Below are 72,089 nucleotides of genomic sequence, written 5' to 3'. Positions count from 1 at the left end.
GCGCTGTTTGACACTGTGCCATAGGTGATTTGTCTAATATATAAGCAGTAGAGTAGTAAGCAAAAGAAACATGCAAGTGTCATAGTTTGCTTTTATTTGCATTCAGTGAAGGCAATGGATAAAAAAAAATTGTGGCTTTTCATGTTTTTTAATACCACTTGTAATGCTAGTGTGTATCCTAAATAGACAATGTGACTGTATTCTGCCACATTATGTAAGAGTCCACAGCCATGCTTATGGCTGTGTGTGGCCGCTCTTATAGGCACAGTGATGCTCTGAGCTAAATGCTAACATGCTCACAGTGACTATATTAACACGCAGTCTAACAGTTCATGTACACCATTTTAATTTTCTTATTAGTATGCTGATATTTGTTAATTAGCAAAGTGCAGCTATCGAGACTGTCAGTTTTACAGGTATTTGGTCACAAAGAAACATTTTGACCAGATAAAAACGCAAAAAACTAAAAAATTCACTAGAATTGTTAGAATTCATCCTGAGGGGAATGTGAATGCCTGTACAAGCTTTCATGGTAATTGATCCTATGGTTGTTGAGACATATTGCTTAAAAAATCCCAAATATCAACTTCATGGTGGTGCTAAAATACATAATCTGGGAACCACGAATTTCTGCACAAAATTCTGTCCCAGCCCATCCAGTAAATGTTAATTATTTCACTGGATAAGTGGAAACCTTTGCCTGTTGGTGGCACTGGAGGAAAAGTTACAGGATCCGTCAGGATTCGTCCTCTGGGGACCATGGACATCAGTTAATGTCATGGCAGACAATCCTGATATGCGTAAAAAACAAAATAACGCCATTTAAAGTCACAACATTTGGTGCATCAGAGCTCCACAAACGTTTCGCACATATATCACCATATACATCATTACTCATATAGCACATTATAAATACTGTAACAAGTAATTGTCATTTACTGTACATGCTGTACATGTACTGTTTGTGCAGATGGGACTTGTAAAGCTGAATTCATCCGTGTATCTAAATACTTTTATAGGACTATAATTCAATGAGGATAATCTAACAATTTACCAAACTAAATGGAATAATCCATCAGACTGTAACTGTAACTCGGTAGATTTTCTCCTGCTCTGTAGTAGCAGCTGCATCCAGTTTACCATTATGAATAATTCAAACGATACACAAGGCCACTTTTAATTTAGATATTCAGAGCAACTATGTTTACTGCGTCATCCCTTTCACAGTCAGCACTTTTTTTTTTTTTTTTTCCATTTCGTGTTGTGCTCTCAGTGAGGGGAGGGTGAGAGGAAGACAATGAGATGAAAGAGGAGGAGAACATGAGGAAGCATTTATGCAGCAGCAGCAGTGGCAGCGGCAAAGATAAAGAGTGTGTCTGTGTGTGAGAGTGAACGCTTGTTTGCTCGCTCGCTGCAGCTCTCAGGTCGTTTGTTGTGAGATGTGTTGTATTTCGGTGCGTCAGTGAGAGAATCAGATGTGGTTAAAGCACAAACATCTGTTCTCTGATGTCACTGTGACCTAATGAAACAAACAGGGAAAAAGCCTGGGTGTTAGCTTTCACACTGCTCATGCATTTTACAATTTACTAGACTGCACGATGAAATAAACACATATTGTTAGCTTACAGCATAGGATATTGACATGGGTCTTAGGGCCAAGTTATCTGTAATTATTTGACAATTCTTCAGATTTTCCTCACACATGCATGCAATGAGCAAGTAGAACAGAGCTGTCTGAGTGTATGAGGTCTACTGTAAGAGATTATAGCTGGCAAAGATGGATACAGGTGGACTTCTGCTTCTGTGAGCATTCACCTCTCACTGCGGGACATGTCAGTCTGCACTCACAGCTTTAATTATCCAGAAAGATGGCTTTGCTGCCCATCAGGCTCAAGCTGGAGACAGGTGACAGACAGACAAGGGTACACGCAGGTGATCCAGAAAACACACAACACCGGCCCACCACTCACCTCTAAACATGGATTCTGTGTAAAAAACAATCGGCCAATAAAGGATGATGGGACAGGAGAACACCGTGGCCCTTTTGTATTGCCTCCTCACCTCAGTGAACTATGTACATTTGCGCATTGGGGGGAATGATAAAGAAGTAAAAACTGTCCAGTTTCATTGTCATCAGGCCTAAAGAAAGCCAGGATGACTCATGAGGCGACTGTTTGCACTTAGAGTAAAACCATAATGGTCTGAGGCCACGCATCGAGGGTACCTTCCCTATTTTGATTCAGCCCTTTTATCAGGGAATATTTTGGACTGTCATTATTTTGGGGAACATAAAGAAAAAGCCTGTCCTGTAAATAATTGATAACCAACCCAGAGATGGCTCCCAGTCTATAGTTTGTTCAGAAGATACAACACAAAAAAAAGTTAACTTGCTGAATGTCAAGTGTAGTGCACACATGGCATTTCATCTATCTAATGGTTTTATCCAGAAAAGAGGGAAAGACGGGATTATCACATCCTGCATGGGAGAGAGCTTGAAAGTTTCTTGGTGTCTTCTCTCTTTGTGGGGGATCATGCATTTCCAAATAAGAAAAAAAAAACTGTGTCCTCTGCCTGCCAGAGCTCTCATTGTGACAAATAGTCTTAGCAAAGCCTTTGGCCCCATAATTAACACCAGTCCAATGAGGAGCTATCTCTGCCTACGACCTGACAGGCCTGTGCCCGCACTGGCCTCACACATCAGGGGCAGTGTGTCAGAGCATATCTCCATTCACACCCATTTCTGTCTGCACAGGGCTCATCTCTCTGGACGGCCTGCGTAAGCTCCCCCGGGGGGCATTCCCAGACATACATTTTCCACCAAGTTTCATTAACTGTTTGATCGGTATGGTGACCATCAGCATCACTTGCGCTCCTCATAATATGTTCACATTATAACATGCATTTATAGGCAGTATAATCATTTTCCAGCCAAAAAAAAGATAAGGCAAATTTCACCTGGCACGCCTTTTAGCTGTTCCAGACTGAAACCCACCATGTTGTTGTTAAATCTTCCATATCCTCCACCGCTGCACTGCCTCTTGTGACAGAGTGCCTCTTTAGTATGGAGGTGGGAATGGACAAAGGAGACTTGGGAACCGAGGGCTCAGCAAGATTTGTCACATTTTGACACTCGCTTTGCTCCAGTAACCCGTGTCACACTAGGTCAACGTAATCCACCCCATTTCTGCAGAGAGATATCTCCCAGAGCAGATAGGATGATATAGGTCGATGTGCAGCCGGTGTCTTTATGTGTGAACCAAAGCTATGCAGGCAGTAAGTTTTGGCTAACATGGGATTTGTAGTCACACCTTGTGGAGAAGGCGGGTTTGGTTTATGCATCTGATCATATTCAGTGTGGTAATGCTTTAGATTGAATATTTTGTACATATGGCACATTAAGGAAATAGTTACCTGTTGGTACAGGAAGCACTGTATATAGTTTTTAAATGATCCAGTACATAATTATAAGGTACCAGCAGACTTGTCCTATATATCCTTTTATAACAACTACATTATGGAATGGAACCAAACTACAAAAAAAACCCAACAACTTTGAAATAAACTTTAATATATCCTGTAATTACAGAGTAAAATCATTAAAAAGATTAAACCTATATTAATTATAAGTTCTTCATATTTAAACACCTTTTACATTGCAATTTCCCAAAGTCTATTTTTAAAGTTTAAAATAAATTGTAATCTAAATAATTTAATTTCACTATAAACACTGTTACTCCATTGCTCCTGCTTTGTTACCCAGTGAAAATATAATTGTACCCTGTTATTATAAAATGAAGTAATTTATAATCAGGGTCTTTTAAACACAAAGTTATTACACCCTCAGTCTTTAACCTTTTGTCTTCTTTCCTTCTACTTACATATATTGACATCCTGTATACACTAAACAATTACACAGTCATTTGCAGGCTGTAAACTTCAGTGAAGTTTCTTTTATCTTTTCGTCTCTCTATTATTACCTCTCATTACCTAGATTAGCCCATCAGTCACTGCCTCGACTTATTCTCACAACAGCTCATCTGTCCTCAGCGTCCATTTCTTCTCCACTAACCAACCAAATGGCTGAAGTTTAAATCTTAAAATAAGAGGCGGAGTTACTCTACCCTTCAGCAACTCACATGTCCATACCTGGACCACACAGACGCAGAGCTGCAAAGACAACAAAAAAAAAAGTAACTTTGAGAAGCCTTCTCAACTGCATACTCTGTGGCATTATCACCTCCCCTTGGCATGCTCTGATTAACGATTCCTAACCACAGAGATTTATGTGCTGCTTCTTTTACATAATTCCTTATCTCTGCTGGCATGAATAATTCATATGAAGCTGGAGAATTGAGAAGACATTGTGCTCGAGAGGGCTGGGAGATGAGCGAGGACATCTCGCCCTGTCTTTGTTGTAAGTTTGTGACCTGAAGTAAATACAGGTTTATAATTAATATACTTGCCACTTTCCCATAGCAAGTCTAGTCTGATTTAGTCTTTAAATTAAATCATGACAACTTCAGCGTATGTGTCATTGATTAGTAACTAACTTGTACACAGCAATAGTATAGAAATTACTTTAATTAGTTAATTTGGTAATTGTAATTGTGTCTCAAAATAATGGGTAATCACTGTAGCAAATGGGCACCTTTTAAAGCATGTATTGTCATGTTCCTCCTCTGAGTTTTAAATGTACTTCACAGCATTTCTCTCAGTATGTTGGAGAGACCTGGGCCACAGTCAATGGTCCTCTTGTACCTTCCTTTCCCGTTATGCATGACTACACTTTTTTTTTGTTTTTAGATACAAGATTTTTGTGTATGATTTTGTCATGTATTTTTTTTGCTAAATTATTTAGTATTCAGTATTTATTAATATTTAGTTTCCAGAAGAGCAAAATAAAGAAATACAAAGGAGTCAAGAGTTAAATTCAACCCTACAAACTACTGAGAGCCACATGACAAATAAAGGAATTACACCAACAATTATTATTACAATTCACTATCATCAAATTATATTGAAGTTGTGATTTACGTACTATTTAGTGGTTTAATTAATGACAATACATCAGTTGTAAATAAACGTCATTTCTTGGACACAGCGTTGCGTGGCTTCACTCCGTCGGTCACATGAGCCTCGCCTTGTGGGTGGTAGAGTCTTCTTTCTGGCTTCTGGCTCCTTTGTCATTCTCTGGTTGCCCAACGCCTTCTGTTTGATGACCTTTGACCCCTTTCCAATCAATGATGTGACCACTTTTGAGGTGGTGTTGTTGCATATGATGTATAAACACTTCCTCTCTGACTGGGACCTGGTGTCGTCGTAGATGTCTGAGACGCAAGTAACTACTGCAGAAAGTTTGTAAAAAATAGTAAGAGGACCTTGAGTTAAGAATTTATTTTCAACCCTTTCCAAGGTCAAGAGTGAACTTTTTATAATTCCACAATGTGACTCAGAAATTAGATGTCAGGAATAAAGCCCTGTAACAGAGTTGCTTTTGTCTACTGGGTAAACTTGTAAAGCTGTCACATCTGCTTGCTCCATGCTACAGACACAAGAGGTTGATTCTGCCTCAAATATTCTGACTTATTTTGTGTAATGTATTCAAAGTTTTGGTGAAGGCTTTTTTTTTCTTCTTTGAAATCAATTCAAAGTCCTGGCTGTCAGAAAAATAGCCAAACGATTTTGGGTTGGAGCTAAGCCTTCTTTTGCCTTTATGCATTTTCAATCTCAACCTCTAAATCTTTCACACAAACTCCTTTTCTCTCTGTCAGTCTGCCTCTCTCTTCTCTGCTTTGCTTCATTTTTCCTTTTCCATTCCTCTCCTGCCTCGAAAGTCATTGATTCAGCCATCTACCAGAGAAAATGTCTTGCCAAAAAAAAAAAAAAAAAAAAGAAAAGACATGAAGGGTTGGTAGAGACCTTGAAGGCCTATTCATACATATACAATGACAGAAGGTTCGCTCAGGTCTCCTGGGTTTAATGTGTTAGTATTTAATCCCCTCAATTTATGCAGACCATGAATAGCTTTCAAAGTAACCTGTTTATTGTGACTGTTGTGTGCAATTTGGTTTTGTGCTATTAAAGATGTAAAATGCGCCTGCTTCAGCTTTTTACATACACCAGAAAAACTGTTATAAAAAGGACTTTTATTGATGCTTAACCATTTGGAATGGGGTCAGCTCAATGGTGCATTTGCCACACTTGATGTTTATGTATTTGTCACAGTTTAACATTTTAAATGAGCTTTAAAGCTCTATGTTTGTAAAGCAGATTAAAATTCACCCATCCTCGAGTTCACTAATGAAAAGAAGAGAAAACTGTGAGGTGCAATGACTAATTTCTGGTGCTATGTATGGTCACTGGTGGGAAACTGGAACTCATAAATTGAAGACTAAGTGCAAAGGGAAACAGTTAAACAGCAGAGAGGATATGCACCCTCTGACATTAAAAATCGGTGGAAGTATTCTCTTTGTAGCATGCACAAGATGATCCTGGATGGGGACTGAAATATTTCTTCAGTGTTGGATTGTAACTCAGGTCATAAACCTCGTTAATTAAATTTCCATTTTACTTTTATCAACAGTAATTCAGTAACATTTCATTCAGAGCCTCTGCCTCATGTATTGTGCGTAGGTAGCTTTAAACCTTTAGACAATCTAATACAGTTATCTTAATTGGTTTTCTTAGATTTCTGATGGATTTAGTTTAGATGCAAAAACAGTCTATTTCTGTTTTTGTGGCTTAATTGTCATAAAACATGACATCGTAATATATTCTTACTTTTTCATCCAAATGTCCACAAATGTCAGGTTTTACACTAAAGCCACGTTGGATGAAGATACTCTATCATTATCATTAGATTGGATTTAGTCCAGTGTAGTTTTATAAGTCAGAACATTTGGAGAAATACCTTTATTTTGTTTCTTGCTGAGAGATGTTGGACTTTGTTACCTTTGGACAGGGCTAGGCTAGCCGTTTCCTTCTGTTTCCAGTCTCTATGCAAAGCTAGGTTAGCCAGCTATCAATCTTTTAATCTAACTCTCGTCAAGAAAGCATATAGTATTTCCCAATATATTGAACTTTTTCTTATTATATCCGTTGGAAAACTAAAATGACACAGTTTCTCAAACAACTGAATAATCTAATGTAAACTAATACCACAGCATCTTAGTTTGGGTGTTATTTCAATCCACACACTCTGTTGTTTATCCTGAGTAACTGGCGCACTTTTTCCAGAGAGACATGCTGCTGTTGAATTTTCACTTGAAAAGTGAGTTTTTGTTGGTGTTTGTTTGTTGTTCTGTTTGACCACTCCATGAATTAATAATGAATCCAGTGATATCTAAGAGACTTTCCACATTTCTGGATAGATAACTTAAAACTTTCAGAGTGCGGTTTTGTTCTTCAGAAAAGATTGTGCACGAGTCAGAGTTTATACAGTGTAATAGATACCAGAAAAATCCTGTGCATGAATTTGAATCTGAATAATGTGTCTCTGCTGTAGGAGGATCCATTATTTAATTAAGCAAAATCAATAAACACCTTATTATTCATGAGTGAATCTATTTAAATAGATAATGGACTGTTAAGTGGACGTAATGTACTTCCTTTAACCACATCATGGACAAACTTATCTAACTGCTGACTGTGTTCATGCTGCTGTTTTTGCACTTCAGTTGATTGACTGCATTTAAAGCCAAGTGAATGTGGAACGTAATGACACAAGTGCAGGCCTTAATTTAGATGAAATTCATCCCAGGGAGATTAAAGTGAAGATTGCTATCTCTGGATCTCAGTATCATCAAGTGTGATGAAGAGACAAACCACAGTGACCTTTGACCCATCAACCCAAAGGCGCAAATGAGATACAGCTAGAAAACGGATGTGACACACAGCATATAAGTGGAGGTTTAGGCTCCACAGAGGGTTAGAGATCAGTACTCTCTTAATGATGAAGTGCAAAGCTGCCTGACAGACGGTTCTCCTTGAGCTGATTGGCAGAGAGGCCAGGGTTGATGGAGCTGTCCAGGGTCCTGACCTTTGGTGCTGGTGAGGAGTGGAACATCTCTTTAAAAGCTGAGCAGCACAAAGCACTCAGCTGTTTGAATCATTTATTACGCTGATGTTTGACTGATGTTTGATTTAGGTCAAATACTTTATTCCACATACATGTTGTTATCCCAAATATCCATCACCGTTAACATGCATCGCCCCTATTCTTCAAGCTTTTTGTTTTCGTTCATCACGGTGATGTCAGAGGCTCTTTCTATTTCCCTTATATACTGACCAGTCTATTGATCAGTATGTGATTGATTAATTCCTTAAAGGAAAAGAATACCAAACAGTATTGTTATCATCCTTTTCTTAAAGTGGAACTTCACTAGTTTCACACATCCAAGTTAAGAAAATGTAAAAAACAAAAGTTGCATAAAGCCTTTTGTTGCTCCAGAGTGAGCTGCATGGAATCTGATTTAATGCCTCAAGTGATGTCACTTGAGTCAGCGTCAGTCAGGTCGGAGGACTAAAGTGGAAAACATCTTAGGGTGTGGAGTTTGAGAGAAGTGAGCTTACCAGACCTCTGTAGCCTGTTCCTCTGCTTGAAGCTAGAGGCTCAAGGCTACATTAGCCATACCAACAAAAGAAAATTCTATCACAATCCTTAATCAGAGCAGTACTCTTTCAGTTTATATGTATACAATCTGTTGCCTTGTATTGAAAAATGGATATTCAATGTTTTTACCATTAATGGGTTAAAATTACGGATTTTTTTGCTAAAGAATGTTCTGAAAAGATGGTTCCAATATGATTATATTATGTTATGTATTTATGGTCATTTATATTTGTCTTGTAATATTTTAGCTATGCTAGCAGCATAGCTGTAGGGATAGCAGTGTTGAGCTGTGAGTCAGTTGGTCATTTGTACAGACATTCATTGTCCCCAGAGGATTAATCCTAAGGAATTGGGTGATCCCCTGACTTTTTATTTAGCACCACCACATGGTTGACGTTAGTGGTTTTTTAGTGAAATGCCTCAACAACTACTGTATCAATTGCTGTGAATTTTGGTACATATATTGATTCCCTCCTCAAGATGATTCGTAATCACTTTGGTGATCCCTTAGCTATTTCTATTACCATCACCACGTCAAAGTACCAAACCAATTTTCAGCCCTTAAAGCCTCAGTTGTACTTTGTGTTTGGTGCCAATTAGCAAATGTTAGTATGATAACATGTTAAACAGTAACATTAAACTCACTTAACATTGACATGTTAGCATTGTCATAGCGAACATATTAGCATTCTGATGTTAGCATTTAGCTCAAAGAGCTAGCCACTAGCTTGACTGTAGCCTCATCTTGTTTAAGTAAAGGATGCTTTTAATGATGTTAGGTATAGTTGGTATTAATTGTGATTTGTCAGTCACTCAATTGACTGATGGAAACTGGAAATAGCCTCAGACTAAATATGTTCGGTTCGTCTGTTCTGCTGTTATGTCTGAATTTGTGTCCCTGCTCTAGCCCACCAAGCTCTGCTGCTTTACACCGATTGTATATTTGAATTTTCAGAGAAGCGACAAAGAAGGGTTGCACTGGCAGCCACATATCTTGTGAGACTGGCCTCTATGTTGCTGCCTCCTCGGAACATTGTTCCTATTAATCAGAAAGCCATTTGTGATGCCGCATTAAACCCTTGGATGTCTAAAATGTGACGAATGATGATTACCTGGGGGAAATCGATGATGATCACTACGCTATTAATGGTCCCTCTGCAGGAACAGTATCCATCGACGTGCAATTCTGGCAAGATTCACTGGCAGAGAAAAAGCTCTAATTTAGAACTAGTATTGTGTCAGGTGGTTCACTTAATCACCGAGGTTTGAGAAAGGGCCCTGGTTTAAAAAAAAACAGTGCTCAGGTCTGCTACCTCATGTCTCTTTGGAAATCAAACAGACTAAACAAAAAGAAAACAAAACCTGCATTGTCTTATCCAGCCAGTGTGAAAGTTGCTCTGTTTCGGTGAGAGCAGCTGGTGAGTCAGACTCTGTAGTATTGCAGATAGAAAGAGAGAGAAAGGGGAGGAGAGTAAAACACATAATAGTATGTTCTTGCTGTATTACATCGAGTTTCTTCAGGGTCAAAAACATACTCATCACTTACTGCCCTTGGTCTCTCTCAGGTCAAGTAGGGGCAATGAGCTCTGTGGCATTGACTGCCACGTCTGTGCAGCCATGTGTTCGTCTCACCATCACTTTTCTCCGGGGGATAAAATCCATATGTCACCTGCAATTTATGGTCTGCTTCTTGCATGTTCCCTCATATGAATAAGTTATCATATGTGTTGGTTCGATATGGACTTTAATGTTTGTGTGTGTGTGTGTGTGTGTGTGTGTGTGTGTGTAAGATCAGGTGTGTAGTGTGCACATGGGCCAGGGGGTGGCCTTTACTGATTTGATTTGCCATGTGAAATCACTCTTGGGATCTGTTTGACTGCAAAAGTCATGCAGGATTTAAAAAAAGATCCTTACAGTGAAAGAAGCATGCCATCAAAATATATTTGCACTTCTATCAGTCAGCATTTTTTCAGAGATTAATATTTTGCTTGTTTGCTTTAGACTATTTCTACCTTTTCTTTTTGTCCCACGTGATGCAGCTGCTGTAGCTGATAGTGGACTTCCTGACCATCTATATTCTATTTGCTCCACCAGCTATTAAATAACATTGCCAGCCTGCTGTTTGTTGCTGGCCAGGTGGCGTCCAGTGGGTTTATCAGAGCTTTTTGCTGAAAACAGTTGCGGTAGAGTTTTGTCAATGTAAAAATATTGATTATAGCTGCTCTAACTGAACCATAAATACCAAACATTATGTATTTCCAGATTCTAAGATGTGAAATTTCCGTTGCGAATTGCAATCTTCATTTGGGTTTGGGACTGATGGTTGGAAATTATGTTATGGATTTTTCACACTTTCCTGACATTGTATATACCAAATGACTAAAGGGGCCCTATGGAGTTTTCTTATAAACAAACAATTTAGTTTAGATAAAGGTTTACTCAGCAAAATGCTCTGTGTGTGCCTAAAGTGCTGTTCAGACCTGGCATTACCAGGCATATCAGGTAATCCAATCACAAGTGGACAGCTCTAAATACGTGAGTTCACACCTGGCATTAAAATGCGTCCCCACATGCATCTCAAGTGACCACTTGATCGGATCTCACTTCCCCACTGCATAAACAATATAAATGTAAACAAACATGTAAACAATATAAACACATATGCGTTGTTGTTTTTAACCAGGTCCGTTGTCAATGTGTGAAATTGAGAGAGCGGGGCAAGGAGGGACTGAGCGAATCGATGCTCTGCCCACAGCTCTACAATGATATAAGGTCATTTGAAATAGTAAAATAGTTTTGATTCTTTATGAAACTGTGTTGGGACCAATAAGACTTCAACAGAGGACGTCAGTAAAGTAGGCGGTCTTTCAGTCTGGCCCAGACCACCTCCACATGTGGTCTAAGTGATCAGATCTCAAATACGTCCTCAGTGCGTCTTGGGTGCATTGTGATTGGATCACCTGAGGTGGATGTTAATACCAGGTGTGAATAGGGCCTATGATGTTGCTTCCCTGCCTTTTCTGGTGCCTTGTGTTACCGCCACCTGTGGATCAGAGGAATTATATGAAACCTATAGCAGAAATGTTGTTAGAGCCACCCATGTCTGCATGCAAAACACTCAAAACCAACTCAAAAAAACACTATTATACAACACCACTGCTGTTCAAAAATTTCACAGGGTACCTTTAATTAAGGAAATAATAATAGTCAGATTAATTGATAATAAAAAATCACTGTTATCTGCAGGGCTAATTAAAACAATGAGTGTGATGGTTTAATTGCAATCTAAATAGGTTATGGCATTTGTGTGTGTGTGTGTGTGTGTGTGTGTGTTTCTTCTCTCTTGTTTGTTCTTCTGTTGATGAACAAAATGGAGTGGCTGAACACCAGTATAGTGGGGGTAGAGGTGTTAAAGTCTCATTGTCCTTCCGCAAAGCAATCACAGCGCTAGAGGAAGATTGTGTGTGTGTGTGTGTGTGTGTGTAGAGGAAGGAGAACAGACAGAGGGAGGATAGTGTGTGTGAATTTACAGTATGTGTTTGTGTGTGTGACAAAGCGAAGGAGAACGGGAGGAGGAGATAAAGAGAGAAATAGGTATAAGAGAGAGGGAGGAGATGAGCGGATGGTGAGAGAGAAGGAAGAGCGGTGGCAGGCAATAAAGCACCCCATCAATCTGGTAAATGAGTGTCCTTCCAGCAGAGGGTACTCTGAGAAATGCAGCCTGCTCCATGTTCATCAGTCACAGGTTTAGCACTCATCCACGCTATCTCATCCTCTGCTCCAACACTTCCCTATCGAAGCGATTGAACAAATGCTTGGTCTACGGGTCGCTCTGCCAATTAGACCACATTTACTTACAGTATGAACACGTACTACGTGGAAGGATCATACCAGTACTTAATGAGGCTCTGCTCTAATTGTCAACCCATGCAATTGACATTTTTGTCCATTTTGGTGTCTTTATTATAATATTTGGGTGTTCATACATTCTGGCTACAAGCAACAGCACTCTGAAGTCTGTTTAGGTTTTTCTTTGGTCTTATTTAAATCAAACTGTTGACATTAAAACCACACTAACCAATATTTTGAGATTAACAGTGTGTTAGATAAAAGGGACGCTTGTAGTGACAAACGCAAAAATATATATCACGATGAATGCTAATGCTGCTCCATGTCTGCTGGCTGTGTGTAAAAAGCAACTGTTTAGTAAACAGTTGCTTTATGCTTTTTGCATAATGGCCACTACATTCAAAAATTGATTAATGAAGGTTTAACATTTGGCAACTGGTTTTTTGCCACTTGGGGACAACAGAAACATGCTGGGAATATTGACATATTGTCACCTTTCCACACTGATATATTTAGCAAAGCGTGCTTACTTACATACCTTGCAATCACGGAGCAACATTAGCGTCACTTTGGAGTTTCTGGCCACTAGACAATATTCATTCAATCTGTTTTTGGTCTCAACCAACTTCTGATGAAATTTCTTTCTTTTTTGCTGCTGAATGCTCCAATATGTTCTTTAACTTTGTCTGCTGTTTGGCGCTACAAGAGAAGTCAGACTAAATCAAAACAGTAAAGTAAACAATGGGCTGAAAGTCGCTATAAAGCGAAGAGCTGAGAGGACCTGCAGAATTCAGTGATAACTCTCTATGGAGGCATCTGTACGAGCGACCCCTTTCACATACATGTAAAACATGACTACTTACATGTAGACATCTGATCTATTGTTAATTAAGAAATACAGTATATTGATTACTGCTATTCTGAGGAAAGAAATAAAAATAGCAGTAGACACAGTAGTAAAAGAGTATTTTTTTAAGCCAGGGATCACAACCATACCACACTCAGACAATGAATGTATCCAGGTAGAGTTTTGATTGTTCTCTGTGTCAACATGAAACAGGTTTCTATGTGAAGAACAGAAGCCACACAAATTTAGCCACAGATGGATAACCTTCATAAAACTGTAAATCTTTGAGGAGCTTTAGATGCACATTTGGAGAGTTTTTAGAGGCGCTCTTTGCTAAATAAAATGTTCTGCATATTTGGAACCTTTGTAATTTTCTATTTTTCTCAGAGAGAAGTAGAGTGCTGTTGTCAAGGCTGAGCTTTGTCGGTGGAATTGCTTTGTGATGATATGATGCTCGGAGCACAGAGCGAGCCAAGCGTTTTTCATTGTTGTCACGAGTATTGTGACTCGACCACACAATCCGATGGCAGTTTGTGGTGCTGACAATGTGAGAATCAGTAATACACTTCTGAGATGAATGTTAAGACTCTATTCTGTGCTCACACAATGATGTAAATGTTTGATATCAGTGTCAGGCATAGAGTCATAAAGAAAGAAATTATACACAGATTAGAGTTATATGAATGGGGGATATTGCTGTTCATGTCTGTGCGTGCATAATATAAATGTTATATGTGATGTGGTATTGTTCATTATACTCAGTCTCAACTGCCATATATTTTCTTTTCTTTTGCCACTTACATCCACATTTCGTATGGATATTCCTTTTGATTTTAATGTACTTATCATTGCACAGTAAGTGAATGAATGTTTCACAAATCGAATGTTTTGTCCCCTGGAGAAATATTACTCAAAAAATGTCCCTTGGTGAAGTTCAGTGAAGAGTAAGAAATTTCATTACAGATTTCTTTCCCTTCACAAACATGATATTGTTTTCTCTCTCTGTGTAAGAGTAAGTTGGACTGTTTCCAAACAGCAGAAGGAATCAATGTCTTGTGGTCATTTTACACATTTTCATGTCTTTCTGCTGGTGACAGCCAGGGCCGGAGGTGTTGAGTATTTCTGTTCATTCTGTCCATCTGTCCGCGCATCCCATTCTCATGAACGCAATATCTCAGGAACGCTGTGAAGGAATTTCCTCCAATTTGGCACAAAGATTCACTTGGTGTCAAGGATGAACTGGTCAGATTTTGCTGGTCAACGGTCAAAGCTCAACTTCACTGTGACTTCACATAGTTCTGCAAATACACTCAACTACATATATTATGAGTCTCTGTTCTAGTTGTTTGTATTTTGTGTCTCTTTGTATTCATGGAGCACCAAGCTGCTGCGTCCATGCATCCCTTTGTTGTCATTTTGTGTCTCTGCGTGGTTGGTTTTCTCTGTCTGTGTAATCTCTATATAACTTACTTCCCAACAATAAAACATAAGAGTCACCTCAAAGAGATTGTGTGTTGCCCCCTGACCCCTTGAGCCCCACTGGGCCTGTGCCCAGTATGGCTGTTCAGTAACCTTTCCATGTCCACATATCCAACAAAATGCAAAATCCCAAACAAACATTCTAATTAAAAGGAAACCAAGGTGCTCATATCTTCTGTGTGATAGTTAGACTCTGCCAACATCGGCTTGAACTGTAGAGAAATTGAAAAATAGCAGAGCAGCCACTCCCTGACCTTCAGCTGACCTATAAAGGTTACACTGATGGGCGGTTCAGAAACGTTCAATGAGGATCAAACGAAACTTCTTCAGTCACTTAGTGGCGTCAGCTCATCAAAATGTCTTGGCTGGTTTAAAATGTTTCACTGATAACAGTAATTTGCTCGATACTGTGATTGCCTTTAATAATTTCTGTGATCCTGTGGCAAACACACCTATTCACAGCTCACAGCTCTGTGTCTGTGCCCAGCGGCAGGCTCAGGGAGACAAGAGTTCCCAGGAGACGCGCCCAGCTCAACACTCTGTCCTACAGCATTAAACAGTCCCACAGGGATGGACTCTCACTTCCCCTTCTGCTTTTCTGTTAAAAGCTGCAGAGCTGGGCCGTCTGGCTGCAGATGAAGAAACTTGTCTTCTGCTCTGTGGTTCCCTCAGCTTCTCAACTGAAGTGAAATACATACAGTATTCATATCTGTCATCTCTGTAAATCACCTGCATTCTCCTTTGACAAAAAAAACAAGTTAAAAGGAGGGAGGCATTTATATATCTATTTTTTTTTGTCTTGGTTTCCTGATGTTGCCCCCTATTTTTGTATTAATATGACACAATACAGCCAATCAAATCTTTGTTGTTCTTCTTTTTATCTTCTTTTTGGCTTGTTGAATGAACGACCAAACAAACATTCACTGGAGGAAAGTGGCCTGCTAACATCAGTTTAAACGCTAGACTGTGAAGCATTTCTGACATTAGATCTAAGACCTTTTTTCTTCCTTTTAGTAGTACAAAAGTATTAAAAGTACAATTAAAACATGTTCATATTATTTTAAACAGTAAAAAGGATGATTATATGACATTACATAATTTATTTATAGCTTGCAGGTACAGAAAAATCCAAGGGATAACTCAAAGAGAAAACAGTTTTTTCCAACATGGTCCCAAGATCTCAAAAGACAAAACACAAGACATAAAACATAAAACTAAACAATAAAATCCTGAAATTCAAAATTACATCATCACAAATTAAATAAGAAACACCCACATCAAAACACCTGAACAATTTTAATGGCTGAGGGAAAAGCGTCGTTGACAGTTTCATTATAAATCTGTGACCCTACCCCATAAAGAAAAAGTCCTGACCTGACCTCTATGAGCCCCTCTCGTTGTTCCACTGGTCCTCAGTGTAGCACTAGTGTAAAAAAGAAAAGAAAAGGAGCTTCTGGCAACATTTTTTAGTCGAAGCACTTCACATGAATGCACACTGGCCCTGGTGTTATACACATCTGATTTTAGCTATAATCTATATTTTAGCTCACCATAACCCTGTGACTCCTGCCCCTGTGACAGGTCCCATGGTTAAACTGCACTGCTCCCCATGCACTGATCTCAGGTGCTTTTCTCCCTTTCTAACACCATTTTCTTCATAGGCCATAATGTCAGCGAGGCTACACTCTTTGATTACCTAAGGTGTCAGAATTACTGAATTATATTGTGCCACTGGCGAGTGCTGTTACCATAGTAACAGCCCATAGGCTTGTAGGTAATGTAGTATCACATTTAAATTTACTCATTTAGCAGACACTTTTATCTAAAAAGAATTAGACGTATCAAACTCACTGGAATGCAATTACTCAGAAACAGAGTTGGAATATTAGCATATACATAGTGTATCTAGCTGGTGGTCATATGTGGTTTGTCCAAAAAAGTATTTTATGTTAAGTGATATTTCTATTATATTTAAAAGTATACTTCCTACCTGGTCTTTATAATGAGGAAAAGTACTTGCAGCGACAACCCCTATACAGTAACTTATATTGCTGACCATGGATTTAAGATGTCTCTTCATTTGTAATTGAAGACTGAAATCTTAATTATTATCTTACGCCTTTCTTCCATGCAAATCTATTTTATTCTGTTCTTAAAGATTTAATTATGAATGGCTTTTTCTTTCATAATGAAAAAGCTTTTCCTTATATCACTGGGGAGGTTAAATATGTAGATGTTCTACTGTACTATGATCCCAGCATGTTAGTAATTACATGATCAGCTGTGAATATATATATATATATATATATAACTGGGAATGAAGATGAGTCAATCTGGTGTGTGACACACATTGCATTACATTTGCAGACTTGCTCTACTGCTGTTACCAATGCAATGTGTAAATCCACTGAAATCAACAATGCTATGCCAGTTCAATAACTTGAGGAAATGTAAAAAAAAAAAAAAAGAAAACTGTGCATGATAAACTTAACCTCCAGCTGCTCCTAGCTTAAAGTTCAGCATTTAAACCCATAGACAGATGTTCTATTTTCACTTTGCCCGATCCATAGGCTTAGCCACTCATCTTAGCTTCAAGATGGCAGAATAAGCAAGGATAAATTAGTCTGACACTTCACTGGCTAAACACTGCCCATTGTGCCCTGTTCTTTGCTGCTGCCCTTGAGCCACATTTACTCTGTTTCATGTCTCTTGTTGTCAGGATTTTCATTGTCAAGCTGCCATTGCCAGTTTTTATCAGACAAAGTCCAGTCCGTACTTTGTGCCAGGACCCTCCTCCAATTAGATGATGTGCTAGTTGCCCACTTCTAGCAAGGGTGTCTCAAATACTTAGGGAGTAGAAAGCTCACCACATCTCAGTCCAAAGAACAGGTACAATACAGTATGTTCATTTTGACACCAAAGACAACAAGCTTGAGCTGTTTAGTGTCCTTGTCTCCCTGCCGGCCATGAAGTTGAAGTTGTTGCCCTGCATGTGTAGGACGGATAAATAAAATAAAATGACCAAAGATGTTGTGGTTGCCATAGGCTGCATTATACTGTACCACCCAGCTGAAATATCCTCCATTTGGCAAGTGCATCCTCCAAAACAAGACATAGTGTTTATGCCTAAAAGGACAGGCAAGTGCTGAGCTTCGGTCATTGTGTTTCTCTGTAGCCCCCAACCTGTGACCAATGCTCCCCCCTGCTGAATCTTCATACTCCTAGGGGTCCTATCAGCAGCCTGCTCTCCATGCTGGTGAAAAAGGTATAATATTTGGTTTTGAACGTGATGCTTAGGCAATGTTCTTATTCGTTTTACAGTGTTTTTTTAATGCATGCATATGGCAATTTTTGATTTATTTTTTTGGGCCAGAAGGCATCAAACATCCTGCAGTTGTGGCCACCAAGGAGTGTCCCACATCTGAAACATCCTCTTCCTCACTGTTTTCATCCGAGTCAAATGATTTTGTTACTTTTTTGTTGTTACTTTTTACTCAACACTAAATTACTATTATATATAACTCACTTTGCGGTTCAGAGCGGTTGCACATTTTGATTCAGTTTTTTTCAGGGCACCTCCAATGACAGATACAGGAGAGCTGAACCACCTCTGGAATGGGATATTACCTAACTAAACACATCACGTGTGCAAATGACAGTAAGAGATATTGGCAGAGAGAGACATTGCTGTCCTCTAATGACCCTGCCGACACGGATGATGCTGACGTGCAGATAATTCATCGGCTTCATCAGCTTTACAATTTCATAGTGATGCATTGGCCTCAGTTCGAGAAACAGGGTACTGTAGCAAGAGGTTGTGCTGGTGGTCATCATCAGGGCATGACAATAAGGCAAGCGTAGAGCATGTTGACTTGTATGCATTTTTATCTGTGTACCAGTATGAAAAACAGCTTATTATTTTTTGTAGCCTTCTGAATAAAGGACTGACAGTCTACACTGTCTTACCATGCTGACCTAACATTCAGTAATACTTATGAACGTGATCCTTTGGCTTCTTCTGATCCTATTACTCCCATTGCTGGTTACACAAGCTTTGATGTTCACTCTAATTAGACCACTTTGCCGCTCTTTTTAGAGAAAAAAAAATCTGTGCATATTTAATATGACCTTGGTGTGATCTTCACAACAGCTTCTGCTCCTGTTTAAGTGTGGCTCATAATGGACAGATGTGCTCCTCCTCCAGCCCTCTGCTCTACCCTGCCTGACCACGGCTGCTGCAGTTGAACTGCTCTGCATGGTCATGTGCAGTACACACTGACTCCTAAATCCTGATACTGTTGGATGCTCTAATCCCTTCACACTACAGAGAGCAAAACAGCATATTAATTTCATCTTGTTTCTAGTGCTGGGGCCAATTTAGGCAGCTCGGGACAGCTGCTGTGTGCCTGGTTTGATCTTGCCTCCCATAGGATTTACGTGGGACTATCTCTGAGAAATCCGTTTAATATGACACCCCAAGCTGGAACATGATGTAGATGAAGCTGTTGTAGTTTATGGTGATGCAGCCACAAACCCCCAGTGCAGCAATATGTTGTTCTTTAATTTCAATAATTACACAGTAGGTCAACTTTCAGGGCAATTTTTAGGATTAATCTTATTTTTAGAGCTAATGTGGTCCAGATTTGTATCATATTAATTATCATCAGGAATCCCTTTTGTTTTCATGAAAAAAAAAATGCAGTAAATACCTGATCTGAGTGGACACAAGCAGTAAGGATAATTATTTTACTCTGTGCATGTGATTAGTCGATTTAAGGTCACTGTCCTGCAGCATATTGGAGGAAGTCCCACTCTGAGGGACAGCTCGCACTGAAAGAGATAAACCACACACAGCTCACAATCAGATGGATAGATTTAATCCAGCCTGCAAAGAATTAACCCCAATAGTTTGAAAATGGGTTAGAAATGGAAAGGGCTATTAAGATACAGTTGTACAGAACAACGTGCCAGACAGCAGATTAGTTTAAAACTCAAACAAAGCTCAAACAAAGCAATTGTATTACTTCCTATGGCATAGTACTGTCTGTAATGCCTTTTCTGTTTCCAGAGTAGACTGAAGCGTTTCCTCTCTAAGCCCGAGCCCCGGGGACTATTAAAGCTTTGACAGCATTTTAAACAAGCACTGGTGGAGGATTCACCCTGCCAGCCACTAACCAATAGCATGCAATGATTCCCCAGAGCCCAGGGGCTGTGCTGAATGTATGGGTACCATGTTTTAACAGTGTAGACAGTGGGCTGTGCATGCTTAGCATGCATGATACAGCAGCACATGACTGCAGAGGTTAATGCGTGCGGCGTATCGAGTGCTTTATGTCTTGTTTCGCCTGAGACCAATACAGTGTCAAAGTCATTTAGTCAGGGAGGGAAGTTCACAGCTCTGAACACACGCCCCACAGCTTGTATTACAGCTCTGCTTTATGAAGACAGAAACACAGAGATGCACTTTCAAAATCATGGTTTTCCTTTCAAGCCTAGAGATTCCAACTTGCCCATTATCTTATTAATAGTCTAATCTTACTAGCAAGTGATGGTAGTGATTTATGTCTCCCTACATTCATACGTCATTGCATGGCTATGCAATGAGCCAATATTAGGATAACAGCCTTTCTTTATTTTAAATTAAACCCATAAATATTCCTCCTCTATCGAGCACCATGCCATGTATTCAATCATGCAGAGTTACTGAACTGGATCTTTGTGGTCGGGCAGTGCTGAAGCACTGGCACAAGATGTTACCAAATGAAAACATGCAGAAAAGAACCAGCAGCAATACAGTGAGGATGGTAAATGGCCCAAGGGAAATGTGCAACCTCTCTCTCTAATTACACTTCAATGCGTGCCATGGTGAATAAGGGAGAGCGCTGCACTGGGATCGCTTTAATGGGCAAAGCACTGATGAGAATCCTATGAACGCCAAATGCTCCTAGCACTGAATATTTCAGCAGGTTTCACATTTTCAGAACAATATCACCCATGTTCAATAATGTGAAAGGAAGATGCTTTCAGATTTTGGAAGGCACGTTTGCATGCCATCAACAAAGTTCCCCGACTAGGCAGTTACTGAATGAGATAAGCAGGTGTTTTGGATAGCTCCATACCTACAGTAAATATGAACGCTGTCAGCTGCTCTAGCTTGTGCTATAATGTAAAATCCCCCATCTGCTTGACTATCTGTCTTTCCCATAGTCTAACCGCACTAATAAACGGAATAATCAAAACATGCCAAATCCCACAGTATCAACAATCTGGTCTTCAGGTCATGTCTGTACCATCTGGTCAATACTAAAATGTGCAATCAACTTCAAACATGAACTGTGTTTTACAAAAAACAAAAAATTACATCAAATATAATATAATAAAAATAATATATATATACCTCAAATCTACTTTGTATTGTTTTTGTACAATTTTCTATTCTAGTCTAGTTGAATCTTTCTTCTAACCATTTTACCAACCTATATATACCTTTAAAAAAAAAAAAAAAAAAACACAGCCACACTGTCAGAAACATCATGTTATATCTTTAGTGTCCAGCTCACTGGCAACTCAATGGTTCTGATAATGCTTGAAAAACAAAAAGCCTTTTAGAATCATTGCGTGCTAAAACGGAAAGAATTCTTGTTGTATAACTCATATTTGTAGATGTGATGTTCATCTCTCCTGGATATGGACTTGGCATTTTCAGTGACACAGAAACACAAGAGAAGAGAGTGAGTGTTGCCTGTTCTGGTCATGTTAAAGGAGTAGTTTGACATTGTAAGAAAAATACTTATTCGCTTTCCTTTGGAGGGTTAGATGAGAAGACTGACACTTCTCTGAGCAGTTGGTTAGCTTAGCTTAGCTTAGCACAAACACTGGAAACGGGGGGGAAACAACTAGCCTGACTCTGTCCATTGTCAGCATCTTTCCCCAGTCCCTCTAACGCTCACTAAGTAACACATTATATCTCATTTGTTTCATCTGTGCAAAAGCCAAAGTTTAAACATGACAATACACCATTTTCAGGGGTTTATGTGTCTACCAGTTACCTCATTCGTGTAATTTGTTATTAGATGGTAGGTCACTTGTTAATGACATACAGTTGTATGATTGCATAGGTTTTTGTGTGAGAATTAAAATACTGTGCATTAACAATATATCAATATAACACTATATACAATCTGGAGTAAACAAGTAAGATGTAATGTGTTTAGAGGTGTTGCGAGGCAGATTTCGTTCCCATTGGACAGAGCAAGATTTGCTGTTTCCTCCTCTTTTAGTCCTTCAACTAAATTAGCCTAACTGGCTGCTAGCTGTAACCTTAAATGAGCTATTTGTAAGTCTTACTTGCTACATAGACAACGTTAGCATTAACAGCTGTTTACTGACCAGTCTAGAATAAACGTTGTGAGTTCAGCATCAAACTACATTCCTTTACCTGCCAAGAGCTGTCACCAGCAGTGGAAAGCAAGGCCAACATTAACTCTAGTCTGTATCATGTCTTTTCTTCTACTGAAGTTAGCACGCTAACCAGCTAGCCCCAGCCTGTCTTGTCACATTTTGATAGCGACTCACTGCAGCCTCCAATCTGCCCTGAAGATTTAGCACTGTTCAGAGGGTGTGTTATAATCTCTTGTCTTGTAAACACAACAGTGGCCAAATCTCTTTTCCAGCGTCAATCACCGGCACCCGCTCCCAGCAAGAAAACACATCCGGCGGCTGATAAAACGTAAAAATAGCCCCTTTTAATTTAACGGGCACATATGTGCAGAGGTGCAAAGAGCCAAAATGCCCAACTTCTCCTTTAATGTTGATTGGATGCTGATGAAAAATAGATAAAGTATTTGGACACTGTGATCTGTCATTAAAAAGGCTTACTGAAATGCCATATTTTATTTATTTTTATCTAATTCTTAAAAATCCTAAATACAAAATGATTCTGTAGTTGTTTATACAACGTAGCGGACTTTATATGGAACAGCATCAAGTTTTTGTGCTGATTAGCCCTGTTGTCCACAGAGACGAGCCTTATTGCTCTTGCTCTCCACAGGAAGTAGAGAATAACACTTGCATCACTAAAGAACAACACTTACTTTATCCACAGGAAGCACCGATGACATAACTTGGCGACAAGATATTAGTAGATTCTCACCAGAGAGCGGGGATAACGGGTGGTGCTGGTTCATGCTAAGTGTTCATACTGTAAACATGTACTCGAAGGAGCTGGGAGGAACAGAGATACATTTTCACTGGTTATCAAACACTGTATGAGATGAGTCCCCATGATGCCTGTATTTTTGTATTGGTGTAAGCACAGTCACATTTATAGAACAGACACAGGAGTAAAAAATAAGCTGACAAAATGCAGAATTTTAAAAGCAGTATATATTAACAGTTAACAATTGCAGTCAGTAATTATGTGCACTGTCGTGTAAATGTACTGGACATGTGGCTGAAAGAGTGGATGAGAGGCAAAGAGAAAAAAGGTGATTATTGAAGGTGACTGCAAAAGCCAATACCCAGCAGCTGTATATTCACCCTTAGAACAAGGAGCGAGACCCGGATCAATACCTCTCTCTTTCATCACCGTCACTCCGCTCCCTCTGCTCATCACCAGAGGCTGGAGGGGAAGTGCACAGCTACAGGAGACATTTATTACAGGCCTGCTTGGTGGCTCTGTGGGACACAGCCCAGCAACTCTTGGTTCTGCTTGTTAGCAGGCCTCGTGTAGATCTAACAGGGGCTGTATGTCAGCACTGGACTACGTGACATCACCTCCCAATGGGCCAATGATGGAGGTTTTGACAAAGTAGCAGCAATTTCACTGGCCCTGTGAGGATGATTGTTTTGTCAAAGCACATTTCTGTGCAGAGGTCCCTCCCCATTTGTTAAATTGTAAACCTTGTGCAAAAATGACCCCAAAATGTATTTGTGATTTTTCTTTTTATATGTTTTATTTTCATTTTTCATTTTACTGAAAGAAACTCAGAGACTCGCAGAAAGTGTATCTTCTCACAATTTGTTCCCTTCTCCTTTATCTTGGTTTGCCTTAATGAACTCAGTGTGAAGCATCCTCAAGCACTGGTGCAAAACTGATAATGTAGTCTAACTACAGTATACTGACGCTGCAAAACCTGAAACTCATTTATTTTCTTTTAAATTCTACACTCAGTAGGTATTTACCAGTATTTTTTTCTGTGCTTGTATTCTTGCCCCTTTTTGATTAATATTTTAAAGTTCTGACATTAAATTAATGTTTCTAAAACGAAGTAAAAGACGATTTCATGCCTGTTAATCACAACAATCTTGAAAAGTGATGTAAGTGACTGAATTTTGTAATTGATTCATGTTCTGTGGCTCATGTATAATTGATTTCAGCTTTTATTTTTAACAGAATAGAACTTTCTAATGCATTCAAATGACAGAAATGGAACATCACAGTATATTGCAGTAAAAAAGGAAATGAAAATGATTTTACTCTCTTGCCCTGTAACAAGCATCATGTTGTACTTGTCCCCAATGCGTTTGGCCAGAAGTGCCCTCATTATCAACAACAACAGGTTTTTTTATTCCAGAGCAAGCTGTAGAAACAACATTATGTAATAATACTTGGAAAGTCTCAGACATCATCCAACAATGAACATTACTCTGCTTGCCTCAACATTTGTGCTGGTTTGTTTTTTGGCATCTGGCTTTGATTCTACAACACAATTGCATGTGAAAGCAACGCTGTATAAACAGAGTGTAGGGCACACACATGTAAAAAACCTCTATGGATGCTGCAGTCAAAAGTCAGACAAAAAAAACAGCACGCTGTACAGACAGCTCCCAGCAAAAATTTAATTTAACAGAGCAGCGTTTGATCTAACAGAGATCTTTGTCCGGCATTGTCAAAAATAATCTCTGAATCAACCTGAACTGAACTGAACTTCTCTATCTCCAGATGCCTCATTTCATAGAGTAACAGTGAGACGATAATGGGAGAAAAAACTGTGAGGTGAACTGTAATATGTCTGCTGTGGTCTGGAATGGGTACAGTGACACTGTTATTGTATCATTTCATTTAAAGGGGCTACTAACATGAAGATTTAAGTGGCCTCTTAATGTAACTTGATGCAAGAAGACAAATTTGAGAACAGATAGCGTGAAATAAAAATCTGAATTATCTACCTATATATATACCTAATACCTTATTAAAAGAATTTCTTTCCCACCAAGTATAGCTTTGTGAATGTGGTAGATAACATATTTGCTCCCAGGTATTTTAAGCCGCTATACTCAATATTCTTATGTTACCAATGAATGAAATGACTGTGTGTAATATGAAAGGACTCTGCAGTTCCCCTCAGCTCCACAGAGCAGTTTAGCATCTTTTGACTCGTTGTTTTGGTTTTGTGGCTCGCATCTTCACTATTATTGTTCACTCTCACTGCAGAAGCTGTAATAGCAAAAAAAGGTTTGATACGAAGGACCAAACGGCAGACAGACACAGTTAGCGACTAGCTTTTTAACATAGCAGAGCATTTAGCAGACAGCCAGATATTTTCAAGTTAGTTAGTTACTTAGTTAGTTAGTTAGTTAGTTAGTTAGTTAGTTAGTTAGTTAGTTAGTTAGTTAGTTAGTTAGTGGAGACTTCAACAGAGCTAAAAGACCAGTGAATGTGTGGTACTGAAACACCCCTTTGGCTGCCCCCATCACTGCCATGAAAATAGTGCCATTTGTATAAATTGCTTTAATTTAACTCTTTTTGTTCAGCCCTTTGCTTTTGTTTTGTAGTGTATATCTTGCATGCACTATAAGGTGTTTTAGTGAGATGTGTTTTGTAACATACTACATTTAGGCTACTCGTGTACAGTGAGCTCCTCACAGAGAGAGCTTGACCACTGACAGGTTCTAATCTTCGGCTCCTTGTGTAGACTTTCAACCACAAGTTACTGTTGTCGAATCTCATTATCCGTAAAGTTTACTGGTGGTTGTGATTTTCAGTTCAGCTTCGCACACCAATCAGCTAAATGCATGAATGAGTTTTTACCCTCCAGATGACCCTTACAGGGCCAGCATACACAAACAACTATAAGATCACTCTCTACGCTACATAAGTGAACAGCAGCTGCAACCAATACGGCACTTAACGTGTGTACGAGGCCATGTGAGGTTACGCAGTGCGTCGCTGTTGGTGAAAGAGACATAGCGCTCCTGTCACTCATTGATCGTGCAAGAGATAATTCCCACAGCCAGTTATTGCTTCCCTGTGGTGTGTGTGAAGCAGAGACACATATCTGCGAACATCACACACAGTCCAAGGATTCATTCACCTTGTAATTATGCAGGAGCCTGCTGGCCACCATCGCACAGACAGACAGATGCGCTGAACTTGTGACAGAATTACATGAACTGTGAACATTATTTCTTTTTCATCTTACCCCTGCGATGCTCAACACTTGACAGAGTCTCACTGGTGCGATGGATGGATGGGTGGGTGGGTGGGCGGTTAGCACGTTTATGTGTGTGTCAGGGCGGTTAGCACGTTTATGGTGGGTGGGTGGGCGGTTAGCACGTTTATGTGTGTGTCAGTGTGTGTCAGTGTGTGTCGGCGTGTAGGTGTGTGTCAGTTCGTCAGCAGTCTCGCCTACGGGACGCGAACATGTGTGGCCACAGTCAGCCCGGGTGGATGAATTACAGCGGGCTGCGCTGTTGTAAAAACGCTGGTCTATTTGTCAGCACACTGCTGTGCTCGTCCAGGAACACTGACTCAGATAAGTGGCTGTTCTCACACTGTACAGAGTGTATGGGAGGTCAGAGAGATGTAAGAAGTGGCAAACCAACACAGTGGAATGAAAATGTGTGCAGTTAACATTCCACATTCAGCTCCCAGGCAAGATTTCATGCTTGCTGTGGGAGAGGGCTCTTACCATTGACTGATCAGTGAGTCACTCCACTGTGATACAGACAGCATCTGTTAGAGTGAATTTAATGCAGCATGGATTTGCTGCTGTGTGAATTATGAGTTTTCACAACCTTGATGCAATGTCACTGTCTGTTCACAGTGAGCTTTGAGTAGGCCCGTGATGGAAGAGCAGGAGACGCCCTAAGATATCTCTATTTCCCTCGTGTTCTCTGGATTGTGTTTGTGTTTCTATACTGTTCTGTTGTATACAGCTGTCAGCCCATTGCTGAGTGGCTGAGGCGCTTAGCCAGGCCACGGTGTTCGCCTTTATGGCAGAGATCTATCACACACAGCAGATGACAAAACAAATTGAGGACTATGTTAAGATTAATTACTGGTGCCTGCATTGGAAACTGTAATACATATTGACAAGGACGCCATATTATAATTAGCTTTATCCCATAGAAGCAGTAAAAAAAATGACCATTAGCCGTACATCAGAGCTGTCATTCAGTGTCAGCTCTCTGGTGATGTGTTTTTACAAAATCTTACTTAGAACAAAGAGGTGTATAATAATACCTGGACAGTTTGGTGAAGTTTTAGCAGATTTAATTCAGCATTTATTTCTGCTTGTCTGCTTATCTAATCTAGATGGCATTGGAATACAACTATGAAGTATTTGCCATTGCCCCAGAATTCTTCTTTTTTTAGTCAGCATTAGAGAAGATTTATTGTTCCCCATGGTTAGAAAGTAAAGGAATCACAGTTTATCCCAAACTAAGTAGATTCAAGAGGATGGCGAAGCACCAAAAAAGTGATTTGTGGAAATTAGGTTTCACTTCCTGCTTTGGAACAAATAGCGCTTCTTAAATATAAAACTCATTTACATGTATGAGTCACAAAATCGTTCTCCTAGGCATTGTCAGCAGAGTAGCTCCAGGCTCTACATCACTGTGATCTCTCAGATTGGTCCTCTGGCTCTCTGGTTTCAGTTCATGCACCAAACCGGAAAGACTGTCCTGTGAGACTAATGTGTGATTTAGTCTCTGTCTTTTTTCACCCTCATGGCTCCATTGTTCTTATTTGTCTAGAGGCAGAGTAATGGAGACTGTGAATTGTGTAGGGATATGTATTATTGTTTGCCTTTAACCACTTAAAGCACAAACATATGAATTGATTTTAACTATTTAGTGGTATTGTTTTAAATTGTATATGCATATGATTGATTAAACTTCTACATTTTGACTTGAAATACAATTTTAGACCCAAATACAGTGTTTGTATGTGTGTGGGGTTTTTTTTACCCTAAACTCAAATAGTGTCCTTTGTGCACTTGCTGTTGGTGCTCCACCTGGTGGTTTATTGTGTTGTGCAACGTATATGGGAACTGATTGTGTAGGACAAAAGCGATGTTCTCCACTTTCATGTCTGTGTTATGCACCACACAGCAGAGAGAGTCTATAACGCCTTTTTTTTTTAGCTTAACTATTGTTCTGAAAATCCAAGGACACACTGAAAGAAAAACTTCTAAATGGGCTTCAACTCTAATTTGTTCATTAACTTTAAGTATAGATGTGTAGCGCGCCCCCTCTGAGGCTTTATATTGTATGCAAATGCTATTTTACTGTTACGCACTGTTAACTATAATCTCCGTAAAGGGACCAACACTGACCTCATTTTAGTGAAAATTGCTGAGAGAATCGTCCACTAAACTAGAATAAAACTTGTTAATCAGAGAAAATAATATGAAATGTGACAGAAATATGCCCAGGGCAGTTGTTACACTTTTAAAAGTTTTATTCAGAGTGCATGCACTAAATAGCAGCCCAAATCAGAGACTTGAATGTTTGATAGATCATTTCTGTGTCTTTCTACATTGCAGGATGAGCCCCTTCAGGTCTGTAGACCCATTCTGATTGGAGACATGTTCTAAGGACGACATCTCAGCCACCATGAAAGGGTTAGGAGCCAACCGCAGTCGTCACCTGTCCGACTCATGTGAACCAGCGGGATGCCCACAGAAGCCTCTTTGTCCTTTAACCTCAGATCCTCACAGCTCCTTTCTGTTGAGCCCCACCTTAAACCACTATGGCACTCTGGACCCGCATCTCCACCAGTGCCCTCCCACCAGCCCAACTGCCCTGACCCCTGACTGCTTGCTGCCTTTCAACCAGATGTCCAACAGCAGCACCTTCCCTCGTCTGCACTTCACCTCCCAGACTGACCAGGCTGACTGCTCCCAGGGCTGTTTGGCTGGTGGTGGGGTGGGACAGGGCAGCAGGGCAGGTACACTATCCAGCTCTTTGTCTATGGGTATGGGCTTGGGTCTGGGCCTCACTGGTGCTCCTATGATCACCAGTGGATCAGCCACCATATCCTCAGCAGCAGCAGCCAAGATGAATCGGTTACCCTCCAACCTTTTGGATCAACTAGAGAGGCACCTGCCCCTGCAGCGTGATGGCTTCAGTACTCTGCAGTTTCATAGAGGACGCATGTCGAAGCAACGCAGTGAGAGTCCAGGACGCATACGTCACCTGATGCACTCTGTGCAAAAGCTATTTGCCAAGTCCCAGTCCCTGGAAAACTCTGCAATCAAAGGCAGCATAAACGGGCGCTCAGCTGGAGGAATGACTGGCACCATGGGGGCTGGTGAAGATGGTGGTAGACCAACCCGCAGGAGCAAGAGTAAAGACAGGGCTAAAACTGAGGGGCCAAAGCAGAGACCCAGGCCCAATGCACTAGGCCTCTGGAGCTCAGATGATGCCCTGGACACTGACACTACCAAAGCTGGCACTATTGCTGTAGGTTACCGCAACCCACTGAGCATGATGACTCTTGGCAGAGCGGTTTCAGACAGCCAGGCTCCTCCCAGACATATCCCACAGGGCTACAACACTATTTCTGCACATACTCTCAAGACCTCTAAAAGCAGCAGCGACCTCAAGTTCCTGGCATGCCCGGCGACACAGGTAGGATCTAAGGAAGAGGAGGGAAGAACAAGGGGAAGCAAGGATGACACATTGGTGAAGAGGGGCTCCTGGTCCACTCTCACGCTCAGCCAGGCCAGGCAAGTGTTGCAGAAGGGTTCTGCTACCGTCAACAGGACCCTGCTTAAATCTAAGTCATGCCACCAAGACCTGGCACAACAGTTCCTTCAGGTAGGAGGGCCAGTGAGTATTCACCTTCACCTTCATCTTCTTTGTAAGTTTGCATGGATATCTTTATAATTTCTCTGAGGTTTGTTGGTTTTATTTATCTGGAGGACACTTCCTGCTTTGCCTGATAATTTGATTAGATTAACCCTTATTCTATTTATCATATACACTTTATCCACATTTTTCATACTTAGTCACATTAATAGATTTTCCCTTTGGAATTCATCCCAGTCATGATTTGTTTTTTTAAGTATCTTTGCTGCACTTGCTTAGAATCATACTATTAATATTTATTTTAAAAAGATAAACAAAATCAGACGCAAACAATGACATATATACAGTGTTTAAGGGATACACCCTGAATTATATACATTACATAGAGAGTCTCACAACTGTGTGTATGTGTTTTCATAATAGGTTCCACTGGGGGACTGGGCAGGAACTTTGGGTCGCGGCCGGCCCAGAGGAACTGAGATCCCCTGTCGAAGGATGCGCAGTGGCAGCTATGTGAAAGCTATGGGAGACTTAGAAGACAGCGAAGACTCCGAGGGAAGTCCCAAACCTTCCCCCAAATCTGCAGCTCGTCGCCAGAGCTACCTGAAGGCCACGCAGCACTCCCTAAGCGAGCAACAGCCGCCACCACCTCCACGCAAGTGAGTCCCACAGCACAGAGAATCAACTTAATCATACTGGAATTATAAACTTAATTATCATACTCATTGTTTTGCCATAGTTGAGTTTGTGCTCTTTTACTTTACATTCATTCAAACAGAGATAGGCCCTGAAGGTGTATTTGATGTTAAAATTGTGGGAAGAAGCGTCTTTTCTCATGTCCCCAAAGGTAGTCAGCAGGTGGCAGTATCTTGTCACAAATAATCGTCTGGATGTGCAGCAGCACTTAGTCAAGTTAATAGTAGCTACTCATGGAGGTAAAGATGCAGCATAATGAGAGAGGACAAGACATGACATGCAGTATCATCTTTATTTGCTACAAAAGCAATAGGAGGTGAAATTTTGCCATGTGTTTTACCCCTACATCCACACGGACAGGCCTCGTTGCTACGCTCTCATGCGGGAGGATTATCTGTGGTCCCCTCTGCAAAGTGCATGCTCTATGCAGCATCTGAGGTCAGTGTCATCGGTAGGCAGGCAGCGTGGCCCTCCACCCAACCTCACCTGCTCTACCACCACCACCACAACCACCACCACCTTTTATGTTCAACCCTCCCAGTACTTTTCCTCTTTGCTCCCGTGCTCCATTTCTTACCTTGCAGGTATCCTGAGTGGTGTGTTAGTACTTAACTCTTACCTGCTTCCTCAAGCCCTGATCTCATAACATGCAAATGTTCCATGGAAATCACTCCGACACACCCTGCTGCTTAGTGCACACACATTTTCACTAACACAAGTTGTCAGACGTGCAAGCCAGAACAGAGGAAACTTCTCAAAAATTTCTCAGATCAATCTGAAAGTACATTTATAAAATCGTATTCAGCAGTTTTACTCAGAAATTATTGTTTCCTCTGTGCTGCTATTTTAAACCCTAGCACATATCACTATCTGCACTTCTCAATTGTATTTAATTTCAAAATACCCAGGGGAACTTTTTGGAGTGTAATTTAAAGTTTCTCCTGGATATCATCAATTAAACACAGCCCTCACTTATTCCGGTCTCTGACTTCTGAGAGGCTGATTATTACATTCACTTCCACAGCACTCTGCCGTCCCTGAAAGAGCTGTCGACTAATCGGAGCCTCGATAACTTAGACTGCCTGGTGAGCCCGTTGGAGGCCCCTCCTCGCCACAGGAACAATGATTTCAGCCAGTGCGCTGGCACACTGGGCAGAGGCTCGGGCACTCAGGTATGTCTACTGTCTTATCAAATGTGCTGCTGTAGCTTGTCATAGTATTATTATTTGGTTGGAAAGACTATTTCCTCGTGTGTGTCTGCTAAACCCAAGAGTTGTAGATTCAAGTCATGATCGACCAACGTTTCCATGACAGAAATTTTTTATGTATTTTTTGGGGGGTATAATATAAATATTAGAAACAGCTAATTAGATAATTTTAGATTGACTCCAGGGACCTTAAAAAAAGAGGACTGACTGCGATCAATGGTAATCACGAGGGAATGAGCAGGTTGAAGCTACTGAGAGAGAATATTTAAACGTACAGTGCGTAATGCCTGAGAGATGGTATATGAATGAAGCAGTCGGGAATGAGCTGGTGGAATAGAAAAGATGCTTGAGTGTGTTCGCAGATTGTCAATGTGGGACATAGAGTATGCCTCAGTGTAAAGAGGAGGAGGCTTGTTGTATATCTTCATCAGCAAGATGCAAAATTACAAACCAATGAAAACAGCCTTTTATAGAAAAGGAATGGTATCAGTCTGTATTTGTACATGGGAACTTTAGCATTAATCAGACAATGACTTAAGGATTAAGTTTCCTTTCAGATGAAAGTTATGTCAAAGAGTAAAACCTGTATGGACAGTAACCTACAACATTTGGAGTGAGTAAATGAGTGAATTAATTTTGAGAAAGGATTATTCATGTTTATGTACCACTCACAACACTTTCATATTTGCTACTAAAATGCCAAAAATAGAAAAACTTACTACTGGTTGTTCATATTACTGTACTTCTTTTGATGTTGTTTGATCGAAGGTTTCAGATAGCGCTGGCTGTCACTGCTTATTCCCATCATACAATGACAATACAAATCCTTTCAACAAAGAAATACTGACAAAAAACAAAGTTATTTTGAGTAACTCATACAATGCAGCACAAAATATTTTTATACTGGCCCTGAACCAAGAACTAAAATTAGTTATCTCTGTATTAGCTTTTATATGTTTTGATTTTTTTTTTTTTACACCATTTACACCATTTAAAATCGTTAGCCAATGTGTCCATGAGATTTCTCCAAAACATTTGAACTAATAGTTGGAGATTCAACTATTAGTTGGAGATTCAACTATTAGTTCAAACTGCCTGCATCTTAATTCATAGTTATAGACAGTGCTGGAGAGGAACTGAGTACATTTACTGAAGCAAAGTACAAGTACCTCAAAATTGCACTTAAGGGCAAAAAGTACAGTTTTTACGGTATTTGTATATGACTTGGATATTTCCATTCTAGAGTATGTTGCTTTATTCTTCTCCACCAATACAGTTCAGAGGGATATTATAAGGCCCAAAGAGGCTAAATTATCCAACATTTCATAGATAAGAGAAAAGTTTTTTAAATGAATTTGTCTAGAACTTTGTTTGTTTGTTTGTTTTGTTCTTTCTTCAATCATCTCACAACCCCTTAGAATTACCCAAATTCTTAGGACCTAACTCCCTAACTTTAAGGAGCTCTAACTCAACCAGGTACATCAGTAAAATGGTGTTTACACGGCGGTGCATAAGTTTCAGTGGTCTAACAATGTCATACATAATAATGTAACAGTCACAGTCATTAATTGTCTGCAGAATCAGCACTGGTACTTTTGATAATTTTAAGTAGATATCTGTGAAAATACTTATGAAATTGTTTGGTTTTTTTTACATTGTTGTACTGGCGCTTTTACTAAAGTTAAAGATCTGTGTGTACTTTCTCCACCACTGGGTAAAGACCTAGTGAATGCATGTTTCTCAGTCTGCCCTCTGCCCTCAGCGTGTGAGTCTGCACACGTTCTTTCAGGTATGTGGGCAGGGCTGTGGGCACTCAGTACCATACTGTGACGGCGAATCGCAGGCAGTGGATGCTCTGGATCTGCCCGCGCCAACGTGCTTCCGGTCACGCAGCCACAGCTACCTGCGGGCCATCCAGGCGGGTTGTTCCCAGGATGAGGATACGGCCTCTGTGGACTCAGACTCACCACCACCCACCACTACAGGCTATAGCTACAGCTCCAACACCAGTGAGTACCAGTGACAGGACAAGGTGGGACAGAGCTGCTGAAGATAGATTGCAAATAGCTGAAAGGGAGGGAATACATGCCAAATATCATCAACACATCCATTTTCCCTGCTTCACAACATTTTGTAAACAACTGAAAGTTGGAGATAGGACACTTTTTTGTATCAATGAAATCCATCAATTATACAAACCAGAATTAAAAACATATTTACTTATAAAGTACATGTAGAAATGATAAAACTTTGTGTGTTTAGTTAAGAAAAATATAAAGAAAACATATATTAATCTAGACAATACAACATACCTCTGTCTTCACTATAGGTAAAATTAATTTTAGGTGTTTTTTCTGCATGGTCTAGTTTTTTCATTGTGGGCAAACTCTGTTGGAAGAAAGCTCTGAACTTCAAAAAAAGTGCAACATATGAGATGTAGAAAATAGAAAAGATTTTTGCACTATATTGGTAGTAATATAATTGTTACATTTCAATCTGAGTGAGGAGTTTTGGTTACAAATTGCTCTAGCTCTAGTTTTAACAGTGAAAGTGCAGGACTGGGAAAGAACGTCCCTCTTATCTCTGAATAGATGAATCCAGAGAGAAAAGCAAACCAATTTTTTATGTTATCTGAACTATTGTGAACTGTAGAACTTAAAACTTTGACGCTATTTTGCTGCCAATACATTTGTGTACACTTTTACAAAAGTACATTGTTTGATAGAAAATGTTACTTTGAGGCACCTCTTTGTTTTCAGGGCAACATGTGTAATAATGTCTCCACCAACTTTCAGATTACATGCTGTGTTAGTGTCTGTTAATGAGGATTATGTGAACGGTAATGCAAAACGCAAATGCAGCAACATAAAATAAAAGTGAATCATATTTTACTGTTTTGGGTTTAAACCAACCAAATGAAACAGTCAACTATTCTTTTTGGGGTAGTTATACAAGTGTTACAGTTGTGTGCAAAAGTTTGGGTAGCCCTGGGAAAAATTACACTTTTAGTGAAAATAAGTAAATACAACCACTGCAGCAAACAGACACTAATAAAATGAGCCTTTCTTCAAATGTTAATGCACTTTTACTTGAGGCTTTGGTGATGTCCCTCACGTGTAAGTCACCTTGGATAAAAGCATCTGCCAAATGAGGAAAAGTACATGTAAATGTTACTTTTCTTTAGATAAAAAATTAAACAGTAATCGTGGCATGTGCAGAAAGTCTGGTCTCCATACTAACTCAGTACTTAGTAACCCTCCTTTGGCAGATATCACAGCTTGAAGTTGCTCTTTATAGCACTTAAGAGTCTTTCTATAAGTGATTTATCAGTTTCCCCCCACTCTTCACTTCACTTCAGATTCTGAGATATTTTTAGGCTGTCTTGCACACACAACATGTTTAAGATCTTTCCACAGATTTTAAATGATGAAGTCAGGGGACTGTGAGGGCCGTTCCAAAAGCTCCAGCTTATGTTTCATGATGTAGTTCATTGTTCATTGGCTCATTGCTCTGTTGTAGAAGCCTGCTGCCTCGTTTCACTTTCACTTTCTTAACTAACTGCATGATATTTGCATCCAGAATTTGCTGATATTTACTTCTTCCCCTTACTTATTCCCTCTAAACTCTTGCACACTGCTGCTTGTACTGTTTAATTTTTTTTTTTTTCAAATTTTTAAGTTCATGAAATAAAAAGTAACATGGAAATTAACATTTGAAGAAAGGCTCATTTTTAATGTCCATTTGCTGCAGGGGTTGCATTTACTTCTTTTCACTTCAAAAATCCACATAATATGTGATTTGCCCAAACGTTTGCACACAACTGCATGTATTATTGCTTCATACTGTATGTCTAAATGCATTGAAATTTCATATATGAAAAGCGTATTTTTATATTGGACTTATACCTCAGAAAGTGCACGTTTGCTTTTACCATGATGTATTGTTACAGTCCATTACAATGTATTACATAAGATTATAATATTTTCAGCTATTGTTATACACAGTAGGATATGTGTACTTGCTAGAACTTTTTAAATTGAAATTATTTATAACATTAACTGTTATAATGGCTGAATTAACCTCCTAAGGGTTCACTATTAACCCCCATTATAACCTGCAGTTTCATTATTTCCCCAGCCAGGTATCCAGAAACCAATTAGTAGCCTACTCTACATCTAAAATAATTAATTGATTGATCAGTTGTTTAATTAATAGAAAATTAATCAGCCACGATTTTGATAACTGAAAAATTGTTTCATTTTTCATTTCATTTTTAAGCAAAATGCCAGAAATTCTCTTCTACCAATTTTTTAAATGCCAATATTTGTTAGTTTTCACAATCTTCTTTTTATACTTAACTCAACATCTTTGTGGTTTTTGACAGCTGGTTTGACAAAAAAGCTCAGGGAATAGTGAGGGGCATGTTTCACTATTTTATTCACTAAAAAAATCTTTCAATCTTTATTTGACACAGGGAAAAAGAAATTAAATTTGATAAAATACAACTTTACAATAAGTGACAACAATATAAACTAAAACAGGATGGAGGGCCCTTCATAATTTATATCCTACTTCAGTGGTGCAAATTTCTGATAAATTTGCATTAATTGACAGAATTACATTGACCCAATATGGAGTAAACCTATGGTTTTTGGGGCCCCTGTCTTGAATAGGATAGGTCCGTATATTTAGGTTACTGGTGATCTTTAATATATAATATTTAATATATCCTATTATCCAAACATAATGTTGTCTGAATTTGTGTTGCCAAGGAGGTTTTAGTTTTGGTTTGATGTCTTGACTGTCACCGAGACTACCTCTAAATTATTTTGAAAATTGGCTTCGTTTTACAGAAACGTGTGAATAAATAACCAAATTTAGGTACAACTCCGATATGTATTTTTTATGTCTAGACTTGAGTCTGTTCCCGCGGCATTCAGAGACAAAATGAAACGCACCTACCGTGAACACATTCACATACAACGTTACCCTGAGTCTTAAGCCAATCACATCCATCATCGATTAGATCGAGGAGCTGAACTGTCCAATCGTTTGCAGAAAGCAGTAAACGGGGAAAACGTGGACTCCAATCCTCGTCGTCAAGGGCGTGTACTACAAATCTTTTCTTCACAGCGTCGTTGTGTATCTTACGGCAGGACACCGTAGCCCGTCTGCACCTCGTCTGCCTTTCATGAATGAACTGAAAATAAGGATTTTCGACTCAACCACGATACAGTAAGGGTTTTTGTCGATTTTCATTAACTGAGCGTTATTGTTCGGGCTGTCAGTTGCTGTCGGTGCGCTAGCAACAGCAAGCTAACATGAGCTAATGGTCTGGTAGGTTAGCTAGCTAACGTGGATGAAGAAAGGGGATAAACCCTAATACGAGTTGTTAGCAAGCGGGCGAGGTTGGCAGACACTAATGTGGCTGCTGTTGTCAGAATGGTGGTAACGAGGCAAAAAAGGCTACCGGTGGGAGCGTCTCTTTGTTGGCTCACTTACACATCTACTATATAATGCCTCCGGCTAACGTTACTCAACGTTAAATACCCTGTGTGGTAGCACACCGTAATGAGCGTTTACTGCTACTAGCACAAGCTAACAGTAGCTGAGGCGTCCACAGCCCAGTGTGGGCAGCCCGGTAACCGGCTAGTTCGGCTAACCAAACCATTCTCATTTGTGAAAGCAGATAGATTACTGACACTGACTAATGGACTCTGTAATACAAGCCACAATACCTTACCGAATAGCTGGATTTAGAGATGTTTAAATCGTTTCTTACTGTCACGAATCATTGAAACCGAAAAAAAACCATCCCGGAATTTCTCTGTGAAGGCACATAACTCGGGCTGATAAAGTATTTAAGTAATTATATCTGAACATTTAATGTTAAAAGATGAGGCAGAGTAGCGATTCTTTTCTCGTATCCCAGTCTCAACATGTGACAGTGATGCGAGCTCAGAGGCACGGGGAAGCAATGAATCACCTATCAGTCCATTTACAAAGCCAAGACTGACAGTCCTTTCTGTTGCAGATATGATTTATTTCGTTGTTCTGTCCTGACTAGATCAAAGTACCATTTGAAATTTAACACGTTGTTTCCTAGTGGTAGAAGATAACGACTACCTCTGAGTTTTAATATTTCTCTTTTATATCACAGGTGGCATTCGTAGATCCAGATAGTGTCTTGAAAGCTGTCATCTGAAATGATATTACCTCAACTCCAACAACCGCAGTGGCTATTTCTGGCTAAAATTTCATGTCATTTTTATTCAGTAGCTAGCTACCACGTGTTAAGACCTGAGGACACAATCAATAATTTATCCGCTTCCTGCCCTGTGCAGTGCTTTGCAGTTCAGCAGTTAGGACACTCCACTGGGCTTTTTAAGGACCACCTGACCTAAGAAAGATGTGCTCACAAAAACGTGTAGCATCAGAGCGAAACACTATTCTGTACTCACTGACACAATTGTTTGTATTGACTGAGAGAATTCCTGTTGAATATACTTTTATTCTATCCAATGCTTAGTAAATTATTTAATTTTTAGTCTCCCCAAAGTTGAAATTCACCCATCCATCAGACAACCATTGTAGCCACACGGCATGTTCATTGTATCCAGCACCATATTGCACAAGACATGGTGTGTCTGTGTATTACCATGGATAGACTGTGAGTCATCCTCCACAGTATTACACACTCTTCCTCTCACACTCATTGATGAGGTAATCTCTTGACTGAATGGGTGAAGCAACTGTAATTTCACTGTAAGGTCAGCAACAGACAGGCTTCCTAATGATGTGTGTGGAGCTATTAGTTAACATGGTTAGACAGCATAGTAAAGGCATCTCCATTTCCTGAACTAATGATGTACTGCTTTTTGTCAGCTACTGGGAGAAAAGCTATTCTTGGTATACATTGATAGACACTTTTTGTGTATTACATTAGGAATGTTCTCTTCACCTAGCTTTTATGAGGCACTTATGAGGATTTGCTGTTTTTCTGTTGTGATAATGTTTGATATTTTATTCCTCAAGTTTTGGTTTGTCAAAACAAACAATCTGATACCATTATCTTGGGAGTTAGGAAATTTCGATGGGAATTTTTCAATATTTTCTTTTATAGATCTTAGGATTTGTCAAGAAAACAACTGGCAGATTAATGGATAATTAAAGTAATCACTAAAGTAATTACTTGCAGCCCTATTTAATTTTTTTGTTTTCATCATATGCAACTTAACAATGACCAATTGAAAGGTTGCATGTCTGAAGCACATCCTCACAGCCACACTGATGTAGACAAAATCTTCTTGAATGAAGGCTTTCAAGTGGAGATACTTGACCCACCAGTAGTTGTGTGCTTTTGACCTATGTGATATAGTTGTAAAAGAAATTTTTTCTAAAAAGTATCTGTTCTTTATTTCACAGCATTGTATCTAACTGAAATCAAAGTTGCTCAGATGTGCTGTGTTGAAAAGTATCCCACTTTCCAATCCTGAAAGGTTTGACCTCAGAGGCACTTGTCACATGTACTTATGTCAGCTGATTAGGTCACAACCCAGACTGTTGCCACAGTCCAACAGGTCAGAGCCACAGGAGGTCTTAAGGATATCAGGATACTGCCTATAAGAATGCACAAACCAAGTCTCCAGCAGTGTAAAGAGCAGACTAAATTATTTGGATTTTGTCTTTTGTTTGAATGGCTGTTCTCAAGGCAAGCTATTCTTTGCTTTTTATTAAAGATTTTTATGGTTACATTTACTTTTGGAAGACCAACCACAGTAATATGTTACAGAGAAGAAGTAGCTTGACTGTTAGTGAAATCAAAGCTGTTTGTTTTTCCACCTTATGTTTTGTTTTTGGTGTTGTCACTGTTATGGTCTGTGTGTTGTGTAAGTGGTTTACTTTTTATTTTCCTGTCAGTGTGTCAGCATTGTCTACTAAATGTCAGCCTGCCTCTCTCTCTGTCTTAACAGATCACACTCTCTGTCATGATGTTCGTCCCGCCTGCCGAATGATTTTCCGCCTTTCTACTCGTACTTCTGAGCTTGTCTTATTATAGCTTCTTATTCATGAAACTCTACAACATGAAACGTTATGAAAACATTTTTGATCAGTAGTATTCAGCCGCAGTAGTGTGAAAACCGAACGGCATCAACTAGTTGCTACTAGTAATTGGCTTTGTCATAGGAAATGGCCATCTTGAGGCTGTCAGCCATCTATTACAACATCTACGATCCATACTTTTGATGCAAAATCGCCTATGCATATACACAATATTTGTAATTTCACCATCATACATAATGTAAATGTATAGTTCTATGAAACTAATGTTTTCCCAGCTGACATGAGCTGACATTGATTTTTGGGCTAAGACTGTTTTTTTGTTTTTTTTTAAATTAAGTGCCAATTTTTTTGTTAAGTAGTAAGTTGAACATAGGCCAGTTCTCTGCTCATATTTGAATATGCAGTATTCTGCTGAATGATGTCTCTTTTGTGCTTAATCTGTTTGTCAGAAGTCATGCTCAACCATGTGTCCTGGGCTAATGTTTCAGTCTACAACTCCCACAGCCTGTCAGCCTGCCATACTATCTTACAATAAGACTGCTAATCTAGGACGTAGGCTCTGCTACCATCTCTTTTCATGGTACTTGGCTCATGTACAGAGTTTCACAAGGCTTCATCCACAATAAGCTACAATACTCTTTAAAAAGCTTGGTGTGTACTTTGCTTTTGTATGTATTGAGCTTGGTGCTTTAGTAGAAACGTATGTGGAACCAGACTGTCTCCCCTTGCAAAGTTCACGCTGCAGCTTGATTAACACACTCGACTGTAAGTCAAATTCACTCAGGAATGAGCTCAGTGATAATCAAGACTTCCTACATACCAAACCAGAAGGCCAAACACTGTCACCACTAGAGAAACTAGTGCTTTTTTAAAATAGCTAATGACAGCAGCATTGAAAATAGTCAATCGTGTTCACTCAAGTTTTAGTCTGCTGTGGAGGGCCCATTAGTGGTCATCTGATAGCTCTCAGACAGACCTGTTGATGGAGCCAGAGCATATCTCGGGTCAGACACTGCATAGCTTTCATAAGTGAAGCAATTTAGTTAACGTGATCATCATAGTGGCGTTGACAGCGTTGTAATTGATCTTAATTGTTTTCAGAATAAGAGAAAGCTCTTGGGCCCCTAAAATAAGTGACTCAAAGACAGCTGCTGTCCTCATTACTTGTCTCATATTTGAACATGTAAAAATTAAAAATTCTGTGTCTTTTCATTCTCTCAATAGGTTAGCTGCCATGTTTCCCACAATAGTTGGACTAGAACTGAAATTTAGCAACTTCTTTGATCAGCTGTGGACCTGATCGTTAATTAATGATCATTAAATCTAAATACCAAAGTCAAGTTCCGTGAAAGATATATTTAAACAAATGATGTGTTTTTGCAGCACAGCCCAAGTAAATTTTAGATTTTGAAAAATCCTTTTTAATAATCATAAACGTGTAAAGCATATGAAACAATGCTGACCCAATTTAAACAATGAAAAGTGTTGGGAGCCCAGAACGAAAAAGAATACAATGTGCTGCCACACTCCCCTCACGACAGACTTATCGTAAGTCTCACTGTTTTCTAAGACCGTGAGGCTGTAACTGTAACTCTTTGTTGATAAAAATGTCATTAGTAATGCAAAGAATAGTATCACGAATGGTAAAAAAGGAAGAATCCTTAGTGATTTGGTTAAATGAAGAGCTGCAGACAACGGCGTTACCTAATAGGTCATTAAGGAAAGGGAGGCTGTGTTAAAACCAGCTTCATCTCTGCATTCAAAAAAAGGTATTGATGATATCCATTTGAATGAGGCTATGATATAACATTGTGGGATGCCATTGTAGAGGGCCAGTTAAAACCTGCAGGGTGGTCTGGCAAAAAGTTGGACTTGGCTCAACTAGCAAGGTGCTTCATTTGCTAGTCAAATACATGCAAACCCACATTCCCACTGGATTACTTTGTGACATGAATGGTGTATTTTTACTGTGTGCCTCACAATCATCGTAACAAAAGATAAAATTACAGACCTTGTAACTTTCCAGAGTTGTAATATTCTCTCTGATAGTTTTATAAACCTCTCTGCAGTTTTTCGGTTTTGGAGAAGCAATCATATTCACAGATCTGTTACTCAAACTGGACTTCTTAGATTGTTTTAAAACAGGGCTGATTTCGTTCTGAATGTCTACTAACACTGTTGCCTGTGCCATTCTTGTTATATCTTAAAACAAATGTGACATTTTAGTCTCAGTCACTGTTGCTTGCAGTAAGCACTTTGCAGTTTTCCCAACTGTATAGAAATTCGGCACTAGTCCAGCCACTGACCTGCTGGGACAGCCAGCTTTGGAATTTAGCAGTTAATCATTCACATCTCTAATTTGGACTGTTATCCATTCATGCATTCAATGGCCAGGCCTTGATTGTGTTAAAAGACCTGATGATTGAAGGTGGCATGACCTTTAGGGTTCTGGAGAAGGAAATGTTTCAGCTGGAGGCTATTTGCTGGCCCTGCCCCAGACATACAGGGTCTGGGCAGCTTGTTCATCTCCTAATTCCCTTTTGGCACAATCCCCATAGGCAGGCATCACACCACATATTGCAGTAGAACAGCAAAATGGATTGTACTCTTTGTTAAATGTGCAAATAATCTGCAATTAGCCCATTTTGCTTTGACCTATTTGTTGTTGTTGTTGTTCATAAATCATGCTATTGTAGAGCTAATTGAGGATTGCACGTGCGTAGTCAACTTTTCATGGATATTTGGCTTAGAATAGATGATCTGTTTCAGTGTAAATGTTAAGAATTAATTTTATAGCTCTGTGTGAGTAAGAGATGCACTGCAGCCTTGTAGACACAACAAATGGGAGGCATGTGTTAAGACTCAGGGTGTAATAGGACACATTAACTTTGGGAATGTCATGCATCTGTGCTATCAGTATCACAAGAAGTGTCTCATTCTTTCAGAATAAATGTTCCGTTGTTTTTTGCATATGAAGGTCAGGACTGCATGAGCAACTCGTGAACTACATGGAGTGGATTCCACAGCCATGTTTGTGTATGTTGGTGGGATTTAATGTGGGCTTTACTAGTGCTGTTACTCGCAGGCTGATGACGGAAGTGCAGTGCCCTCAGAATTACAGGGTGTTGGGTTGCTATTTAGATTGAAACCACTACCGGAGAGAATAAACACTACATTTTCTTGGATTACTTTCTTGGTCAGCTAATTTTAAAGCAATATTTCATCCATCATGTGTGAGTGTACGCTGTAGTGTGGCGAAAGTATTTGCAGTATGTTTTGCAACTCTGTCAGTCGTAGATTACCAGTCAACCAGCTGTTCAAATAGCATCTATACATTCTGCCCCAACACACCCCCCCATTCTGAAAGAAAGCCTGTGGTTTTTCTTGGTTTCTCAAGTTGATTTACTGTAGTCAACTCTGTATCATTCACCACAACCTTGCAGTCAGACTGATGGCAGGAAAAGAGGCACCAGTCCCATTCCTTGTGCCTGAGTCAGATTGGTCTTACTCACTTCTAATCCACTTTAAGGCCTCATTTTAATCTCTCTTTAGGATAAATGTGTTGAGCGCATTACAACACAGAAATCAAGAGTGTTGCTGTATTGTAAAAAATTATGAATAAAGAAAGAGCATACATGTTATGTACAGTCGGTCTTTAGAGCTTTTTCATTGAAAACTGCTGCAGGTCGAACAGTGAAATAAATGAACTGAAACCAGCTATAAAGCTTTGTAAAACTTAAGGGAGCTGCAGATTTGAGTGACATTTCCCTCCAAGCTCATCACTACAAGTGACCCCCTTCACCTTGTAATTTCATACATTGTTATCATAAATATATTGTTTATAGCTGCAAAATATGTCTGTCTTCCTAGCACAAATGCGGTCCTTGTAAATTGACTGATGGGTTATTTCATTGAGCATGTGTATACTGACATGATTTTACCATGTAGATTTGTGTTTTCATTTGTGTAAATGTTAAGTAAGAGATTGTTATCAAGACATGTTATCAATACATGATTTGTGCAGTCCTGTACAGGATAACTGTTTTTGTGGTTTGGCTAATCTCCACGGTTCTTCAGATGTGGGAGAAAGGCAAATAGGAAATTGCAAAAAGAACATTTTAGTATCTGAAACTGTTTGGTCGAAAATGGCTTTGAGCAGAGAAGACAGTTGTCCTGTCAGACAGTCTCCAGAGCAAAAGCACTGTGAAGGTGTGGCATGTAAAGGACGATCCCCTGAGACAGACTGACGTCAATGGAACACAACCAGCAGGTTTACAGGAAACATAGAGGTAGCTTTGAGTACATCCTAATAGAGGCAGCAACAAGAGCAAAGTGCAGATTTGTTTCTCAGATTAGCAATGTTAATGGCTTTATGTTTTGGTGCTCAGTAGGCACCAACTGACTTATGTTTAGTTGCTTCCTTTCTGAAGTCTAAAGGACCAAAGCGAAGGTTTCTCATGCTAAGCTAATTGTTTTCTATCTTTTTTGTATCTGTTTCTTGTCAGCAGTCAGTAATAGAAAGGCTCCTCCTCCAGTCCCACCCCGCACCACCTCCAAGCCCCTCATCTCAGTGACGCTGCAGAGCAGCACTGAGTCAGCCCAGGACACATACCTTGACCAGCAGGACCGTGGCAGTGAGGTCAACAGCCAGTCAGGACGCAGCAACTCCTCTGACAGTCTCTGTAGCATCCGCACGGGCAGTCTGGCTAAGGGAACCCAGCCTCCACCAGCTGCTGTCCCTACCGCAATCCCTGCACCCACTGCAGGCTCTGTACCTCCTGTTCCAGCCCCTCGTGACCTCCCTCCCACCATCACTGTTGCCACCGCCACCACTTCCACATCTACCCTGCCCCAAAATGACACCCTGGGCACTGGAATAACCCTAGCGCAGGCCCCGACTGCACCCAAGAGGAAACTTTCCTCAATCGGAATTCAGGTAAGATTTGTCTACTTTTATAGTCAGATACATTAATGCTGGGAGAAGGCTAAAGCCACTGTCACACTTGTATTTGAATGCTTTTCTGATTTTTATTCAGGTGGATTGCGTTCATCCAATTCCAAGAGAGGAACCACTATTCCTGGCTACACCCCTAAAATTTCAGTCAATTGGAGTTCAAGTGGAGAACGGCAGGCCGTAAGTCTCTGCTCACATTTGACATAACAGTGAATGGGAAGCCATAAATAATGATCTGATGGTTTGTTCCAGTTTTCGTAAAGATGTTGCAAAGACAGAATGTGCTTGATAAGAAATGTAACGTATACACACTGTGATATTGCCATTAATGGTATCATTATATGAATGTATAATGAGACATAACAGGTAACTGATTTTCAAATGGCATCTTTAAAAGACTGTTTGACTTAAGGCTTCTCAACGACCTGCATAGTGTGTTGCATTCTTGTACACATCTGGCTGCTACATAGTGTGATCAAATGAAGAGTATTTCAGTATAAAAACTGTGTGTGAGTCAGTCAGGAAAAGTATTTTATTTAATCGGAGATAGATCGATCATCTGAACTGAGGGCAGTGTTATGAGTCAAAGTAAAGCCAAAAGTTACTATGAGAGGGGGCAGTGGTGGCATAAATGTTGGGCAAGCAGGCTGCTTTAAGCAGGTTTGGTCCCGGTCTGGCACAATAAATCTTGGTGGGGAAAGTGAAAGAGCAGCGACCACTGAGGTGATCCCGGAGAAAGACCTTTTAACCTCAAAGTGATCCAGTGTGTACTGCTCAGCAGGTCAGACTGTGTTCGTACTGGGCAGCTTCCAGGTGTGAATATATGTAAGTGTGAATAGGCTGTTCCTGAAAAAGAGATCCTGGCTGTCAGAGGTATTTTCCAGGTTAGATAAACATTCAAAAACCAAATAATATACATTTTTCATATATTTTTTTTTTTTTTAAGTATATTTTTGGGCTTTTTATGCCTTTAATGGACAGTATAGTGGAGAGTGACAGGAAACAGGGAGGCAGAGAGAGGGGGAATGACATGCAGCGAAAGGCCGTCCGATGCGGGATTCGAACCGGGGCCGACTGCAGCGAGGACTGTAGCCTCTACACATGGGGCGCCTGCTTAGACCACACACTATTAACATATATTTATATGTTTTGTTGGTGAATCTGCAGCCTGTGCTAAGTGAGTAGGTAAGGTCATTCAGCAGTCAGCCTGGCAGCAGCACAGCTCTCTGATTGATGTCTTTTTACTCTTGTTTTGACTGTAGTGAGCTGAGCATAGTGAGAAACTGGCCATTTAAACTTTTCCATTGCACTGTAATTTCCCTTAATCACATTTGTTTGACAGCCCACTTCCTTTGCTCCTGCTCATTATCTCTGAAGCCAGCAATCCGCTACTTTTGTGTTGTAAACCTGATCTGTTGCTAATTTCCCTGCTGCCCCATCTTCAATACAGTGTCTTCTGACTTGTTGTGCCTCTTTGCAGTGGATGATGCTACACCATCATCTACCATAAAGCCGTGTCAGTTAAACTCACTGACCTCAAACTGTTACCGTGGAATGTGTTTGACGCATCACTTTATTGTCTTATTCATTTAACTGTCTGTCAGGAGCTGATGTTTATGCATGTCTCTGCAGTCTCAGCCGGGACAGCAGTATGGCCTCCAGACAAAATACAGAGACTGAGCCTCAGGAGCCCCAGGATGCCGCACCCACAGAAAACAACATAACCAACTGTACTAACAATCAATCAGTGAATAGCGCTGCGCCCAACGGACAGGACAAAGCCATGGAACAGCAGCCCCTTAAACACACCTCAGCCCCAACCAGGATATCCAACTCAACCCAGGAGACTCTGGATCCAGCTTTAGACCCGTCCTCGTTGCCACCGCCAGACCCTAGCCTGGAGACCGGAAACTGCTGCGCCCATGGAGATTCTGTTCAACCCAGCACGCCATCTTGCCTCCGAGATGGCAACTGGTTTCTAAAGCTGCTGCAGGCAGAAACAGGCCGCATGGAGGGCTGGTGTCAACAGATGGAGAAGGAGACCAAAGAAAATAAGCTCTCAGAAGAAGGTAAGTGACACAATTGCATAAAGTGGCTATCAAAACATTTAGGTCCTGTTTTAGATCACAGATCTGATTGCTGCATATCTCACTTTTCCTCGGCTGTCAGGATCAGCTATGATCCACTTCAGAGGGTGGTTGGTGGTGAACCTGCCTCAAACATCCTCCTGAGTTAATTTGAATGATCAGATTTCAATCTCCCCTGAATACTTTGTGGGTGCCTTTACACTCTCCTCTCTGACCCAAAACACGGCAAGTGTCAACATGTTAAAGTGGTCTTAATGATCTCACAATTACTTCATTTATTTTATTTTATTCTTTATTTGAACAGTTTGAAGTTGTGATCTCTTTTTCAAGGGAGACGTGACTAAGAAAATGATATACAATTTAAATATGGACAGACACACGTTGCAACTGTTTTACATTAAGGAAAACAATTACAAGTGAACTTTTAAAATCCACAAGTGAAATGATATGGTTTGATTTCAGTTTCAAAGTGTTCTGCAGCTCATTCCATTTGTAGGGAACATAGTTCTTGAAACCAGTTCTCCCAAGATCAGTTAAAAACATTAAGTACCGCATGTTAAAATATTCTGTGACCTGGTACTGTAAGTACGGTTTAATGAGACAGGTTTGACACTATAGCCTCATAGATAAATTACATACAATGCAGTTTCATTCTGTCAGTTAAGGATGACCAACCATGATAAAGCGCAGTGCACTGTGATACACAGAGGCAAGCTCTAAGGCGGAGGGAGAGCTAGAGCAGACATAATGGTAGATTGCACAGTGGCCCTCCAACTAGCAAAAGAGATGCATGATTTGTTTTTATACAATAAGTGAAGTAAAGCTAAGTAGAAGTAAGGGTTACTTACAGCACCTGTCTAGATGAGACATCACAAAGTTATTCACAATAAAAGACAAAAGAAAAGGGGGCGCCTCGATGGCTCACCTGGTAGAGTGCATATCATTAAGGCTAACGGCAGCGGCCTGGGTTCAAATCCGACCCGTGGCCCTTTGATGCATGTCATTCCTTCTCTCTCCCCAACTTTCCTATCTCTATCTCTCACTATAATAAAGGCATAAAAAGCCTGAAAAAATAACTTAAAAAAAAAGAAAAGAAAGAGAGAAAATACAGAAACATAAAACAAAGGCACATTATAAATGTAATAGAAAAGTACAGTAAGTGGCTTGTCATTTCAGTGATGTGAAGAATTGAATTGCTGCCCCTATTACCGAAGTTCACGGACTGCAGATTAGGCCAGGCCTCGTCCATGTTGACTATGGACAATGAGGCTAAGCACGACATACTCAATACTGCTATTGACTCACAGTAATGTTGCTCATTAGAGTGGGACTAAACTTTGTTTTAGCTGTAATAGAGCCACCACAGAGTCATTTCACTTTCTCCCCTACCACAATATCACTCAGGCTTTTTGGTAGATCTATCTCTGCAGTGTCTTAAATATGAATGAGCAAGAGCAGACAAGCAGTAGAAACTCCATCAGATTATCATTCCTCCTGCTCTCTGTGGGCCTGAATTATGAATTTCCATTTACATGCAAATATTAGGCGTAAAATAACTGAATACAGAGTAATATGTTGTCCTCCCTTAGATTGAGTTGATAAATTACTTCTAAGGAAATCATTTACTGTCACAGAATGTTAAATAGTAAATGTTGGGATAAATATTTCATTACTAGACAACAGGAATAAATTCTACGCAGTCACCCCCTCCTGTGTATTGATGTAGCTCTCTAACCCTTTATTTACTGCATCTCTCAAGTGCAAAAGGACTTGTGTCTTTACTCCAGACCTCACAGTAGCAGCATTTTATGTCCTTTTTGTAGTGCTGTGTCTCTTTTTTTTTTCTTTTTTTTTAAGCTCTCAATGTTTCATTCTTTTGCTCATTCTTGTCAGCTTGTTGAGGATTTATCATGTTCTTCTCTTCTTTTGTAGTGCTGGGGACGATCCGCAGTGCAGTAGGCAGCGCTCAGCTCCTCATGTCACAGAAGTTCGAGCAGTTCAGAGGGCTCTGTAATGAGAACTTGGTGAGTGGCTCCATTACATCCAATTGAATCTCTCTTGATACGCTACTCTACTACATGTTTTTGCTAGCCTCTCAAGTTATTATTGATCTCTTTCATCTTTGTCCTGCCAGCAAAAATGTTCCTACACAAACTGACATGCAGAAGTCTTCCTGTTACATCCTCGATGATTTAGTCAGTCAGATTTACTGTGATAGATGAGCACTTAACTTGACTCAATTGTCAGCTGTTCCTCCTTGTCAGACATTCTCTGTTACAGGTCTAATATTGCTGAAATTTAATAATCTGAAAGTTGTTTGTTGTCAAATGTGTTTTCTCTTCATCAGTTTCCTTAAAGAGAGGCTGACCAGGAAATGTGTGTGTGGGGACGGATGTGATTAATTCTCTCTGATATGGCCAAAGCCATTCATCTATCACTTCTCTATACTGTCTCATAGAACGTGAATGCCAACCCACGACCAACAGCACAGGACCTCGCAGGATTCTGGGATCTTTTACAACTCTCAATAGAGGACATCAGCATGAAGTTTGATGAGCTCTACCAACTGAAAGCCAACAACTGGCAACTTCCTGAGAAATCAGAGAAGAAGGTAATTTTTGGTTCTTAACAGTATTCAAAATACTAAAGCTCTTTCGAGTAGTAAGTCAAGTAGAGTTGTTGATTTATAGTTGAGGGTTAACAGGAGTACTGCTGTAGATATCTGTGAAGTAGGTTTTGATTTATAGTTGAGTTAGATTTCGTTCATTGATATCACCTATGCAACATTAAGCTTTATTGTGCTTTGTATTCCCCACATTAACTGTGTTAACATTCTTTCATTTACTTTGTGATACAGAGTGACAGTGGGATACACACAGATTAATAGAACTGGAGTTACATTCTGGTCACTTGCATTATTTTGCTGCATTTCGTCACAGAATAGGAAACTACTACAGTACTGCAATTACTGTGTTTACATTCTTTCACTGATACAGTGCAGTGATCACAGTGAGCCTAAGATTTGCTGTGTAATCTCTTTGTCAGATGTATGTAACTGAAAAGGAGACGACAACTGAGAGTCTTTCACTAACTTCCTTCTGTCTTGACTCACATCACTGGCATCAGAAACATGTAGAGGAAAACACAAGCAGCCAGCCACAGTTGTTGCTTTTCCCATGTGATATCTCTGTTGATGCTGTAGCTCCGACAGTTAGTTACATCACCTGTTACACCATAGCCTACAAGATATCTTTGGAGAATAGGAGACTAGGAGAATTTTTTTTTAAATTTTCTTTACAGAAAAAACTAGTCAAAATTAATCTGCAGATTAATCAGCAATGAAAATAATTATAGTTGCAGCCCAACTCAAGCTTAGAGGAGTTTATCTGTACATTTACTTTATAAATTGAAGCTTAAGTGATGCTCCTCGCTTCTAAGTCACTTTGGATAAAAGTGTTTGCCAAATGAGTAAATGTAATGCAAATGTAAATTTATAACTATAAAGCTATGCCTAACAGCTTACAAATAACGGAACATCAACACCACTGAGGCTGTGTTTTCAGCTCGCTCAACACCGTACCTTATTCCTCTTCCTTCTCGACATGATTTCCTCAGGATGAAAACAAGCAGCTTCCATCATCTGTGCCAAAGAAGCAGTCTAAGCCCAGACTGTCTGCGGGGAAGGACAGGAGTGTGGACTCGGCTGTGGACAAGCAGAGGCAAGAAGCCCGAAAACGGCTGATGGCAGCAAAGCGCGCGGCGTCAGTACGACAGAACTCCGCCACAGAAAGTGCTGACAGCATCGAAATCTATGTCCCCGAGGCCCAAACCCGCCTCTGAGAGTGAACCAGCACCGATCATTGAGGAAAATCCTGACTCACTTCAGACATTCATTGACACAAACACACAAATAGATCTGAGGCGAACACACAGACGTACAACGGATGCACAGAGGCCGATCCCTCATAGCAGCACAGTTGATGACAGGAGAAATGTGGGGATCACAGGGCACCGAAACAATCCAGAATAATGCAGATCATCACCCTGCTTCCGTGGGACAAAAATAACATTGACAGATGTTTAATACTATTGTTATTATTGTTATTATTGACATTATAATAATTATTATCTCCTAAAGTATATCAAGACTGTCTTAAATGTGCAAGTATCTTGGATAAGGACATCCTGTACCTTGTGAGCTGAAGAATCTTGGTATCCCAGAAGTTTACTCTCTTAAAACTCCCTTCACTGCTGAGTCTACCGGCAAGTTGTGGCTGCCTGGTTTACGAGCTGAGCTACCATCCACACACACTCAGGACACACATGCAGGTGTACTCACTGTCCACAGAGTCTTCCTGTTCTCTATTTGTATTAGGCTGCCACTCGTTGGGTGTGGTGTGTACGCTTTACTGTGTAAGAATTATGAGATGGCGTTAATGTACTCAGAGGTTTAAAATGCAGAGAACCAGAGGAAGGCAGTAGCATATATATTATAAATATCACACTATTACAATGTTCATTTTGTAAATGTTGTATACCAGATTATTTGTTAGAAAGAGGTCAGTGTTCAGTACCAAGGTAGTTTTTTATAGATCAAGTACATGTACTGTCATGATATATTAGCACTTGATGCAATCATTCACTCCACTTCTCTCTCTCTCTTCCTCTCCTTTTCACAAACGCACACTACACAGTCTGTGTCTGTGAATACCCATTGTTAAAGTCTTACATTTGTTTGTTTTTGTGAAGGGATGTGAGGACCGACTGCCCAGCCAGTGAGCTATAGAGGAATGTATGAAATGTATGCATTTACAGCTCATGTTGACTTGATCACTGCACTTTCCATTCACCTCAGATCAAGTTCGCCCACCTTTGGTTGCCTGACCATTCTGACTTTCACTGCATCCTCATGTGATGTAGGGGACCAAGACTCACCACTTGACATGGCATTCCCATTCAAACAGACTACATGTGATAGGGTGGGGGTGTACTTGCTACTGGAAAGGAAATGGAATACATAGCAATAAATAAATCATATTAGAAGAAGCAATGCAGTAGGTACCCAGTCTTAAATGATTTAATTCAGCATCTCTAATAAAACTTTCTTAGAATGAAGGATGAATGTTAATTTCTTTTATGAACTGTCCTTGAAAAGACTAAAATCTCAGGTTGAACACTCAAATACATCAGTAAAACCACTATGAATTGATTATTTATTATATATCCTCAAATGAACTAGCCAAATGCTCAGAACCATTGCCAAATGTTTCAGTTCCAGACCTACTCAGTGTTCTTTAATAAGAAAAACAAGTTCACATAAGGTTCGGTTCAGTGAAGTACAGGCTTAATTTGACTGCTAAAATCCGCCGTCTCCTTCACTCCCCTTTCTAGCAGCTTGAACTCCCACCCGCTTGTTTAGAATGAAGAACTGTGGTACATTTCTAATTTAAATTGTAACGTCATTTGACACGTTTTGTGACATTCATTCGAAAATGAGGTGAACCTAAACATGTCTTGACTTCTGTAATTATATAAAAATTAATGGTGCTGCGAGGGATTTCGTATTGTGCCAAAATGGCAACGATCATCAACATTTCAGTGTCATTTGATAAAGCTTTTATTTAAAGTGATTATTTTATTTAATCTGCTCATGAGTTTAGCTGTCTGTGTGCATATTCTCAGCAAAGTTTGTTTGTGTTCGGCTCACTCCAGATACGCTATGCCTACACTTTCAGCATGGGACTGGAACAGTTTCCACATTTCAGTTTTCTCAAATGGGAACACAAGTGCCAAGGGTACATGAGTGGAACAGGGCATAACAATTACTCATGCACAAGTGTAGGTTGACTCACTAGTTTTTTGTTTTTTTTTCTAGTAAGAGCTGGCTCTCCCCCTACTGGTCAGTCCTTGCGTGACACTCCAGACATCTTGTCCTGCTCCATTTTGAGTCTTTTAGTTAACATCAGACAAGAAATAAAATTGAGCTGGGAATGCTGACACAATACCAAGTTGTTGATTTTCTTATTCTCTTATTTGTATTACATCAACAATGGACATGTGCATTTCATTGTCCAAAGAAATCATTAAACATCCCTTTGCTACATGTCCTGGTCATCATTCTTGCTGTCTTTTTTTATTGCACTCATCCATAATACAATGGTAATATTAACTGCTATGTTAATATTACACACAAATAAATCATAAGCATTAGATTAGACCTTTTATTGTTACTGTGTAATCTCTAAAAGCATGGCCTTCTTACATATAAAAATATCCTTGCCAGTGAATTTTCAGTACTCCTTTAAATGAGTCTTGCAAATGATCTGAAACTATTCAATCTGTGTGAGGCATTCAGGGTATGTACTGTACGTAAAAGTTTATAACTGTGACAAATGGTGGAAAGTCCTCTCAGTTTTTCATATCATTTGAGAGCCGGATCCCTTTATTTGCCCACATACTGAACTTTAAGAGAGTGTGACCTGATCAGGGAACTTCAGTTTGTTTACCAGTACTTCCTGAGTTTCAAAGGGCTACAAAATGGACAAACAATGACCAGAAGGTGCAACTCTGAAGGAAGAATATATGGATGTGCTGTACAACCACCATGTGGACGAGGCAATGTTCTCTGGTTAAGTGATTTTTAGAATTTATGGAACTGTCTGAGACACAGTCGGCGCCGGTTGTCATGAATATCTTTGGAGAAAAAAATGGGTCATTGTGTACGCTTGATGGACAGAAACACACTGAGAATCATGAGCCCATTCTGACTTCAATACCCACCCTGTAGTGGCCGTCTCTCTCTGGCTACATATTCACTCTTCACATCTGTCCTCTCAGAGATCCAGCTTGGAAAATGAGCAAAAACTATGTAGTTCCAGATTATCTTGTACTGACGAAAGTTATTTTACAAAATAAGCACATATCTTACAGACAAAGGGTTGTTTAATGTTATGGTGTATTAGTTAGACACTGTGAGGCTAGTTTCTTTTAAGAGAATAAAGAATTGTGATTGCAATGAGTTATGTGGCATATTTTCTGTATGAAATAAGCTGTTGAATTAAAGGGGAATGCCACTCAATTTTGGAATGCATGTATGTTTTCCCTGATATATGTTTAAACAAATTACCTCAATTCTAATAATTGTTGTGCTTGGATCTGGAGCAGAAAATTAGTGTCCAGAAAACCTGTCTTTGTGATCCCAAAGCCACTTCTGTTTCTTTCTTTTTCTTTCTTTTTCTTTTTCTTTCTTTTTGTGCACAGTTGCTTTTATTGTTTTATAACTTAAAATAAAACAAGGGTCAGCAAAACACTTCCATTTGGTCCACCTTAGTATGTAGTCATACAAGAAATCGTTCCTAGTAGTAACGATATACAATAATAGTTAGTTATTGTGTTATGCACATACAAGTGCCAATCCCAACTTGGGGCGGGCCCTCAAGAAGCCTGGACAAAAAAATCTTTGTCTTTATGTGCAATTTTGATTTTTGATTTTTTGATTTTTTACTTAATTAACCTCATAAGTTAATTATTTTAGGTGGCCGATAATTGACCTGTAGATGAACGTTTCCCTTCCTCAATCTTCTCTTGTTACTGTGGATGGTAGATACTGTATATCAAGCGACCACTTGCAACAGTTTACAATGAAAGGAGTTCATCAAGCATCAAACATCATGGCCACATAGACGCCACAGAAGGTGCCTTGTTCTTAGTCTTAGCCTTATGCAAGCCTCAAAGTTAAAGTATCACTGATTATTCAAGTAACATTTAATACAACGTGGTATAAATAGGTGATTATGGATTACCCTAACATGCACGAAAGATGCACGTGTTTGTTATGCAGTTATTTGTGCTGTAGATATGAGGAGGTGAAGGGGGCCCACTGAAACAGTATATGCACAGGGCCCAAATTTTCTCACTACGCCTCTGTATGATTTACAATGCACTGACCAATGAGAAAGACAAGTGAAACAAGGAATGTTACATTTTAGGTATTGGAACAGAAAGTGACCATCCTGTCCCACAATTCCCTGTAAAGTGATAACGTCTCCTTCTGTGCCTGATAATACTTGAAAACACTGACACCAGCGCCAAATGACTATAGGCTCTTTCCACTCAGTGGCATACTCCTTTACTGAAGGAGGATGCTGTTACAAGCATCGGGTCACGTCATAGCGCCTCCCACAGGCTTCATGGTGAAGGAGCAACAAATAATGGTGACCAGAAGCGTCAAGTCAGGCAAAGAGAGCCAAAGCGCCTTCAAAATAAAACCATTTAATCGCTTGATTCAACCTACAAGGAGTGATCAGTTGATTGACAGAAAATTTTATAATTAATGATTATATTATATAGTTATATTTTATTTTTTGCATTCATGACAAGATGACTGAACGTCCCCATAATGGGCCCAAGGCATCACGGGTCCCTTAAGCAGAGATTATATTTGAAATGAATCAATCAACCACAAAGAGACACAACTGGACCACAAAGAGATACAAAACAACCACAAAGAGACACAAAACGACCACAAAATAATTAAAACAACCTCAAAGAGATGCAGAACCACCGCAATGATAGGAAAGAGAAACAAAAGGCACACAAAATTACTGTAAAGAGAAACAGAACGATTACAAAGACATACAAAATTAACACATTCAGACACGCAAAATAGTCCAAAGGATGCTAGCTTTAAAATGTTTTATTTTGAAAAAACACATCCAGAAGTTGTAGTTGAAGGGAACTTCCGGCAGCATCGGAGGCCGGGGAGGTGGAGCTTAAACATCCGAGAAGAAGAAGAAGGTTCCGCCGACGATGAAAGCCAACTGGTGACAGCCTTGTAACAAAGGGGGAAACGAACATCACCCTGCTATGTTTGGTAAGTTTAGACAAAACTGGGGTTTCATACCGCCTTTGCTTGAACGTGTTTTTCCTTTTTAAACGACAATTACTCTCGTTGAAACAGAAGTGATGAACTTTGCAGGCCAGTCATGCACCAGCCACTGCTCAGCTATGTGACAGGATGACCTACAACTTCTGCTCTGACTTATTACAGGTTATCATAATGTCAGAAATGTCGAGCTGATGCTTTACCATTATTTTACAGCGTTGACCTTATTATACTTAACTAGCTTTGGGATTTATGACCTGTACCCTGTGAACAAGGCATCAGTCATTATGCTGCTACCAGTCCTGTGAGGGGATCAAGGGATGTCTTTGGAAATCAGTAAGGAGTTTACAGCCATTTTCATTAACCTATTAACAAATCTCAACTAATCAAATCTCAACTAATCAAACAATCTGACAGACTCTCACAAGCCTGCAGTGAAGTCTATTGACCAAAAAACCCTGAAAGTATTCATTTTAGTTTAGTGAAACTGAGTGGAGCTAAAGAGATTAGCGGGCTAATCGATTAATCTGTATATAGTCGAAACTGCAGTGTGGTCAAGTGCAATATCTAAATCACAAGAACTACAATTTTTGTTAAAATGTGTCATAATATACCATTAGATGCCCCACCTGCATATCATATCCTCCACATGTAAGCGGACATGCTTGTGGGTACAGACCCTCATTTTTATATCCTTTTGAAATTGTGACTCATATTACAATCATTATATTGGTCAAAATAGTCTCTACATTACTTCTTTTTTTTTTCTTCTGCATATTGTTCAGCCCCCAGTCGATCAAGAGAAAAATAATTGCTACTTATGAACTGGTATATATATTGAAGGACTGACGAATTAATAATTTCAGAAGTGGTAAATTGATGAGTGTATAAAATATTCTGATACTTTTATCTCCTGTGCTAATTGACTCGATTACCACTTTCCTCCAAGGATTTCTGTTTCCGCTGTATGTGTTCAGCATCTTAAAGTGGATAATCATCTGATATTGGATCTGAACATGAGTTGGCATCTGACAGTTGACTGCTGTACCATCAAGCAGTGTTTGATATGATACAGTAAAATCCTGTCCTCTCCAGAGAGATGCTGACCTCATCTTACCAGTGACCATAGCTTGCCACCCCCACACCAGCCGTGACACGACAGCAGGACGAAGATCAGGCCCGTCATGGCTGCCAGGCAGCAGAAACCTGTAGCTGCTTCAGACGGCTCAGTGGAGGCCAAAAGGACGGACTTCAGGGCCAATGAGAAGAAGTGCTGTGAGTTTGTTTTTCCTCTGTGTGCACTGAAGGTGAAATGCGGACTCATTGTCCTCCTCTGTATTAATGATTGAACTCTGTGCACATTCACTGTTACATTGTTACATGATGCAGTAACGTTGTGCTCTGATGGTTCTTTTAATTACATGACCTACTCTGTTAGCCATCAGTAAAGAGAGATAAGGTTTCAGCAGGCACTGATTGTTAAATGTCAACTTTGACGCACCTTCTGCCATTATTGTGTGTGTGTTTGCACAAGCAGGTACTACCCCACACTTTTGAAGGACAGTCATTTTATAAGTGGCAAGGTCAACGTCCTGAGTTAGCAGGCAGAAATGTCACTTAGCTCAACTTAATTATAACTTCACAGTCAGACTTTGAGGAATCTTTTTAATCAGAAATGATTTCATCAAAACATGTCTTGAACACAAAACTACCCCTGCCTGCCGGTTCTCAAAGTCACAGACATCTGTTTGTAGAATCTGGAGTCAGGTCTGGTCTTGCCAGGTCTTTGTTTTGACAGATTTGCTTTCCCCGAGCTGAGGATGATGGTCTGAGGTCTTTCACAGACACTGAAAGAAAAAGAAGAAAACAAAATAGTTAGAATATTTTCCATTCCATCTTCTAGCCAACAAGGTAACACTGGATTAATACATTTGGTTGCCAAGCAGCAGTACTTTGAGAAACATTATCCAGCAGTCCACAGATGACTGTGGTATTATTGAATTATTAAACTGAGTGTTGACCAGCTGGTAGATGAACACTGCAGGGGTGACACTGGACTATTTCTCAACCCTCTCTCTCACTCCTTGATGTCTGTATGTATTTGTATGTGTTTGCACGTGTGTGTAAACATTATGCATGTCTGCCCTTTCATTACAAATAGGATCTTTAAAGTTAAAGTGAGGTTAAATGTTAAACAGCATGCTCAATAACGAAAACCTGTGTGTGTGTTTGTGTGTGTGTGTGTGCTTATGCAAACTGCAGCTTGGGCCTCCTACATGACCAATTCTCCGACTGTGATAGTGATGATTGGGTTGCCCGCTAGGGGGAAAACCTACATGGCCAAAAAGCTGACACGCTACCTCAACTGGATTGGAGTGCCAACAAAGGGTCAGTAACAGAGGCAACATATGTTTGAGTTTTATGCATTGTAACATGTTGTAACATTTGATCTGTCCACAGGAAATAAAACCAATAATAATAAAAAAACAACTTAATACTGAATTTAGGGCCTTTTGTGAGCCCAGTGAAATATCAGTGTGATTTTAAAAAGGAAGTAAATCTTTTTTGTTAGTATGTGGAGGAGGCCATTGTATTTAGTGCAAACATGCTTCTGCAAGTAAAAACAGGGTGGTGACTTGATTTTTCCTGCAAGAAAACTGGCAGTCAGAGACATTACTTGGTCATTAGTGAAAATCTGTTGCTTGAGGCAATGCTGGGTTAATTTGTTGTTAAAACTGTTATCGGTGCATCCTATCGCTCGGCTGTGTTTGTAGTTGTCATATAAATGGAATGTAGGAAAACGGGTTTGGCAGTTCGGCAGCTGAGATAAAGGTCACTGCCTTGACGGAGCACATGCAGTACAGCAATCCCTGCATCCTTTTCATTGTTTTTGCATGTCTCTCTATGACTCTCTCCCTTGGTTTTCTTGCAGTATTTAACCTTGGAGTTTATAGGAGAGAAGCAGTGAAGTCGTACAAGTCCTATGACTTTTTCAGACATGACAACAAAGAAGCAATGGAAATTAGAAAGTAAGTGAGAGTGTTCATCTTGATCTTAATCTCCTCTGGCGTCGCAGACTGATTCCTCTTCCACCACTCAACACAAACACCTGGTCACGTTTCATGTAGGCTAGCTATGCAAATGCTTCTTTTGTTTAACAAATGTGGCTAAAAATATTCTAGCACATTATGTGCTGAAGATAATTTGCTGAAAATAATTAATAAATAATAAATGATTAGTTTTCTAATTGTTTCCACAGGAAGTGTGCTCTGGTGGCACTGGAGGATGTCAAGGTATATCTGAATGAGGAGGGAGGCCAGATCGCTGTAAGGACACACAAATCTGAGCAGCATTTTTGTATTCTCTCTTAGTAAATGTTAAGTGTAATATTTGGCCTCATTATCTCCCATTGTCCGTCAGGTTTTTGATGCCACCAATACCACCAGAGAGAGGAGGGATCTCATCCTCCATTTTACAAAAGACAGTGCATACAAGGTCAGAATTACATTGATGATCTCATCATTTTAGCTCAGTCATTGTGCCGATAGTTAATTTTTTTATACAGTTTATGAATTTCTCATCGCTAATGTTTTTTGTTTAGGTGTTTTTTGTCGAATCTGTATGTGACGATCCAGATGTCATCGCTACAAATATTCTTGTAAGTGACACATTTATGCTTATATATTTTAATCATGAGCTGACGTTTGTTCCTGAATTGTTAAAAGTCATCATTGAAAAAATCTCTTTCACAAAGGATGTGAAGGTGTCCAGCCCAGATTACCCTGAGAGGAACAGAGAAAGTGTCATGGAGGATTTTCTGAAGAGAATAGAATGTTATAAAGTGACATACCAACCTTTAGATCCGGACGAACACGACAAGTAAGACATTGTTTTGTGAAGGACATTTTGAGTTGCATTTCTTTCTGTATTTGTTGTGTGTTTTTCTCGCCACTAATCCAGTCTAAACAAAAGTCATTCAGACTTAACTGTTTCCCAATTGTTCTTGTGTCGGCAAGAACATGTACTTGCAAAAACTGTCCTGCAGGTGGAAATAGGAGATCATTTTTGATACAGGTGATTGTTCTCTACTGATGTCTGATTTGTGGAGCTGATGTACAGTAAATCTGAAGGTAGCAGCGATTAGGCTTCATGCTTTTTTTTTTTTTTTTTGAATTCCTGCCAACTGATTCAACTGCAGGTGTTTTGTTTGATTTCTTTATTAACTGATATTGATAATTTTAATACCATTTAGGCTCAATCCTTACCACAGGGACCAGGGTTCAAGTCCAGCCCGGGTCCTTTGCCAGACGTCATCCCTCAATTTCCTGTTTCTCTCTCTCACTGTCCCTATCATAATGAAGGCAAAAAAACTTAAACTGAAAATATTTACAGATCGAAATACGTAACATACATGTATTTACGTATATAAAGACTAGGTAGATACTTAACTTTTAACCTTTGATTGTAGAGAGGAGGAATAGTTCTTTGACCATGTCAACGTTAAAGAACTGCTAACGCAGAAGGCTCTGACGCATTTTAGGGGATGAAACATAGGGATATTTAGACTACACCGAAAGCACAAGATATCCCTTCATTACCCTTGAGGCACTTTTTAAAATGTCTTTTGTCTCTGACCTACAGGAACCTGTCCTTCATCCAGGTCATAAATGTTGGCCGTCGTTTCTTGGTCAACAGGGTGCAGGACTACATCCAGAGTAAAATAGTCTACTACCTCATGAACATCCATGTGCACTCCCACTCCATCTACCTCTGTCGACATGGAGAGAGCCATCACAATGTGGAGGGACGTATCGGTGGAGACTCTGAGCTGTCAGAGAGAGGGAAACAGGTGCTTTAACGTATCCTCGTTATGAAGATAGCAGCGTCTCCAAAACTCTTAAAGGAATTGTACAACATGTTGGTAAATACACTTATCTGAGAGTTAGATGAGAAAAATGAATACATCTCATATTTGTCTTTTAAATCTGAAGCTACAGCCATGAGCTTAGCTTCCTATAAAGACTAGAAGCAGGGAGAAATGGCTAGTCTCGCTATGTTCAACGGTAAAAAAAATCCACCTATCAGCATATCTAAAGCTCAATAATAAACAACAACAACAACAGCTCTACTTTCTTTGTCAAATGTTTTGCCAAGTCATAAAATTTACAACAAAGTTCAGGTATCACATTGTAGATTCACATTTTCTAGCATAAATCAATGAAGTCCTGCTGCTACAAATCAGCATTAGGGCTACTATGGCAAGAATGACTTAATTTCATTCACTGTGTAACTTCTATTTTGTGTTTAGGTGTCAGCTCTCCAGTATAAAAGTGTCTTTCTCTGTTTCTCTTTATCAGTTTGCAGCAGCTCTGAAGGGTTTTGTTGAAGAGCACCATCTGTCAGACCTGAAAGTTTGGACCAGCCAGCTGAGACGCACCATTCAGACGGCAGAAGAACTGAGTGTTCCCTACGAGCAGTGGAAGATCCTCAATGAAATAGATGCTGTAAGTCTTCTTTAATACCACAGCAGTGACGGACGCACTGTGAGGGCCTGTTGTAGGTTTTGAGTGTTGTATTTTTGTGTTTCAGGGAGTGTGTGAAGAGATGACATATGAGACGATAGAGGAAACGTACCCAGAGGAGTTTGTCATGAGGGACCAGGACAAGTATAACTACCGCTACCCAGGAGGAGAGGTAAAAGCTCTTCCTTTTACTGAAAGTGATGTTGAATGATAGGTATTGTCGGCAGTGTGAGTGTGTTGAGGATTTGTGTAACTGACTTTTTATAGCTGAGTTATTGTACATGGAACAACTTGGGATTTTATTACTGAACTATGTACCCATACTTTTAATTTCTTTAAATATGTGGACATGTGATGTTTTCACATCACAGATTATAAACAAACGCATTAAGGGAGCTATTTTTGAGTTTTACTATTGCTACATAGACAACTTTAGCACAAACAGCTGTTTACTTACCAGTCTAGAAGAAACTTTGCACTTTCAGCATCAAATTTTATTCTTTTACTCTCCAAGAACTTTCCCCAGTGGTGGAAAGCAAACCCTTTTGTTTTGCTTCTATTTCTATTACTTCTTTGCTCTGCTCTTCTCTGCTCTGTCAGCCCGTCTTGTCACTTTCTGATACTAAGTCACTGTAGCATCCCAACTGCTGTGAAGAAGTAGCACCGCTCAGAGGGTGTATTATACGCGTTAATGCTAACGCTGGCTATGTGGCAACAGCAGAAACTTACAAATAGCTCCTTTAAAACATGAGCCTGACAGGTAAAACCTGTGAACTGACATGTAGCTGTTATATGGGTTTAGTGCAGAGTAGCTGCTCTGGAAATAATACCTTACCTAATAATCATAGCTAAGGTATACTGAAGAGAAAAAAAAAGCATCAGTAACCAATGGTTAAGAAAAAGTGGGAGCCTTATGTAAGACAGAAAAATGAATTAACCTCAACTCCAAACTCTGTGTCAGTTGACTTGACTTGATATGTACGTTTCCTCTCTCTCTAGTCGTACCAGGACTTGGTTCAGCGGCTGGAGCCAGTTATCATGGAGCTGGAGCGACAGGGAAACGTTCTGGTCATCTGTCATCAGGCTGTCATGCGCTGCTTGCTAGCCTATTTCCTGGACAAAAGCGCAGGTTATGTGCATGAACAGAAACATGATACATGCTAAGACAATGACTTACATTATAAAGACCTGTTTATACCGGTTTTCTTATCTCACTTAAGTGATACTTCTGTAATAGTGCTTCAACGATTGCAAAACAGCTTCATAAGGTAATTCAAAGCCGTATTGTTCCAAAGAGGAAAACATTTACACATTGCAGCTGACCTTAATGTTTCTGAGGGCCTGTTGAAGACACACTGGAGAGATATTCGATATGACCTGAATTTACCAAGGTAATGCCTTAATGAGACAGAAAAGCATTTGTATTTATGATAGAAAAAGAGCTGAACATAAAAAGGCCCAGTCCATCTAATGGAAAAGTGCAGCTTTTAATGGGTGAGTTTCCAAAGCACTTGACTGATGCCAAAACAAGCATCTATTTTTGTTGGTGCGGTGGAGAGTATTAAATGTAGCCGTACAACATTTAGGCATTTTTGTGATCTTTAAATATGTTTTTCCATTTCATCTGCTACTACTATGCTCTTTGGATTTGACATGGTGCGAGAACTGCTCCTAAATGAGGGGAGGGGCTGACATTTTCTAAAAAGTTATTAACAATTAAGTTAATTACTGTACATTTCAAAACATAACTGCACAAGCTTTATGTATATTTTAATTAACTCATGCACAAACAGCACAAGATTATTACAAAATAATCACACGGAATTAGCTGCTTCTGTGGAAATAAAACTGGTTGGTTTAATCTCGTATTTTACAGGTATCATCCGATCTTGTTTTGTAAATACATATATCCTTAACACTTATAACAGGATTAGGCATAGGCTCAGGCTAGTAGCCTGTTGGGTGGGTGTCCTTATCTGCCCGCTAGGTCTTGGTCCGCCTTAAGCTCCAGGCCACTGCAAAGACCAATTCAGAATAGACCCACCCAGAAATTAGATCACTAAGTACAGTAATGACTGACTTGTGGGTGATGTAGATGAACATTATCTAACGGGACAGAATAATGGCTGCAAATATTTTAGAAAGTTTGACCTTGGTGGCTCGTGAAGCAATTATTTATTTTACAAAAAATTAATCGCTCTCTGACATGTTTTTTTGCCACCACAAGGGGACGCTGAAAATTCATCACACTGCCTTTAATTATCCATGCTACATGATTGATTAAAACATAAAGTGCCAAAAGTACAGTACATGATAACATCTGCGGGATGCTCTGCTGCTGCAGTAATGTTGACTTCTGCAGATGTGAGTGACAGATTTTTAAAATAGTTTTTCCAAATAAACAAAGCCAGTGTTTCATAGTATAAACAACAGCAACAACATGAGATAATTACAGATTCCCCATGTTGAGAATAACATAAGGAACCTTCATATATTTTGATGACAGAACAAGCTTGTCATATTGTAAAGGACTCTTATCCTGTAATGTAATGGACTTATATCATAAATAAATTGGTATGGGAGTGCACTGTAAAGATTCAAGGATCAAGGCAAAAATAAATAGAATGGAAAAAAAATAAATAAATAAATAAACCAAAATAAAAAGTATAACAACAACATTTTACATTTTGGCTTGATTGTAATGAAAAATAGTGGAAACAAACAAACAAAAAAAAAAAAAACATTTAAATACAGAAAATGTGTAAATGTTGTGAGCACCCAAGTAATAACCACATGGTCAGAGTGGAAAATGATTTTCTAAGTCAGTTCCATAATTAGACCTGGGGCAGACGTTAGTCAGCAGCAGATGTGGTCATTGTTGCAGCATCTGTGTAAAAGCTAAACCAACCATTGTGGCTGCAGCTCTGACTGGCATTTTATCCACTGCACCCTCCACCTTTTGGACTTGTACTCTACAGACGTAACACAGCTAAATGTACTGTACCTTTTATAAAGCACAGCATAAGGTTCAAACCACCTATCCAGAAACTGAGGGAAAAATCCTCTCATTTATGATATAACCACAGAACAGGAAGTCTCACAAGTCTTATTTTTGTTGCCACAGATGACCTACCCTACTTGAAGTGTCCCCTGCACACTGTCCTAAAGCTCACCCCTGTGGCTTATGGTAAGTCACTGCACTGTTCATAAGCCAACTAAACCATTTTCGGACGCATTTGTGACGCATTTTTCTCCTGCTTTTCTCTTTGAGGTTGTAAAGTGGACATGTTTGATCTGAAGGTCGAGGCTGTCAACACTCACAGGGACAGGCCACTAGTAAGCTTCTCTTTAATATTTTGTGTCATGCACATTCAGTCTTTTTACTCTGAAGTCTGCACTGTCTGCAGCTTGAAGAGGCGGTTTGAACTCGACAGTAAGGTCAGGGCTTTATTTATGGATTCAAACCAAAATTACATGCTGATGTTTTGACTTTCAGGAGCCAGATATCTTTTCTAAAACATCCCAGACCCAGATGTCACAACAAAAACTCTTTGTACATGGTGCTCTTTGCACCAACAAGCAATTTATTTAAGTATCACCAAGTACATGGTCATAGCAATTTATTTAAGTATCACCAAAAGGTGATACTTTAATAAATTGCTTGTGGGCAGATTTTGTTACCTTTTAGACAGAGCTAGGCTAGCTGTTTTCCCCCTTTTCCAGTCTTTATGCTAAGCTAAGCTAGGCTAAGCAGTTGCTGGCTCTAGCTTCATACATAAAAGTTAGATATGAGAGTGTTATTTAGCTTATCTTATAACTTTGGGCATGAAAGCAAATATGCATAGCTCCCTAAATGTTGAACTGTTCCTTCAATTACCTGTTTACACATGCACACGTCTGCCTGCTCCATCTGTTGATGAAAAGAACGACAGAGAGAAGCACAGTTTCACTGATTATATGTGTTGTGCAGTCAAAGCCCTTTAACTACACCAAGGCATCTGTCATTACATGCAACCATTTTGCACGTTTCTGGCTATTTATAGCGCTTGTATAATGATGAATTTATCACATGTACCCATAAACCATCATCAGCAGTGAAGCTTCAAACATCATTAAACGTCAGAAAGCTGATCAGTTCATTCATTTATAGCGACCATATTGAAAGGAACTTGTGTTTCACAACTAAGGGTATACAGAGAAATAGAACGATGCTCCAATGTAAATGAAAAGAATAATACAATTTAGCTCTCAAAAGGAATGTTTTCCAAATGAAGTTTATAAATATGTTTTTGGCATCACATCACACAGTTGGCGAAACTGGCTGGCAGGCTGAATGTACAATGTTTAATTATTAAAAACCCACCTCCACCATCGTTGGATTGCTCTAGAAAAACTAACCTGACCTGAAGTATGCATGAGGTGCACATATTCTCACCACATGATCTGTTTTTACAAATGTTAACGTGTGGGGAAAACGACGTATGCATGATGGTGGTGAGTGCACGTCGTATTTTCAGCTGTACCCACTGGGAGCTGAACCATTGTACAGTACAGTGCCTTTTGTCTTGATTTGGTAATCAGTCAGCTCCATGTTTTCTCCCTGGGTGTATAAGTTTGTGCTGATTACCGGAAGTTTCAACCTCAAATCAGAGTGGGTGTTAACACATAAACACATTTACTGAGAAACCCCTTGTTAAATGGGGTGAGAGATATCCTGTCTGGTGAGACCAATATAACAGTGGCTCTATAATTAGGGCTGTTGTTCTCAATTGCTGTTTCTCTTTCTTTGCCTTCTGACAGCCATTTACACAGGACACAGTGAGTCCAGACCAGAGAGCGATTTAATTAGTACAACATAAAAAGACACGTTAATCAATCCACTTTCTCTGTCTGTTCGTTACTCACCAGAATAAAGTCCAAACAGATGTGCTACCAGCTGTCCTCAGAAGGAACAGCTTCACTCCGCTGTCCAGCCAAGACCAGATTAAACGTCCTCGTCTTTATAGCGTGGGCAACCCTCCACAGGCCCGCATGTCCCAGGCCCCCACTTTACCCAGCATGCAGTTTTCTGAGGCGTCAGAGGGGGCAGAGTTGCTGCAAAGTGAGGTCAGTGTTGTAAATGTAACGGAGCTTACACGATTCTAAAAACAGGAAAATATAAATAGGATTAAGAAGAAATGTTCTGACAGTTGTGACAGTAAAAACAACATTTTCACCAACGAACCAATGAACAAGTGGAATTTCAAATGAAAAATATTTTAGTTAACAAGATATGGTAAATTCATATGGAGCTCAGAAACCAACAAAAGGCAGTAAACGTTGGAAAGGGAACTGAATGCAAACAACAAACATTTCAGCTAGATAAATAACCACGGTTTAGTAAAAGAAATGTATTAAATTTTCTATTTTTACTTCTAACCTCCAGTCAATCAATCAATCAATGGCTAAAAAGAAAAACACTTTTTAGTTTTTGTTTACAATTCATTTCACTCTTCTACTTCTACTCTTCTTGCAGTAGCTCATTTTATCTTTCAGCACCCTAGTTTTTCTACATGTTGCATCTTGGTCCACATTTAATCATTTATGCATTCCCTATTTTGCTATATGATAACATGGCAGGTCCATGTGCAACCAGCTATATTATTAACTGGTTATATTTTTGAGTTATCTGATTCTTTTTTTCTGCCTTTTGTCAGTTTTGGGATTCCATATATTCACATGTTACTCCAGAGATCAGCGCTCACATTCAATGATGTTCTTTTTTCCATGTGCTTGGATGTTTACAACAAACAGTGCCCTTGACAAACATCTTGGATGTGAAGGGATGGATCTTAGAGTTTTTTCAATGTTTTTTTACTGTGGGAACTGGGAACAGACATGTTGAAAGGGAGTGTTTTGCTTTGCGTGGAAACCTCAGAATTTAATATTAGCTCAAGTTCAGTCAGTGCCAGTCAAAACAAACGTCCTTTCTTGCTGAATGCTTCTAACTTTCTCTGCTTCTCCTCTGCTTCTTGCAGGACTCTCTGAACGGTTTCAGTGTAGCAGATACAGATGACTGTGTTCGGAGTTAGAGAAGCACAAAGAGGAATTTTCAGCCCTTTACTCATCTGTCACGTGGAATACGTGTACTCTTCTCTGCAAATTCCTCGTATCTTTGTTCATACTAATTACTTTACACTTTTCTTCACTTGGCTACATCAGTTCTGAGGACCAGCAGTGAAAATTGCAACCAGCTTCAGCCATTAAATTGTTGAGCACTGTGCCACACACTGTGTCTCACCCACTATGTGTTGTCTGTTCAGTTTTTGTTTGATAGGACAATGTGTGTGTCAACATGAATGTGCACATACAATATGTACATGAACTCAATGCCTTTTGATATACAATGTAAAGACTTGTCGTGACTCTGAAAACTTGTCCATTAGTTCCTACAGTAGTGCACTCGTCATATGATGCTGTATTAGATATAGAAAGTGTTGATTGTGAATCGTATACCTCAGTGGAAGCTACTGCCTTCAGTTTTAGTGTAAGAAGGTGCCTGACTAGAGGGAAGCTATATACAGCCTTAATTTGTCCTCAGATTCTTTCTGATAATTACTTATTTTAACATTCCCAGGTAATGTGCATCCTTCCACTGGTGATCTGACAAGATGTAGTAGTAATTTTATTCCAGTGTCATTTAAGCATATTAAATATGAATTTTAATTTGCTGTGGGCAGACATAAGCTATAAAAAGTAATGAAATATTTTGTGTAGCTCTATAAAAGGTACAGCAGCTACAATGTCTCTGTGACAATTATTCCGTTCTTTTCGTTAATGATGCCTTTCTGTACATGTTTCCTTCTTCTCCAATAACTAGCTTGAATATATTCAGCCTCTCACTGTGATAACGTAAAGCCGATCACATTTGAACTCAACAAAATTTAAGCAAATATTTCAACCACAAAGTGCTGATATTGATATTGATGCTGGATATTATGCTGAGCTTTAATGCTGTTTAGTTTCTTCATAAGGAAAATGTTGGTTGTTTACTGCTGATAGAATAATAATACTGTGTGTTAAGTATTGCCTTGATAGTATCCATATGGATGACACAGACTGAGACGACTTTAATTCCTGATCATAAAATAAATTATTCGGAAAAGTGCCTTTAATTTGAAGGACTACAAGGCTGCGGAAATAGAAATCAAGATACTGTACCTGATGTGCAAAATGATGTTTCATCTGAATTGAAGGATTGGCAATACATTTGAATGTAAAACCTTTAATGTTATTGCACACTGTCATTTACATGTTTCATTAAATTAAGTAAGTTTATGTTGTGTTTGCATGGAGTTTTGTTTTGCGTTGAAAAAGTGTGTGTATGTCTGTGTTTGTGTGTGAGAGAGAGAGCGAGAGAGAAAGAGTGAGCTCACTGCAGGCCTCCTCCCTGTCTGCTAAACACATGTTACGAAGAGCCAGACTCACTCACTTCACATGAACCCAAAACAGAGTGATTTACGAGTGTGAACAACACATCTTTACACAACACATCCAAATCCTGTTTTTGGCCAGTTGTGGTGTTGTCAGAATGACATAGAGTGCTTCTGGGGAAATTGTCAAGGATACAAATTATGCAACTTTCACTGCGTGGCATACAGTTTATGTTTTATTTGCTGTTATCACTGAGTCACTCCTGTATAAAAAACACATCTCAAACACATACCGGGAGCTCTTAATTAGATGTGATTTTACTACACTCACTGAATGTTTAAAGTTATGTAACATGCCTTAAGGGTCAAATAATCAGTTTTGTTTCAGAGAATTTAATCTGCAAATTTCTTTGACGCAGTAAATGATCCTTGAATGAGTGGATTCCGATAAAAAGCTCTGATTCATTTCCAGGCTGATTACATATATTAAACAAGAAATAGTTCCAGAAGAAAATGATACACGTGAATGTATTATTCATTCTAGTATTAGTAGTATAAAATACTATTCAATGAAAGGCAGAAATTGACACATCTGTAGTATTATGATTTAATTACTGAAATTTACATTTGAAGGTCTAAGTGGTGCCAACCAGGCCTTGAAGGTTTGGGTCACAACAACAGCAGTATTAAAAAAAAAAAAAAGTCTGAAAATAACCTCACAATGTAACCAGACTGTATAACATCATAGAATCAAGAAGAATCAGAGAAGCAAACAGATGCAACATCCATGGGAAGTGATATTTGTTTGCATTGTGCACCATATACATAAATCTCAGGTGTGATTTTTTTCATCAATATGTCTAACTGGGATGAAAGAGTGGACCCCATATTGCTTCTCAAAGATCTTCTCTCCCAGACGTACTGTATGTAACCTGTTCATATGAAGCAATTTTAGCCATCAATGGAATCCATTCTTTAAAAGTAGACAAGGTGGAGGATTTCCAATGACGTAAAGTTACTTCACAACTTGTAATCATAACAGGGCGGGAACCGCAACCAAATAGACACAATGCAGGAGTGCATTCCTACCAACTCATTCATAGATCTCATTCATAGAAGAGGATCTCTTTTCCACATATTTCCGACTTTTTCACGTGAATATAGTACATGTGCCAGGGTCCCTCTTTACCACATCTCCATTATGTGTCATTGTCCCTCAGTTTTGGTTTTGCAAGTTGATAATCTTGTAAAGTATTAATTGGGATTGTGATTCATGTTAGTAAGTGTACAGAGAAGCTAAGAAATCCTTCCCACAGTCATCTGAGATTTCTTGGTGAGTATCCTTTACCCAACTAATTTTCAACCCTGCCAATCTGGGGCATCGGTGTTTCTCTGATGTATTAATAACATTTTGATCTGCCAAACTGTTTTTATCTCATTTTTAGAAGGAGCCCCCGAATACAGGCTTAAAGAGATATTTTATTCAAAGAGGATACAATGTAATTCATCTAATTTGATTCTCCAGAAAGCTGATCAAGGCAGATTGTTAATTTTTAAGAGTCTCAAAGGATCTAACTCCCTCTTACAGTCCTCTGATGGCTTCAAATTTATTAGATATGTTGTAGGTTAAGATTCTTAAATTCAAAACAGGAAAAGTACAGAAGCTGAGAAAGGCCATACTCGCAAATGTTTTTTACTTCGGGATAACAAAAAATTGTTTTTTCCTAATAATATGTCGTCATCTTGGGATAACAAAAAGTAGTTTTTTCCTCATGATATCTTGTTATCTCAGGATAATGAATTTTGTTATCTTGAGAGTATGGACTTACTTGGCTTCCACAGAAAGACCTCATTAAAAAAACTGGTGCCCAACCTTTTTGGTTCACATCCCTTAAAGATGAAGCCGTGTCTTATGTTACCTCTTCTCACACATTACATATATCAATGAATTGTGAGCAGTTATGTCAGATTGTTTCAGTTGAAAGGTTTTTAGAGGCCTGTGAGGGTAAAACTATCTGTTACATACATGAAGGGAAGAGTAGAGAAAAATACACAAATGAAGCAGCTTCAACCTAAAAATACTCCTCACATATAATACATTCATAATTTAATGCCCGAAAAGGCACAATTATTTGCAATATTTTACCTCTAGTGGATAATATTTCACATCTTTTACACACTTTTCACTTTCTTGTAAATATGGCTTTTACCCTTAGGTATTCTATTCAGAAATCTACTACTTCATCCAGAGCTGCTTTGGTGCACAGTCACAACCACAGTGACTAAAAATCATGTTGGGAAAGTTGTGATGTGATGTTACCACCACCACAGGAAGTCCAACCATTTAGCTGTGGAATTTAAAATAACCAGAAATAATACAATCATAACAACTTGGATAAGGGAGGCCAAAAGAAAATTTCCATTTGCGCTCCAACATGTATCCTGGCCTTATACAGCCTGTTTGTAATTCACGATTATTATTAGTACTGTTTATTAGTCTATCAAACAATTTTTGTCTACTTGGCTATTAATGGTAAAAGGTCAGCAGGGTTAAAATGAAATGGGAGTTTTGTTCCCTTGGAGGATGCAAAACCCACAGTCCTTGTTTCATGAAAAAATTGTGATTCTCCACCAGTCTGAATCAATCGAGTCAATTGGGCTTCTCTCAAAGCCTCTCACAGTCATTTTTGTACAGAATTCCCTTTTTTTGTTCAGTGTTTCTGTGCTGAGCTGTTGTGGAAGGGTATTAATAAAAAGAAGGAATTTTGTACCAGAAACGCTTTAACTTTGAAAGATAGCACCTTGATTTGTCCAACTCAGACTGCTAAAGCCTCATTTTAACTTCAGATAAACTTTAGAACTTGGAATGCAGATTTACATAGGTAGTGCATTGAAAGGTGATGCTCTGTAGCCAGTATGAACAGGAGGGATGATTAAAGCTAAGAAAAAAGGAGACTCTTCCTTTGTACATATGGGCACCTGATTAAATTTTTTAAGACTGACTTGAAAATTGTGAATATATATGCTTTACTGTCATACTGAGGATTTTCATCTTTTATGATAAAATCCTCCAAAAAAATGTTTTGGTTCTTTTTTTCTTCTTTGAATTACGTATGTGATTCTTATTCCAATTGGAAATCTTGCTTGGTGTAAGATTGTATTTTTCACAGTACCTCTCAAGGTGCTTGTTAACCAACGTGACATCACTCTTAAATTTGGATACCCAGTTTTTATTTCCTTTTTCTTCTTCTTCTTCTTATTTTTCTTTTGTGTATCAGTGTGTGTGTTTTGTTTGTTTGTTTTAAATACAGTGCTCTGTGTCCCTCTGTCTCTTTGGCGCTGTTTTCTCAGTGATAGTATATTTCCATCAGCTGGTCTCCTGGGCTGCTCCTGTTTTGTGACACTCCTACTCTATAAATTACTTAATGTGACCCTGCTGT

General features: G+C 39.4%; 3 protein-coding genes across 6 annotated transcripts in view; all 3 read left to right on the top strand.

Annotated features, from left to right (window-relative positions):
• Positions 1 to 28,561: 28,561 nt before the first annotated feature.
• Positions 28,562 to 52,934, top strand: dlgap4a (discs, large (Drosophila) homolog-associated protein 4a). Of its 2 annotated transcripts, XM_087173999.1 has the most exons (11): positions 28,562 to 29,843; positions 30,246 to 30,481; positions 30,879 to 30,962; positions 31,543 to 31,690; positions 33,489 to 33,735; positions 44,299 to 44,726; positions 44,827 to 44,924; positions 46,377 to 46,813; positions 48,764 to 48,855; positions 49,290 to 49,442; positions 50,447 to 52,934. In XM_087173999.1, exons 1-11 carry the CDS (start codon positions 28,626 to 28,628, stop codon positions 50,669 to 50,671), a joined length of 3,366 nt encoding a protein of 1,121 aa, XP_087030125.1. In that variant the 5' UTR covers positions 28,562 to 28,625; the 3' UTR covers positions 50,672 to 52,934. The 2 variants fall into 2 exon arrangements, with proteins under 2 accessions (XP_087030125.1, XP_087030124.1); XM_087173998.1 differs by lacking the exon at positions 30,879 to 30,962.
• Positions 52,935 to 55,597: 2,663 nt separating this feature from the next.
• On the top strand, positions 55,598 to 68,554 carry LOC111655015 (6-phosphofructo-2-kinase/fructose-2,6-bisphosphatase 2-like). Of its 3 annotated transcripts, XM_023406248.2 has the most exons (17): positions 55,609 to 55,703; positions 55,932 to 56,051; positions 56,811 to 56,990; positions 57,978 to 58,103; positions 58,648 to 58,744; positions 58,975 to 59,041; positions 59,136 to 59,210; positions 59,317 to 59,373; positions 59,470 to 59,594; positions 60,357 to 60,564; positions 61,073 to 61,219; positions 61,305 to 61,409; positions 62,237 to 62,366; positions 64,362 to 64,424; positions 64,509 to 64,573; positions 66,146 to 66,343; positions 67,255 to 68,554. In XM_023406248.2, the coding sequence occupies exons 3-17, from the start codon at positions 56,900 to 56,902 to the stop codon at positions 67,306 to 67,308; spliced, it is 1,608 nt and encodes a 535-aa protein (XP_023262016.1). In that variant the 5' UTR covers positions 55,609 to 55,703; positions 55,932 to 56,051; positions 56,811 to 56,899; the 3' UTR covers positions 67,309 to 68,554. The 3 variants fall into 3 exon arrangements, with proteins under 3 accessions (XP_023262015.1, XP_087030123.1, XP_023262016.1); XM_023406247.2 differs by lacking the exon at positions 55,932 to 56,051 and having other exon boundaries at positions 55,598 to 55,703; XM_087173997.1 differs by lacking the exon at positions 66,146 to 66,343 and having other exon boundaries at positions 55,608 to 55,703.
• A 3,498-nt stretch (positions 68,555 to 72,052) lies between these two features.
• Positions 72,053 to 72,089, top strand: part of LOC111654976 (complement receptor type 1-like) — a 14,902-nt gene continuing 14,865 nt past the window's right edge. Inside the window, exon 1 of the mRNA XM_023406182.2 lies at positions 72,053 to 72,089. This exon is cut by the window's right edge and continues 117 nt beyond it. The gene's annotated coding sequence lies outside the window, so the exon portion shown is untranslated.

The sequence above is a fragment of the Seriola lalandi genome, unplaced genomic scaffold (genome assembly GCF_002814215.2).
Source record: "Seriola lalandi dorsalis isolate HSWRI2012SDOR001 ecotype SW California unplaced genomic scaffold, Sedor1 jcf7180002054297, whole genome shotgun sequence".
NCBI classification, from domain to species: Eukaryota; Metazoa; Chordata; class Actinopteri; order Carangiformes; family Carangidae; genus Seriola; species Seriola lalandi.
This window is presented reverse-complemented; position numbering and strand designations above follow the sequence as displayed.

Excerpts from the sequence above, each read along its gene's own strand:
- dlgap4a (XM_087173999.1), top strand. The coding sequence starts at position 28,626 with ATGAAAGGGTTAGGAGCCAACCGCAGTCGTCACCTGTCCGACTCATGT. Across the intron at positions 46,814-48,763 it reads AAATAAGCTCTCAGAAGAAG|TGCTGGGGACGATCCGCAGT; the intron begins GTAAGTGACACA and ends CTTCTTTTGTAG. Across the intron at positions 48,856-49,289 it reads GGCTCTGTAATGAGAACTTG|AACGTGAATGCCAACCCACG; the intron begins GTGAGTGGCTCC and ends ACTGTCTCATAG.
- LOC111655015 (XM_023406247.2), top strand. The coding sequence starts at position 56,900 with ATGGCTGCCAGGCAGCAGAAACCTGTAGCTGCTTCAGACGGCTCAGTG. Across the intron at positions 61,220-61,304 it reads TCCTCAATGAAATAGATGCT|GGAGTGTGTGAAGAGATGAC; the intron begins GTAAGTCTTCTT and ends TTTGTGTTTCAG. Across the intron at positions 66,344-67,254 it reads CAGAGTTGCTGCAAAGTGAG|GACTCTCTGAACGGTTTCAG; the intron begins GTCAGTGTTGTA and ends TGCTTCTTGCAG.